The sequence below is a fragment of the Patagioenas fasciata genome, chromosome 1 (assembly GCF_037038585.1).
Source record: "Patagioenas fasciata isolate bPatFas1 chromosome 1, bPatFas1.hap1, whole genome shotgun sequence".
Lineage (NCBI taxonomy): Eukaryota > Metazoa > Chordata > Aves > Columbiformes > Columbidae > Patagioenas > Patagioenas fasciata.
In genome coordinates this window covers 77,991,586-78,061,782 of record NC_092520.1, presented here as the reverse complement: position 1 = coordinate 78,061,782, position 70,197 = coordinate 77,991,586, and the positions used below count along the sequence as shown (strand labels likewise).

Below are 70,197 nucleotides of genomic sequence, written 5' to 3'. Positions count from 1 at the left end.
AATGTAGGAATTACTGTACAATCTTATAGTGTTGTTAAAAAACAGAGTCTTGTAAAAGAACTCTTTTTTTTCAGAAAACTCTGCAAAACTTGATGCACCAAAGTATGTTATTGAAGGATTAAGTGAAATAAACTATTTTTTTGTACTAAAATTCCTACCTAAATTAATTTTTAATATGTTTATATTTTCAGTAAAGGAACAATATGTAACAAATGCTGTCATGGAAGTTAAACGTGTGTTTTGCAAAGACATTTTTGGTTTGGTTTTCTTTAAGAAACTAGTAACTGCGCAACTGCTTTTTCATCTGTCTAACGAGTTGCTTGGCTAACCCATGTGTTCTTACCTCTAATACAAAGAATAGCTTGGTCATGCATGGTCAGTGAGTGGAAAGCACCTGGCTCTTCTGCCAACACTATTAAATGAGAAGAAGTGCATTTCACCTACCTTTTTGCCAGGGCTTGCTTTTCACAGGAAGGTTCAAGCAGGTGCTTATTTGGTAACTGTGCTCTTGCCCACACCCAAAAATATCTCATCTGATGTTTAATATGCAAGCTAACTGACCTGGGCAGTTAGACAAAGCCTAAATGTCACCGATACTTGGTAGCCTGCATCTTTGCTGCAAAACAGGTAAACCTACTTGCAGTGTTTTCCCACCATCCGTGCATAATGTGTTGTTCTATCAAATGGGAATCATTAGATCAAGCTGATACTTTACTCCATTTAGTTCAGACCACTTCAGTTTCATTTCTCCAAAAGCCATTACAATTACAGACATCTGAAGTACAGCACTGTACTCATCCATTCTCACCCTTCCTCCTATCTTTTCGTGGTTACCAAGCCTTGCAGTCATGTAGGCCTGTAGGTTTGATGTAGGCTTTGGAAAATGTACGTTGCAAGCTTTTAATGAGGTTGATTATGTGGGTTCAGATGGCCTCGGTGGCGTCTTGCCTGTTCTCTAGGGTTTAGGGCAAGCCAGGTAGTTTGCCAGATGAACTTTCCCATAGATTAGGGGCTGATTCAGATTCGAGCTTTGTCCTGCAGGCAATATGGCTGCAACAGGCTCAGAAATAGGAAAATCTATGCCAGTGCAAGGTGATTTCACATTGCTACAGGTGTATCTGTGCCTGAATGATATAATTATTTGCATAAAATTAAGAAACCCCTAACCAGGACTCTAGCATATGCATTTTGAATGGCAGCGCTCAGCATGCTATAGAAAGAATTGGTGTAGCCCATCTTGCTCTTGGCTTTTCTTTCGGGGCCTTGGGCTACCTCCTGTCTTGCCAGCATAAGGATTGCTGCAGTGGGTGTGAGCCACATCAGAGACATGATTTAGCTTAAAATTCCTTACATATGGTGTAGTGTAGTTTTAACTCAGGTATGCCCATCATTTCAGTTCACCAGGCAGCTGCACTGATATTTGTACTGACAACAGGGGACAGAAGCAGTGTGAAAGTGGAAACAAGGATCGAAGTACAAGCGAAAGGTGAATGTCTGCTTTCAGCAATAGCACCAAAAGGGCTCAAGGTACTTGAGGGCTCTGCTCTGAGCAGGGGCTTGGACCAGGCAAACTCCAGAGGTGCTTTCTAACTTCAGCTCCTCTGTGATCCTATGAGAAAGAAAAAAATAATGCACATACCCAGGTTCTCTCCACATCAAAATGTGGTGAGCCTCGGCTGCCATGTAAAGTTGAAGGTACTGGAAAGCTGCTGACACCTCAGCTTTCGATACTGATGTTTCCAGGCACCTCTAGCCTCCTATCCTGGTCAGAAACCCCTTAGTCTGAGCTGGATGTACAGCTTGCATTGTGTTGCATGTGTGTCCTGTGGGCTGCCACACGTATGAACCTTCACAAGTGTGCACAGGTATCCAGAGTGTGTTCCCAGGGCATCCTGCTCCAGTCAGTGCTGGGACAAAGCACACTGGCAACTCTTGCCCTTTTGATACTTTAAAGGGGATGGTAGTTGATAATGCTGATGTTGTCTTCAACTGTGAGCTTGCAAATGTGTGCAGTTACTTTATGCGGCTCTGAAGCAGTTCTGAGTCTCCCCCTGAGGCATCTTGTGAAACATTCACATGGGCAAATCACCTTTGGCTTCAGTGACCGTGCTGGTGGGTCACTGGCACTGCTGTTCTCTTTGCAGGCTCGTTGTTTCCTGTGTTACTTACAAAACATAGATGGATTAAATACAAATGGAGAGGAATAGTTTCCTTCAGTCTCAACTCCAGTAACATGTGGAAGGTAAAGAGGAAAACCATTACTTAAAAGGAAACCCCAGCATCTTTTGCTACAATTTGATGCCATGTTCAAAGATTTCTTGCTGAAATCCACGTATCTGAAGCTCAGCTCACTGCATTTTAACGTGACTCTTAACATGACATAGCTATGACTTTACTGTGCTTCATTCCAGTTAATTTGTATTCCTCATGTGACTTCCATTGTTTACAGGAAAATGTGATGTGTTAAGAATCTAAAGTAGTTTATTTTGAATTGCTTACTTATATAACATAGGCTGCGTTAATTGTCAGGAGGCACCTAGATGTGAGTAGGAACCTGAGCTGATACTGAATAAGCAAAAATGTTTACAATGCGCCATGTATGTATGCACCATGTTCTTTATACGTAATTCCCCAGTTATGAATTAAATGGTATTAATTAGTTATCACAACAGAAGCCATGAAAGCTTTGGCTGACAAAAAGTATGGTGGAATTGCTGCCTTCTGCATTAACACTGGGTCATGCTGCATTTCACCACCTCTGAGTGTCTAACTTGCTGATGTCCTCAATGTCTTCATGATTGAGGCATCTTTAATTCAACAATAATTTGCTGTCCTTACAGATAAATCATGTTCCCTTCCCATATGTTTTTCTCAGCTTTGAACCTTTTTCCATGTAGTTCTCTTATTAGAAATCAAGCTTTCCCAGAGGCTCTGGTAGTTTTACTCCTAAGGTTAACAGAAAAAGTGGTGGTAATTCTAATAAATCTCACATTATGCACTAACATGGAAAAGAAGTGCATGCAAGCCTTGCAGGACTCCTCAAAGTTTCTGGAACTGGGAGAGTATTAACAAACTGAAGCCTGTCTTGTGAGAGAAAAGTTTTATACTTCCAAATCCAAATTTGAATGTGTTTTTTAATAATTTAAATTGGGAGCTAGACATTTCCATGATGGGAATGCTTAGGAGAAGCTGGGCTGGTTTCAAACCTTAGAGCAAAGTTTTACTAGACTGACTAACAATAAGCATTACCAGTCACCACCACTATGTATGCAAAGCAGTTGGTCTGTAGCAATCATACCCAGGATTAGCTGTGAGTGTGCAATCCCAAACCCCAGAGCCTATGCCCTGTAGTAGCCCAAGCACCCCGGGCGCTTCTAGTCCCAGAAGTGAGAGTGTGGTGACTTGAGAACTCTTGGGCGGGAAAATCAGAGCTGTGGTGGGGGATTTCTTTTCTCTGCCTTTCTGCCCCTACCTCAAATCAAAATCTCAGACTTTTGTAAGACATTTGAGTTTTCAGGCAGTTGTAAGCCCTTGGTCTTTTGCCCTGGACTATGTGCTGTGTGAAGCTGTGGAGGTGGGGCAGTTACTTTCCTGGGACGTAGCAGGTGTCTTACATTTTGTTTTCCTTCCTTGGCTTTCTGTTCTTTCCTTGAAGCAAGAGGACCCTTTTGTCATCTCTCAAGGTTGTATTCCAGTGGCCAGTGTTTGGCCCTCTGGTGGTTGTTCGTCGTTCTAGGGCCTCTGCTTTGGCTTCAGTGCAATAAGCTACTGAGCATGGGTTAAATTAGCTTGGGTAGGCATTTGATGAAGTAAATTTGGTGTGTGCGTACAATTTCTAATATGTCAGGAGAACTACACGGCAGCAAAAAGGAACTGATAGGTAGGTAATAACTAGATCCAGAAGAGGAGTTGCTGTGGGGAAGCACCTGCATAGAGCAAAGGTGAGTTAAGCAACAGGTCTGACTTTGGCATGATGTAAATTCTGATGACTGTTGTGCAAAATCTCTGTAGAGATGGCCTCATTTATATGGTAATAAGTAACAGAAAAGCTGACATAAAAATCCATATTTGTAGTATGAGGAGCCACACATAATTCTCTACATAGCTGATCAGAAGAGAAAATTGTAATAATTCATTATTTATAAAAGTTTTGAGGCATGTAGGAAAGAAACTTCTTAATTCTTTCAGTAAGGTTTTATCAGTTTATTTGATGATGAAAATGATTTTTTTGGTGTATGCATGAAATGGCAGTCCCCTAATTTCTAAATCCCATTGACTTTTGTGCACCAAGCAGCTCATAGCCTGGGGCTCAATCACAACTGGGTGGCTTGATGGCACCACTGGCAAATATTTAGGTGCTCTGTTACCTGTCATAGTGGACACTTGGGCTCAGGGACTCAGAGGTCAACCGGGCACTTAGTTTGAGAACGTGGTAGTAACACACTGCACGCAGGGGACTAGGGGAGCACGCCTGCAGCTAACACCCTCTCTCTCTTTCTGGTGCAATATGGCACCTATGGACAGCATATGTCCCTGAATGCAGGTATTCTTAAAACTGTGCTAGTGAGAGCGCTACCTGACCAAAGCTGCCACCTTGTCTCCTGTAGCACATTACTCGTGGAAAGAAGAAAGTGGTCATCCACAAGGATTCAGTGTGGGACTGAAAGGGAGGCTGATGGCCTCACCCAGGCAGCCTGGGGTACATGTGTACCTCTAAGCAAAAGAGAAATGAGTTTGAGCACTGGACCTCAGATACCCTGGTGTTGGGGGGAAGATCACTCCCTAGTGCTATTTGGGGTGCTCCCATTGGTGTCTTCAAGATGCTCTGCTATAAAAAGGAATCAAGGTGGACAATCAAGGGACTGGACCTTTGCTCTTTCTTAGCTGTATATCCATTCCCTGGGACGTGGCAATCTCAGCTTCCTTCCAACTGGCTGATCATGAGCTTTTTGGGGGTGCCATGAGCCCCAGAAAGGCATCAGAGGGTTGTGCTGGGCTCCTGTGCCACCCATGAGCACGGGCCAGAGGGGATGCTGGTAGCGTGGGCCAGTTTGGGGATCCCAATAACATGGACCAGAGGGTTTGGATGCCCTCTGGTGGCAATCTCCGGTAAAAGCGTGCTGGTTTGCCTTTTGCAGACACCCTGGCTACCACTGTAGTGGATGGAAAACTCGAGTTTTGCTTTTTTTCCCTTTAGTAGCAGGAAAGTGACTGGCACGGCATGGATCTCCAGGAGCACAACGGGAAAGTGTGGGCTCTCACAGCCACTTTCCCCGGCGTTAGGACCAGCTCCACTGATCTCTTCAGCCCAACTGTTATCTGACCTAAAATAACGCTATTATTGTTCATAAAATGCATTGTACGCAAGAAAATAGTCGTCCTATTATATTACACTAAAAAGCCAGATTTTGGCATGTCAGTGGGTTGGCTGAAGCAAGAAAATGTATGGAAGAAGATAAGCGATATATTGTAGGCTGATATTAGTGGTGACTTCTCTTCCATTGTGTCCCCTGAATGTACTGGCTTAGCACTGCGCTTTCATGCGGAAGAATAAGGATTAGGTTTGTCCTGCTGTGAGATGATTCACGTACGTGGAATGTGCATATTCAGAAAGAGTGAGATTTCAAGAGTACATCACTGAAGAGAGGCCGGTGATAAGAATGAATAATAAACCAATAGCTGAACAGGTAAAAATGTACTTAATAAAAGGAATTTAAGCTGAAGTTGAAATCTTAAGCAATTATGATTGCTTGTCTGACTATTTCTGCTAAAGTTGCTATTCTTCGTTCTTCTAAAATGTGTTTTTTAGTTATACAGTTTATTCTTTGATTTTGGGGAATATATACAAATTTGTGTATATTTATATTAGGGTTTTTTATATGTATGTATATATTTTTATAATACGCACTCCCTGAGGTAATTTTCCAATTTTATGATATGATTTTGCTTTAGTACAATGTCAGCACTTACATAATACTAGAATAGGGCCGGATATTTAAAGTCAATATAACAGCATTTAGATGTCAAACTGTCATTTCCTTTATCTGAAAGTGTCTGAGATATGAGCTAATATTTAGCAAAATAAAAGGGTTTCCCAACTTTAGTATTATTCATGCTTTCCCAGAGATGTTAATGTAACCTTGTAATTGGCATGAATTCTGTCCAGCAATGAGCACTGTAGGAAATGCATTTTATGTTTGTTACTTGTTTTTAAGGCACAGTGGAAATTCATAGGATATAACAAACCATGCATTTGAGTATGGCCGATTTTCTTTCTGTACAACTAATTTGCTCTGAAGGGAAAGGGAACATCAAGCTTAATATATTTATCAGTAGAAAGACCTCTCTGAAAGATTTTCATTTGGATGTAAGTGCCTAATTTCCAAATAGTATGTTATGTTCATCTTAAACAGACACTTTCAGAAAATCTACGTTGGAACTCTGTCCTGCAGAAAAATTTAAAAAAAAAAATAAAATAAAGAGAAAAAAATGAAAGTACACAAACATAAAGCTAGAAACAGTTATTCTGCTCAGATTTCCAATCTTGTCTTCATTGCAAGCAACCCAGGCATGACAACATGGTTCTGGTATACAAGCCCTGAAAAATAAGATTTACAAAGCAAAGCCACAAATAAGACTGCGGTTGTCTTAGCTTTCAGTTTGACTTCTGTCTAAGCAGATAAAAGGCAAGCACGCCACTGGAAGACTGAAAACCTACAAGCTTGTTTATGACTCTCGTTTTGTTTCCCACTGGGCAGGCAAGCTCACCAGAGAGGGACCTTCTTCCAAGCCATTGTAGATCCCTCAGCATGACTGTTGGTCATGGGTGCAGGGCCAGTAAGAACTGGTATATAGTCCCAAAGGAAAAGTATGGTAAAAAAGCATCATCATCATTGCCAGATGCTGCATGGGAGAGAACCTCCAAAGCCTCCTGGACCCTGTTGCTGCTCTCCCTGCTGGCCACTTTCCGTCTCGCCTCTTCACCTTCCTGTCTCCTTTTTATTTTTCTCCCTGTCAAGTTATGGATGGTGCTACTAGAGCTCTGTGCCTGTAAAACTGTCCAGCAAGTACTCATGTCTTTTTGGTTTCTGTTGGGGCACAACTTGTGGACAGAGTAGGCACTGAAGGGAGGTGGGGGCTAGAAGAGCACTCCACTTTTTGCTGAGCTCCATGATGATTTTTTTTTTTTCCATTTAATTTGATCGAATAGAATTGAAAAACACAGGAAGCCAAATCCAAATAATTGTTGCTCAGGCAACAAGATGTAGCTGAGAATTGAAACTGCAGCTTCATTAAAAGTGATGCAAAGGATGTACTGCAGTTGCCTGTGGAAATTTGTGTTGGGCAAATGCCAAGGTCTAACCTGAATGCATTATGAAAATATCAGTTTTGCTAAAGAAGCAGCAAAGCTTGCAATAGGAAGTTGGTTTTCATTTGCTTATATGCATTTGAACACTGCTGCTATTTGGAAGATACTGCAGGAAATATCCATTGACTCTACAGTATATATTAACAGACACAGAAGAGACAAATGTAGTCAATTGCATCTTGCCAATATTCAGTTATGTTGGATATATCATACAGCCATCTAAGAAATCTGACAGGCTTCATAAAATTAGCCTCAAGCTAATTAGTAATGTCAGTGTTTTTTAAATGACTGTTGATATTGTTGCTGTACATCATCCAGCAACTCAAGTGGACACTACCGCCCTGGGCAGATTGTCATAGCTTTGAATTAAAAACTTTCTGAAATCTGAAAATATTTCTGTCCTTTCACCCCTTCTGTTCTCAGTTTGCAATCCTGATTTATCTTATGGACTTATTTAATGTTAACTGAAGAGAAAAAAACCCACGCTCTTAGGCTTTCCTCCTTGAATTAGGGGAATGTTTAATTAAAAATATGAAACACATATAAAAAATAAAAAACCCCACAGCATTTTATATACAACCCGCCACACACACATATAATCATATGTACAATATTATTACCCTCATGATGTAGTTAGGGAATAGGAATGTAGTAAAACAAAAACCTACTAATGTTCTTCTTTCAGATGCTCATTTGTTTAAAATGTGAAGCATGCTTACTCTTACCACTAGCAAATAATGTCCAATTGCTATTCTTATGGTGGAGTCAGGTCTAAATGTTCCAACCTGGCCTGGTCTCACTGTGTTAGACACTGCAGGAGAACAGTAAGAAACCTGTCTGACCACATAGACTTTGTAGTCTAAACAGTAAAGAAAACCAAATGCTGGGAGATGCAGGGGTAGGCAGATCATATTAACAGAATCACAGAATATCCTGAGTTGGAAGGGACCCACAGCATCATCGAGTCCAACTACTCTCCCTGCATAGGACAACTCCCCACCCTGACCCAAATAAAAAAAAAAAAGCCGGTTGTCTTTATTTTACAGAGGGGAAACCAAACCAGAGACTGGTTAAATGAAATACAGCAGATGGAAAAGGAGCTCTGCAACAGAAAGATAACCCCAAACCAGGTTTCCTGTATCAAAGTTCAGTGCACTCACCAGGCTGGTATTCTTAAGGCAATGTCAGCTGTATGAGTAAAACAAGATAAAATATACCTCGGCATCAGCTGAAATGATTGACAGAATATGAATCATTAGGTAAGAAGGGGAAATTGGAAGCTGGAGGATCGGATTATGGAAAAGCTAAAAGCAAAGCTTTTAACCCATGAACTTTCCCTTCAGATATATTTGAGGTATGATTGCCAAAATAAGATGTTTATTAAAGGTTTATTTCCAGTAGGAGACTCTATAAAAATATCGGAATCTTATTTTTTTCAGCTGTTGGAAAGACTCTGCTGTCTCTCAGTTTCCAGAGATCAAAGTGTAGGCAGTGAAAAATTAAGTAATCTGCCACTTCGGAATAATTTGCAGCAGCAGGCATTCCCACTGCAAATTAGATGGTGAATCAGTGATCTCAAAAGTGGATTACTTTGGATTAGTTGTTCAGTGAAGCAGGGACTTTGTATAGTGCAGCAGACAGCTCCAACGTGAGCCAGTTCATTGCTTGCTTTGTATTTTGGGTTTGTTTGTTTTTAAATAACATTATCTTATCAAATGGATTTTTCTACACTAATTAACAGTATTTTGACAGTGTTTGTATCTAGAAGATGGATTACGTGGCATACTACTATACAACTGAAAATTAAGGGCCAGACTTCTGGAAGAGGGCCAAGGTGAGGCAGGAAGCAGCCTAAGTTGCATTTTGGTTGACAGCAGTTGCACGTAGGTTTAAATGCTGCTTTCAGGGTTCTGTCTCCATTGTCCATTGCAGCTTGGTTTGTGAGACAGGGAGAAGATAATGCTATTTCACAGTATCACAGTATGTTTGAGATTGGAAGGGACCTCAAAAGATCATCTAGTCCAATCCCCCTGCCAGGCCAGGGTTCAGTCCCCCTGATTCTCTAGTTTAAGTAATTCATATTTTAGTGATACTTGAAGAGTTTTCTAATATTTTACTGATAGTGCATGTTGCTAGATTAATCTGCCTTTCTGGTTATTAGGACTTCCATGATATAAGCAACAAGGTGCTTAGAAACACTATCTATCCATATATGAGGTGCAGTGTTCTCTTTCTGTAGTTTAATGTTTTACTCCATCATGCTTGTGTTAACTGTGAGGTCATTATTTTACACAATAGATCGGCACGCTGCCTCCCTGTTGACCTAGGTTCTGGCCATTTATTAATAGAAATAAAACCATTATTGGCTGCATTTCCCACCTCAGTTGGCTCGCTGGTTTAAGAAGCACCGTCTACCCAGAACTAGGCTCTGGAGTGGGCTGCAAGGGAGTGGGAAGAGAAGTGAAAGACAAGAACTCGCTTGGACATCATGCACTAAAATGAGGAAAATCGTGCATATTCCGTGTATCAAATGGTATCTGTTGCAGAAGGCAAGGAAGGCAGTATTTGAAGGAAAGCTCAAGTTTTCTGGGCAGTATAAAATCCCTGAGGAAGAAGAGCAGAAGTAGCCAGCTGTTATTGTGATGATGAAAATAAACAGGGGCTGGAGCTCTAGATCCAGGCAGCTTTACACTAAGGCAGGTCCAGCAGCACTATTATCCCCTCTGTTTAGACAGTAACACCTCCCGACCGTAGTCCTGGCTGTACCCCTGAACAAGCACTGGGAAACTTACTTCCTGCTCCCAGTAAAGCTCAGCTGGTCCAAAACTTGTCATTCATTCTGTTAGAGGTTTCCTCCCCTTATCGTCAGCTTGATCTCTCCTTTGGACTCTGCAGCCAGCTAGAAATAAGCAAGGAGAAGATCGCAGTCACTCTTGAAGCTTCTTTTGAAACGGGTAAAAGGGTTGTTTCACTGGTGCCTACTGTCCGAGGTGAGACACCCGTTTCAGCAATGAACAGAGTAATATGAAAAGTGGCAGGGAGACTTACACCTCTAAACTGCTGGGATGGAATGAGGTCAAGTTTGGCAAAATGCATTACATCAGCGGGAGAAATCCTCCTCCTGCTGGCCTCACCATGTATTTATTCTGCTCTTCTTGTTTGAAACATCAGCTGAAAGCCTCTTTATCCACTGGGACTGTGACAAAGATGCTCAGGTATGTTTCTGCAATAAGCAGTATAAGTACATATTGTCTTTTATGTATATTTCTAATGCAACTCTGCATGTTCTCATTTATCTACAGCATGCTGATACTGAAACATACCAATGACCTTCTGCCATAAAGCACACTTCAGAATCTCTCTTTTTCATACAAGGATACTTACTTAAAGACATGGAAATGCAGGCTTATAAGAACTGATAGAAAGACTATGGTACAAGACCCCAGCTCCTTGGTTGCTTTAGGAATGCTGTAAACCCACATGTATTTAGAATGCATTGTTCCTAAACATTAATGACAAACTTTAGAAGAATAACAAATAATACTTAATTAGTTTCCTTCTTGTGGCAGATTGGAAACTTGTGGATGGATACATGACAGAGAAATAGATGCACCAGATTCTTAAAAAATATATTTGCTTCTTTTAAAATTCATCGAAGACATGACCAGGCGCTAAATGTACCTGAAACTTGGCACATGCAATCATTTGTTATCATAGTAAATAGATTTGCTTATAAAATCTTCCTGTCCCTGCAAATCATTCCAAGCTGCCTGGGTACCGGTATACCCACATAACTAAGCAAATGTTTGATTTGTACATATGAACAGTTTAACTGAAATAATATATCTGAAGTTCTGTGTGTGACTTTCCCAAGCATGTGTTAGTTCACCATACAAAAAGCAAAACATCAAATCTGTATATGCATATGTGTGTATATATACACATATATCTGTACAAAAGACACTGGTATATATGGCAACCTACTAGCAATTAGATTAATTTATGAGCATTACCCAATTGTACTGCGCTCCAGCCCCTTGCATCTTCCTTAGATACATGCACCAAAGGGTACAAATAGGTTGGTAAAATGAGAAGACAATTCTGTGAAATCCGTCATTCACAAGAAATTACAAACTAGAAACATGTAGTGAATACGGATGAATACCTAAGGAAGAGACAACTGTAGCATTACTATTTGTGTGACAGCTGATATTTTGCAGTGTTCAGAGATAACTGGGCTGTAGTTGACACAGACAAGTACATATTATATACATGCAAAGAAACAACATAGTCTTTGGCTTAGCTTTTGACTTCAAGACAAAGGCTTTCTTGGTATCATTTGGTTTTGATCTTGTAGATGAGGGGTTTTTTTCTGTAGAACATATTCTCCAAAGAAGGATGCATAATGTTATTATGCAAAAGGATAGGAAGACACATCGTCTTACACTTTATTACTAGCTTCACTAATGCTATCCTAATTAAACATAAATCTTCTTCTGATGCGAACTGAACTCAGAGAAATCACAGCAAATGATGCAAGCTGTAGCTATCTCTGTCCCTCTTCTTTCCTAGGGCATTACCTTGCTTGTCGTTATGTTTCCACCTTGGAAATGGCAAACTGATTTAGAGGGAGAGCTGCTTAGCAGTCAGTGATATGTGTAGAAATTGGATTTGAAAGTGAGCATGTTTTCTGCTGCAAGCTTCCTCCTGTGGCTGAAAATGCGACCAGCTTATATTTTGCTGTGGTAAGAAATTGTATCTGTAAGAGTAAGGAAATCAACAAAATTCAGGGTAGCTTCTGCTTCCTGAGCTCCTGAATGTTTGGGGGCTTAATGATACGTACAAAGCAGTCATAAATGTCAATACACAGGCATTTTTGGACATCACATCTTTACATGTAGTTTCCAGTTCACCATCTGTATGCTATCATATGCCACTTATCATACAGCTCTGTTCAACAGGACAATAACCCACGTTTTGTCTCCTACAGTACTGTCACTACCACACCTTGGGGTTAGCCAGATAATGGAGTGACAGCACTTGGCTGCTCATTATGCTTCAAAGAGCAGGAAAAGAAAAATGCAATTACTGAAATCTACCACCAGAGAGAGCTTTTGTCTTGGTAACATTGATAGACTACAGAACGCAGTACTTCATCTGGGAAATTTTCATAGGTACTAAATTATTCCTTTTTTAGGTGTCAAAAGGAGAATAAATAATTGAAATTCACAGCACCAACAGGAAATATAAATATTGTGTGTGGGGAGGGGTGTACACATGAATACAAGTCATTTTTAATGCCCTCTTGGTCCTGTGACAAGTCAGGACATCATAGCAAATGCTGTAACTAATGGTGACTGGTACAAACTGAATAACTTGTATCTACAAAGCTCGTGGTATGATAAAGGTTCCTTTGATTTTAGCTTGGTCTCCTGGTATGGCCAAGAGAGTGAGAGGCATTTCGGGAAGGAGGGAAGTGCATTTGGAGTTGAGCTGGCTTGAGTGAGGACCTGTGTTGCATGTTTCTCCACTTTGCCATGAAATCACAGGCAAAAACTTGCTCTGGGAACATAGTTTTTGGTTTCCACCACTGGTATGTGACACAATAGCAAAATATTTCTGAAGTGTATGTGATCACATCTTTCTTCAGATTTGAAATACTCTTTTTGATCACTTTGGATTTCTTAAGTAGAAAACCAGCTTCCACAAAATGGACACAACAGAAATTTTTGTTTCATTTTTCATTTATCTGCTTGGTAGAGCTTGGAATATATTTTACCTGATGTCTCACATTGTCTGTGGGAAAGACACAAACCTTGGCTCTGGAAGAACAACACGTGGGTTGGAGTTCTGAAGCTGTTTCTGGAAAGTGTCATGACATGTTTGCATGTTTCCCAGCTTCTTTCCTGGGTGTTGGGTGCTGCAAAGAGGATACTGGGCAAAATCGACCTTTGCTGTGGTCCAGCAGCTCCACCAACCTCATGTTTACAGACGAGGCATCTCCCTCTCTTCCCTCCCCACCTCCAACACCCTTTTCCACTTTTATTGCAAAAGAATATTGGCAATTTTGAAGGTGAATGATACTATCTCTGTGTGATCCTCCTGAGATCTATGTGGAAATGGATGGAGACCTTCAAGGAAGCAACGCTGCCCTGCATTCTCATAGGAAGATGATTGTTCTTGTTCAGTTCTTTCACTTAACTGACCCTCATCAGTCCTTCCCACATCAAAACTTCAGGGACTGCTGAGCAATGGGCATGTTCAGGCCTGTAAAGAAACGCTTCTGAATAACTGGAGCTGCCTTTGTACTCTTCCAGGAATGCCTGACCTAGGAGTTTCTCAGTGTCTTTTAAACACTCCCCACTGCAAAGACCCAGTGTACTCAACACCTTGTTGTTTTGGGTTTTTTTTCCCTTTGTTAGAAACAGGTCGAACAGCATATTAAATAGCCACCAAAGCAACACATATTCTCTGAGCCAAACTCATGACAAAAGTCCACACAATCTAACTGCACGTACATGTGAATATCCAAGAAGCCCTTGAAGAAAAAGAGCATGCTACAGGTTACGTGGATTATCCTGGCAGGTTGTATGAAGCCAACTTAATTAGAGGTTGTCTTTAATGCTGTATTCTGGGGTTTTATTTTGTGTGTGTGTGTCACTAAAGAAATAAGAACACTGACAGTCAACAGCTTTTGTGAAGTCCTAAAAAACCTAAGCTATTAATTTTGGCTTGGGATTCATATAAAAAAAAAATCCTCAAACTTCAGAGGTTCCTCCTAGGAATGGGTGACTGTGCTCAAGTATCCTACTACAGGACCAGGCTCTAATTTGTTTTGCTTACTTGAAAAAAACGTTGTGGCAGTAGATGTATTCCGAAGTAGTTTTCAAAAATTTATTTGAATAGAAATGGGCCTCCTAAATTCATTCCACCCTAATTTTCACCTCAGAGTGAGCTCTTTACTCCTGAGCGTTGCATTAGCTGCTTGCTGTGAATCCTGTGATATTCCAGCCCTTGGCATCAACAAGGACAGACACATTGCTACACCACTTGAATGACCAGATATGTAATCAGGCCTGGTCATACCAAAAACTCATCAGCTGCCAGTGAGGCTTTACAGTTGTTACAATTGAAGGCTGAAAAGTTGCCTTGACTAATATAGGATTTGACCTTTTGAACACCTTTGATAATACGTGGAATTCTCTTCTTAGCCACCTTCATCTTTCACAGTTAATGATAATTAAAGAAAGTTTTACTCCTGTCATCAGTCTGTCTTTGCAGTCTCCTGCAGTTTTTCTGATACTTTGGTGGAGAGCTCAGCATATGAGCAAAGCACAAGTTTTCCCTTCTGTCAAGCCACTGAGTTTGCAGCTGAGAAAGCACATGCCCCGGTGGATCCCTTGGTAGGAAGATCTCCAGGATACCCTTGGACCTGTCAACACGTGGCTGTATTCAAGAGACCTGGGCACACAGCTCAAGGCATGCAGGTGCTGATGTCTCCTGAGGACACCTGGATGGAAGGGTGTGGAAAAAAAGCATTTTGAAACCTCAGCAAACTGACTGGCTATGGCTGTGGATGCATTTCAGTGCTTTTGCAGTTGCTCTACAACCTGCTTCTGTACACACAGGGTAAGGCCTGGTACTGGAGCAGGGTATTGCCAAGGGCACGGACCCTCTCTCTGTCCTGCAGTGCATGTTCTCAGGGCCAGCCATGCGATGCTGCCCCTTTGAAGCGTCGTCAGCTCAGCCATTTGTAAGACAGGACAATGAATCAGCTCAAGGAAGTGGTTTTTTTGAAAAATAAGCCAGCACCAACACACCAACTCATCCTCATGGCCTGCCTGACCTTGCTGGCCAAGGGCTGTGGGACCTAGGTGAGAAAACACCCTCCATTTGACACTGGGGAAGACAAGCCCTGAAAACAACAGGGACTCCAGTGCTCAGGACATCTGTTCAATTACACTGTTATGCCCCAGTGTGCCTGATCTGTCTTGATTGATTTCAGCACTTCTTTTCCCTGCAAATAACTCCTCTGTCCCTTCCAACTGTACCTTTGCAGAGTTTATGAAAGGAAAGTGGCACACCAGACAAGCTGCTCTGCCCTGCTTTCATAAACACCAGTGCCAGGTTCAGAGTTTACACTGGGGTTTTGAAGCAGAGGACTGTAAAGTTACCTTACTTCCTCTTTTATTAGTGTTTTAGCCCAGGGCTTCCAATTGCAGCATGTTTCTTAGATCAAGGCATATCACGAGGTAAGAACTGTCTCCAAAGAGACAGAAGTGGCATGCAGTCTTGTGATATAAAATCGCTGACTCATACCAGAGGGAAAATAATGAGAATTTTTACAGCTAATTTCATGCAGCAGTTGTGGTAGAAGGAAAAGGTGGCTATCATCAGATTCAAACTGCAGAGCAACACAGGCAGATTTACCTCTCTAAGGCAGCAAAAAAGCCATCCTGTTATGGGTGCCCAGGCACCACACTTGCTTACTGATATTTTGTCCAGTAAGACTGCTTTCAACTATGGACCGTGAATATAGTTGCCACTGGGTCTCAGGCAATTTCAAATTTACCAGAGCAAGGACCGTACTGCACAAAATACCTTCTGTTTGTGTTTTGGGCTCCACATTTTGTAAATAAGCCTGAAGAATGCTGCAGTTCATTTCAGAGACATACTGAAAGGATTAATCTTCCAAAAAGTCTGAGAAGTAGCACCTAGTGGCACTAGTGCATAGCACACAGCTGTGGAGACTCTCAGACACAAGTAGATTAAGGTTTACAACCAAATTCAGTATTGCCACATTTTGTAGTTGAAGGAACAAGCACAGATAGGTTACTGGTATGGATTTGCATATTGCCATCCCAAAAAATCCAGTGGCATGGCTAGAAAGCGAGCTTATAGTCAAAGACAGTTTTGGAGCCTTCCTCTGACTAGCTTTGGCTCCAATGAACAAAGGGATGATGCAAAGTAGTGTAACAACTGTGACAGGAGGTGACAGTGAAAATCCTGAGTGCGTCCCCAGCCTCCTGGTAGACTGACAAAGGTCAATAGTCATGAAGTGAGTGGCTTTATTACTTTGAAGGAGCTTTAGCCTGAAAGTCCAGTGATGCGCTCCCCAGTACAAGAGATGTAAAGTGAAGTGCAACAAAGGTGACTAAGGGACTGGAGCATCTGTCCTTTGAGAAGATGCTGAGACAGATGGGACAGAAAAAGCTCAAGGGGATCTGATCCATGTGGATAAATCTTTAGCCTGGAAAAGACCCATAAGATGATCGAGTCCAACATTAACCTAACACTGCCAAGTTCCCCACAATATCTAATGGAGGAGTCAAGAACAGAGAGCCAGGCTTTTGTCAGTGGTGCCCAGTGACGGGATGGTGGGAGGCAATGGGCACAAAACTAAGACATGGGAAATTTAATTTAATGCAAGAAAACACTTTTTTTCTGTAAGTGTTTGATTTCTGGAAGAGGACTCCCAGAGAGGCTGTGGAGTCTCCATTCCTGGAGATATTAAACACCCAGCTGGACACATCCCTGAACAGCCTGTTCTGTCTGACCCTGTTCTGGGCAGGGGTTGGACCCAGAGATCTCCTGAGGTTCCTTCCTGCCTCAGGAGTGGGGTGTGTGTGCATGTGAGTGGGCAACAGTGACAGTGAGGGCTCCCCAGTGGCCTGCAGTCAGTGCCTGCTACTCATTACCAGTTCATAATTTAGTCCCTTTCTACTGGGGGGGCCTCAAGCCTGGCTTGGGAATTAGGGCTTTATTGGATCACCATGAATTTACCTTTCCCAGAAGTGTAAGCAAAGATGTTAGTGTGATAAGTGATTCTGATCTTGTGTCTGAACATGACGCAAGAAGGGAATATGGTTGTTTTTTCCTATGTTAAAAACAGCAATAAGGCACTGTAGAAAACACAGCATGTGCAGCTAAGTTTGCAAAATTAAGTGCTCCGGTTTGCCGTGACAGAGTTAAAGTTAGCAGCACAATGTAGTTTGTCTGTTCATGATTAGTCATGATGAGGCAGTCTTTGCTGAGATGCTCACATATGGGTTTTTTCTGTGCTTTCCTCCCCCTCCTCCTCATTCCCACAATAGATGGGACTCACAAGCAACCAGAGATACTATCTTTTAACCTTATTCAGCATTTGGCTGGTCTATGCACTCATACTGAGAAACAACAGAGACTACTTGGGGGTCTGACATGCACCAGCAGGCTCTATTTTCCCTGACCAGCTTCCAGCCCCTTTTTGGGGTAACTCCCACCTGCAGCACCCCTCAGCCCAGCCAACACCCATCACTCTGGGCTGCTCAGGGAAAGGGTTTTGTCAACATGTCCCTCTTGGTGCTTAATGCCCCCGCCTCAGCACCAGCCTGTAGCCTGGGGAAGCTGGACCTGCCTGTTGGGTCCTCTGGTCTGCAAGTGCTTCAAGGATGGAAGTACAATGAGCTGAGGACAGCTTGGGGGGGCTTTACCATAGCAAGAAGCAGCTGTTGGTCCCAGCCCATCTCCAGCATGGTAAGGTCCTTGCAGCCTCCTCAGATTTGCTGGGCAACTGCTCACCTCAGCTGGCCTCTGACTCACATTCTTCAACATGAGCCAGGTAAATTTTGACTTTGTTTAACACCATGAATCATGGTTGTTGCTCTTTCTGTTGCAGGACAGCTATGATGGGAACAGAAGTCCCTCACCTGCCCTGTCAGTGGCCAATGTTCTGCATGGGCAGAAGACCCCTTCTCCTTGTCAAACTCAGGGCCGATCCGGCCGAAGGCGCAGATGGATCTGCACAGCTGCTTCCATGCGCCCCAGCTGAAACCCCACAGCACTCCTTGCTGACCCCACAGTTCTCCTTGCTGACCCCACAGCACATCTCGCTAGGGCAGGCAGGGCTCAGCCTGGCTGGGCAGCACCCCAGCCCTGCTGGATGTGGTAACCTCGCAGGCACTGGTCACAGCACGAGGGGTTTCTCAGAGGCGTGCAGGTTGGTCAGCTTTGGGCAAAGCCTCTTGGAGGCAGGCGGAGGCATCCTTCCAGCAAAGGCTTGGTGCCAGGGACGGTTTTGTGTCCTCGTGCCAATGTGCAAATGCACAGGAGCTCGTCAAAGCTACGGCTACTGGCATTTGGCGGAGAGAAAGGACAGCGTTTGGGGCAGACACCTCCTGTGGGGGAGCATGCACCAGCAGGGCGATGTTTAGCAGCCAAACTAGTACCTGAAGCAGTATGTTAAGTAAGTTCAGATGAGTCTGAAAACTTCAATGCTAGGCAATGCTATTTTCCTTGCTTATGTCAGGTACGTAAAATGTATATTTTTTTTTCAAGAGATAATATGTAGCTACAAAGAAGTTTTTAAAAAAGATTAGTCTGGCCCCAATCACGCCTTAAAAAAGGACTGTGATCAGCAAACAAAACTGAAATGGTCACGAAGTGCTACAGAAAACGGCACTTTGTGCAGAAGAACTGATACACTGAAGTTGAAGGTTAATATAAATAATGTAAATGATGATTAAGCTGTGTGCTTTTAGCAGGGTGAAAAGCTGCATTTCACATTAGGTAGGTGATATCTAGAATCTGCTCTTTGTTAGCATCATGAATAACATCAAAGCTAAATTGACAAAGCCTTGAGCTGACCTTCAACGTGGAGTAACACACCCCCACGGTGACTTTGGTAGCAGGGCCTGCGCATGTCTTGTGGAAGAATGATGCTGAACTGGTCACCCCGCTGTCACTACTGAAACAATTTTAAAGTGCCTTGGCCAGACAAAACAACAAATATACTTATGACTGAGATTTGCAGACATACAGGTGTTTTATTTACCCATAAATGCTAACTAAGTATAAATTATCTGCTTTTAGAAGAATAGTTTTGTCGTCTGATTTTCCTGTGTGGAAAACCTCATCTGCTAAATCATAGAATCATTTTGGTTGAAAGATACCCTTAAGATCATTGAGTCCAACCATAATCTAGCATTAAACCTAAATCTAGCACTAAACCATGTCCCTAAGAACCTCATATATAGGTCTTGCACAGTGTAAGAAATGAGTACAAAGAGGATTTATTAACTAAGATGTAGCACCGAACACTAAAATGTTGAATCTAAACAGTAAGCACTTAATTTTGATCAATGCAGTTAATTAACAGATTTGTTGTGATTGAATAAGATGCAGCAGAAGTAAAGAAATGGATGAAAGCATGTGGCTACTAGGTTTATTCTTCTGGCACTGAAGGACACCATCACATTACTGGCAGCAATAGCTGGTCTGCTTTTCCCATTGGATAAACGCCTTTGACTCGCATACCAACATCCAAATTCTTCTTTAAGCACTGTGTTATTTTAACAAGCATAAAACCAAGTGCAAGGCAACGACCTTGGCCATTTGTCGCGTTGAAAGAAAACAAGTGCAATTGTTCATGAGCAACAGGGTGGGGGAGGGTTGTGCAGCATCTCTGTGGCCGAGGCAAAGTGCTTCAGCCGGCTCTGCTGCGGTGCACGCCAGCGCCCGGGCTCTGAGCGAGATCGGGTCACTCTCACACAGCAGATAAACAAGCACTTGGTACGGGCTGTTCTTCTTCACCCCCAGCCCTCTCCCTGGCAGGGCCAAGGACAGCCAGCGGGTGCTGTGAGACAGCACAGTGATTAGGCCACCGCCAGCCACGCTCTGCTGGGCAGGGAGGCTGAAGGGAGCCAGTCCCATGCCTGCTGCTCACACACCCAACTCTTGGGGTCCAGACAGAGCTGTCTCAAGCAAAGCAGAGTTACAGCTTAATTTGGGAGGGAGTGCGCTGGAGAAGACAGGACTTCCAATCGCTCCTCCTCATCTCACTTATCTCAGGGTAAAGTGTTAGTGGAGCTAAGTATGAAGGTGTTGACAGGGGGTCACTGAAGGCCAGGCTATGCCTCTTCGAGATACATGCTGACTGCCTCCTCTGAGGTTGTGATCGCTGGTTAGCTACTGAAGTGAGAAATCTTGTATTAATACCTTTTTTAAAAAAGCTAAGCAAAAGAAGAGAAAAAAGGCCTTGCCCTTTCCTTCCCTTTGCCTGTCAACATATAGCACCACAGTGCATTCAAAAATGAATCTCCTTTCCTTCTCAAGAGTGGATTATACAGAGAAAATACAGTTTTTGGGAACTGAGCATTTTGGATGGGACTGCTGTAATGGAATGCTTCGTAAGTGCATACAATAGTAAGTGCTTATTTGCTGCTGAGAAAAAAAAATATATAGTATATATTTTAGGCTAATGGAGACCAGTTTGACCTGGTGGTGCAGGTGAGTGCACCTTTCCCATGACTGGATTCAGCAATTTTTAAAGCTTTTTTTCTCCCTCTCTTATGTTTTTTTTTCCTCGCAGTAGCTATGATTCTACAAAAGGATTTTTTTTAAAAAACATGTTTTTGAAGGAAGAAGGAATCACCACAGTTTAATTTTTGGGTAGCAGGGGTGAAAAGGAAGAGAAATAGCAGCAGCCACAGCAAAGAGGGCTATTCCTTGCCCATTGGTGTGCTCCAACTAATCATCTGCCCGGAAAGAGAAGTACATAAGCAATGCCCTGTTGTGTCAGGGCCACAGACCATTTACCCCCACCTGTGGGACTCCAGCAGCAGCAAGTGGAGAGGCTGTTTGGTGAGTCCACAGGAGTCTGGCTTCCCATAGCCATCTGCTCCTCTTCCACAAACACAGCACCCGCAGCTGTGGTGCTTGCAGGTGCCAGTGGGCACAGCCCCACACGTTGCCTTTTGCTGCACGTTGCTGGCAGCAGTAATTATCAAAAGATTGTTACAGATCACCTTATGTTTGGGTGATGGAGCTTTTGGACAAAGAATATGGTCCAGCTTATTCTGAATGGCAGCTGCATCAGCATGATGGAGGATGCTGTTGTTTATCAAACTCTTTAAAGCCCATAGCATGCTGAGAGAGGAGAAAAAGTGTGTTCCAAAGTAATTGCAAATTCACACTCTATTAATCCTTCACCTGTCTCTCCACATTGAAGGACCATCTAGCCTTAAATAAAGTCACCTGTACAAAATCCTCGTTGAAGATTAACCACACAAAGAGCTTGAAGAGATCGTACCTCAAACAAACCTCTAGAAGCACAACTAGTTTTCAAAAGTGCAGCCTACATAAACATTTATGGAGGATGACATTTTAAAACCATCTTGGGAAAGAAGTCCCTTACTGTTTATTTCAATGCACAGCTGTGAACAGAGTAATTTTCAGTCTACGATCTTTTCATTTTGAAGTCTGTCTGCCAGGGATTTTGAATTCTAATTAATATATCTACTGGAAGCCACAAAATGCTACCGCTTCTTCCCCTTAAAATTGACTTCCCACAGTATTTTCTAGCTTCAGCAGATTAGCAAAAATCACTGACAAGGTGAAAGCCGTGAAACTATTTTGATAGTTTCATCTTTCTTTAGGCAGATTAAAAATGTCTTATCATTTAAAGTTGGCATTTGGCTTCACAGACTACTTACTTTTTCTGCTATATCAGGACAAAAAATGTTTTGAAGAGAAATTAGTGGAACTGTTCTGCTCAGGAACCTGTAACAAACTGCTGTTAGTTAAAAAAATTTTTAAAAAGTTAGGCTACCCTTGGTTAATAAACCAAATATTTAGCCATATTTCTTCAGTTATGGTGTACAATGATTCATGTTTTGTAACATATGCTGCTATATGTACTTCACGTGTACATGCTATATACAGAGGTATTGTGTATCCTTATCAGAAGTCATGAAGGCTCCTGTGTGCTTGAGTGACCACAGAACCAACACACTGACTCACATGTATTCAAAATATACAGAAAAGCACAATAAATGCCTAGACAGTTTCAAATAAAGAGCAGAAAAAATTCTTAGCCAAGGTCTCATTTTAGATACATATGAACACCACATAGACATACCACACAACTTTGACTGCAAAGGATACCTCTATCCTGTAACCTACTTCTGCTTAGTCTCTCAGTATTGCGGTCTACTTTTGAAATAAGGATGAAGATGATAATGATGATCTTGAAGTTTTTGTAACAGAGGTTCACACACGGCTTGCTCCAGGACCAGCCTTGGTAGGCCTTTTATTACTGTTGAGGATTTTACTCAAAGGCATCTTGATCTAGAGTCAATGTAGTGCCTTAGGAACTAAGGTTTGAACTGAACTTCCATTAATTGTTTTGTTGTTGTGAGTAAAACTATACAATGAGAGTGTTTTAAATGCTAGCCTAATACAGAGACTACACTTTAAAGAACTGGAAAAGGCACGGTGAGGTTGTGCCAGATTTTAGACCTACTGAGAAAACATGATCATATAAAAGAAGCATTCCAAAGACTCCTGGTAGTTTTGTATAAGATTTATTAACTGCTGTTCTCATTAACCTCATTTCTTGTGTATGACATCAGTAATTTTAGGAAGAAAGGCTTGCAGCTAAACTTCCATCTTGGTAAGCTGGTGTTTCTCTGCCATTCCACACAGCTGGTCAAGTGCCCCTGTACAAGTTTAAGAGCAGCGCTGCTGCTGCTGCTCCCAAGTGAAACACCACTAGTTCACTTAATGCCACTCTCTGACCCTGTGATGATCTATAGACTCAGCGCATTCTGAAAAGATGACATAATGCAGTTGTCCTGGTAACCCAGCAGGAGCTGCTCTCCCGCCCCTTCAACCCACAGCACGAAATCAATTGGAAACCCGGCATGTTGTTCTCAGCTTGAGGGGACACCACAGGATTGCATTACCAGCACTGGAGCATCTCAAGAACTTGACCAAGTCGCAGTGGTGGACAAGTGAAGCCCTTTTGCCCACAGCCTCATGACTCCTCTTCATCCCCAAGCACCTGGCAAAGCTTTCCTGGTGCTTTGGGCTCTCCACTGCAACACCACTCTCCCTCTGCCATATTTTGGTATGACGCTGTCCTGCAGACTTTCTTTTTTTGCCTGTAAGTGGAACACCTGTAGAGGGTTTCGTAAAATCTCCTTGAGCCGCTTTGTCTCAAATTTCTATCAAGTTTAGGTAAAATTAGCAGATTCCTGAGTTACTAGGGTATAATGCGCCGAAAGTCTAGCCAGCAGGGAAGACAACCGGCTTGGCTAAACAGGGAGATTTTGAAGGAAATCAGAAATAAAAAGAGAGTTTACAGACTGTGGAAAAAAGGGCTGGCTACCTATGAAGAATTTAGGAAAATAGCTAGATCGTGCAGGAAAAAAATCAGGGAAACAAAAGTGCAGTTTTAAGTTAATTTGGCCAATTCTGCTAGGGATAATAAAAAGTCCTTCTTTAAATACGTTAATAACAAAAGGAGGGGCAAGGAAAACCTCCATTCTCTACTGGACTTTGAGGGAAATATAGTTAACAAAGATGAGGAGAAAGCTGAGGTACTTAATACCTACTTTGCCTCAGTATTTACCAGTCAAACAGATGGCCCTCAGGATAACTGGCCTCTGGAGATGGTTGACAGGGATAGGAAGCCAAATAGTCCCCTTGTATTCCAAGAGGAAATAGTTGGTGGCTTACTGAGGCATCTGGATCCTCATAAGTCTATGGGACCAGACGGGATCCATCCTAGGGTGATGAGGGAGCTAGCAGAAGAGCTCGCCAAGCTGCTCTCCATCATCTTCCAACAGTCTTGGCTCACTGGGGAGGTCCCAAATGATTGGAAACTGGCAAATGTTACCCCAATCCACAAAAAGGGCTGCAAAGCTGACCCTGGCAACTACAGGCCTGTCAGCCTGACCTCGGTGCCTGGCAGGGTGATGGAGCAGATCATCCTGAATGCAATCACACAGCACCTCCAGGATGGATCAGGGATCAGACCCAGCCAGCATGAGTTTAGGAGGGGCAGGTCCTGTCTGACCAACCTGATCTCCTTTTATGATCAGGTGACCCACCTAGTGGATGAGGGGAAAGCTGTAGACGTGGTCTATCTAGACTTCAGTAAAGCCTTTGACACTGTCTCCCATAATATACTCCTTCAAAAGCTGATAGCCCGTGGCTTGGACAAGTGCACTCTCTGCTGGGTTAAGAACTGGCTGGAGGGCCGGGCCCAGAGAGTACTGGTGAATGGGGCTGCATCTAGCTGGTGGCCAGTCACTAGTGGTGTCCCCCAGGGGTCAGTGTTGGGTCCAGTCCTGTTTAACATCTTTATTGATGATTTAGATGAGGGGATTGAGACCATCATCAGCAAATTTGCTGATGACACCAAGTTGGGGGGCAGCGTCGACCTGCTGGAAGGCAGGAGGGCTCTGCAAAGAGATCTGGATAGACTGGAAAAATGGGTTGATTCCAATGGGATGAAGTTCAACAAGGCCAAGTGCCGGGTCCTGCACTTTGGCCACAACAACCCCCTGTAGCGCTACAGGCTGGGCACAGAGTGGCTGGAGAGCAGCCAGGCAGAAAGGGACCTGGGGGTACTGATTGACAGGAAGCTCAACATGAGCCAACAGTGTGCCCAGGTGGCCAAGAAGGCCAATGGTATCCTGGCCTGTATCAAAAATAGTGTGGTCAGCAGGACAAGGGAAGTGATCCTTCCCCTGTACTCTGCATTGGTGAGGCCACACCTGGAGTATTGTGTTCAGTTCTGGGCCTCTCAGTTCAGGAAAGATATTGAGGTGCTGGAGCGGGTGCAGAGAAGAGCAACAAGACTGGTGAAGGGACTTGAGCACATGACCTATGGGGAGAGGCTGAGGGAGCTGGGGTTGTTCAGTCTGGAGAAGAGGAGGCTTAGAGGTGACCTCATTGCTCTCTATAACTACCTGAAGGGAAGTTATAGCCAGGTGGGAACTGGTCTCTTCTCCCAGGCAGTTAGCAATAGGACAAGGGGACATGGGCTTAAACTCTGCCAGGGGAAGTTTAGGCTGGATATTAGGAAGAAGTTCTTTACGGAGAGAGTGATCGGGCATTGGAATGGTCTGCCCAGGGAGGTGGTGGACTCACCGTCCCTGGAGGTTTTTAAACTGAGATTGGACATGGCTCTTAGTGCCATGATCTAGTAAATGGGCTGAAGTTGGACCAAGGGTTGGACTTGATGATCTCTGAGGTCTTTTCCAACCCGGCCAATTCTGTGATTCTGTGATTCTGTGAATGAGTGAACATGACAGACACCACAGAACTGCAGAAGCTTTCCCTTGTTAGGTATTAGGTGGTTATTAAGAATCATGCATGTATTTCATCAGTGCTAAGTATTATCTTCCCCAAAATAACATATTTTGAAATTTTCTTTATGTAGGTAGGGCCTCTTTCAGCTCAACGATCAGGTGCACTTAATTAAAAGGCAGCATGTTGCCTGACCTGATCTTCCCTAAGGCACCTCAATTAGACAGACTATATGGAGTATTGACTTTGTCACCTCTTTTAATACTGAAAAAGGTCAAAGCTTACCCACATAACTTCAAAAGATGAGAAATGCAAAACCAATGTGCATATTCATTCTTTCTGCTAGTCTAGGAGCACAAAGGCATGCTATTGCAAATGAAATATCAAGATTTTTATTCCTTTTCTTTTAGCTGTACCAGTAAGCACATCTGGTGAACATGGTAGCTATAAATTTCACAGTTAGAATGTGTTTGTCTGCATTTGTTCACAAACAAAACTTATTTTAAAACTTTTTAAACTTTTTAAGTTCATTCACTGCAAATTTATGACCTGTACATAAGAGCAGGGTTTATTTTTCTCCCTGAAACACTTGACCTGTAGCATCAAGGACATTTGCTTATCTGAGGTTCAGCCAGCATGTAACAATGTATTTGCATGTGCCTATAGATTGTATTTGCCATACAGAGGCAGCTCTTTTCCTGCTCAAGTCACTATATCCAGCCAGCTGTAGCCACGTAGAAGGGCTCTGCAAGCAAGAATTATACAACTTAAAAGCACAAGGCAAGTATTTATTATATATCTCTCGCACACATACACATGATCAGCAGGGCTTACTGGGCTCAACACCAGTGTGCTGGCAGCCTGGTCAAGTGCCTGAAGCTGTTGCTGGGTAGGGAGGTGTCAGTCATGGAGGGGTGGAGGGGATAGCGTGAGAACAGAGCTGCAAACCTCGGAGACTGCTGAGCTGCACTCATGCATCAAACCCACCAATGCTGTCGACACCAGCAGCCTGACTGCCAGCCAGCTGCGGGCTCAACACCCTTCATTCCTTCCCAATTTTCTACCTTTTCATGTTCATGCTTTACTCTTGAATCCCTGAGCTACCAGTAAATTGCTCTGTCAACAATCTTACTCCAGCCTGTAATTTTACCTCTCCTCGTTTCTACAGGCTTTCTCATGGTGCTGTCTCACCGTTTCTAAAACCAAAGCAGGGGTTATGCAGCTGTGCTCAGGACTCGGGGAAGGCCGGCAGACAAACAGCGAGGTGTGGTGGGCAGGGAAGGTGCCAGTGGGTTACCAAGAGCACAAGCTGAGGGTCAGAGAGGCAGAGAGGAGATTTGCAGGTATTACAAGAACTGAGAACAATAGTTTTTGCTGCTGTTCTTCAAGCTAAAAGAAAAGCAACGCCATTTCTCAGGCTTTTCATGGCGACTCAGAATTGGAGACTAGTTAGTGCAGGCAAGGACCATGAGATGTCTGAGGTGGCTACCTCAGGAAGGGCCTATTGACAAGAATGAACCATCTACATAACTACACCTTCAACTGGCAAATTAATTTGTTCTTAGCAATTGAGGAAAACAGTCCTTTAAACAAACATCTAAGCAGACAGTAGATAAACAAGTGATTGCAAAGTATTTTCTGCAGGTTTCAGTACTCTATGGTGGTGGGCTCTGTATAGTGTACAATGAAGGCAAAAAACCCAATAAAGTTCTGCCTTTCATTTTACTGTGGGATCCACCACTGATTTGTGCTATTATTACACTAAAAAACAACAGTAATTTAGCAACATCTTTGGGTTTTTTTCCATCCTACTGTAGAATTAAATTGAATGGCATTCCTACTTCCCTTCATTGCAACATATTTTTTTAACATAACATCCTCATGAAACAATTTTTTAAAAACTTCAAGCACATTTAATCATTGCAAAATGGAAGTGAACAGAGGGCTGCTTCACACAACACACAAAAAGGACCTTTTCTAAAAAAAAAAAAAAAAAAAAGATTTAGTTGTACTTTATGAATTTAAACCCTTTCTTTCTTTAGCCAGAAGCATCATGATTTTGAGACATTTTATAACCACAGCTATTGTGTGAAAATTTTAACATATGACCCAACTGATTTCAATAGCTTCAATGCTATTCCTACAGACACAGGTTCCTTAATGTTGTTTCAGTTGTACACCAGTAGTTTTATATAAAGTAAAAAAAAGAAGCAACATTTTACTCATTCTTAAACCCCCAAATCCCGGGGAAAAATTAATAACATAAGCAATCGGTTAATCGTAAAAAGAAATTAACAGATTGCCTCATAACTTTTTCATCAAAATTAAATCTCAGTATTAAAATACATATAAGTCAATCTAAATTTTATAATTGTAAAATAAACTTAACTGCCCATGCAAACTATCACGTATTTGCTATATGTAATTAGCACTTCCAGTTTTGACATAATCAGCTACGTTATCTAGAAAGTGTTATGTGGCAGAAATAGTTCTAATAAAAAATACACAAAAAAAATCAATTTTATTTCTAGGGTCTGATTAATTAAAAAGCAGCAACCAGCCTCTGGCCCCCTACCCACTTTCTGGAAATTGCTTGTTGGCATGGAAACCAGAGCATGCATTAGCATTTGGGGGTGCTAACAGAATAGCCCTGCTCAATGTGAGATCCCAAGCTAGAAAAAAGAGAGAGCAACATTTTTATAATGCAGGTATGAGTTACTCCTAAAAAAGGAAGAATCTGTATGAAGATAATAGATTACACTCTTAAATGGATCTAACTTTGTGGTCTCCAGGCACTGCAATACAAATAAAGTAACAAAAGGTTTCAGGATTCAGTTTAAGTGAATATTTACATTGGTTATGTGTTACTTCGGTAAAAAAACATAATTTAGTTTCTGTCCTTTACCACTATGAATTGCAAAAAATTGCCTGTGTTTTCAGAGAACATCTCATTAAGATCTTCTGTTTAAATATTCAGTTTCTGGCCAGTTTTTGCTATCATTTCTAATAAGCCATATGTTATAGCGCAAATGAAAACTGGTAAGCTTCAAGCTGTTAGACTCTCAAACTGCATTTTTTTCAATGGGTGTTCATAACTTCAAATATCACCATTGAAAATCCAAGTCTTTCCCTTTCCACCTTGTTAAAGCTTGTTCACTACTCAATCAAAATACATGCATCTCATATGTGAATACCCTAAGAATCAACATTTTGTACACAGAAACGACAATGCAAGATTTACACAAACAATTCAAATTCAATGCAAGATTTACACCAGACATTCCCAGTGAAAGTCAGGGAAGAAATGATGAAAGAAATCCCACCCATGTGGTGGTATATGAGTATTTTCTATAGCATATTGTTTTAAACCAAGAACGCAGCCACGTTTATCTTCTTAAACTCCTCTGGGCTACAGAGATGTGCAGCAGCAACTCCAGTTCAGAGGTGCCAGAGAGCTGGGGAACCTGCTGACCCCCTCTTGGCATCGTGAGCTTAGGAAAAAAAGCTGTACAGTTAGATTTTATTTTAAGCACATATGCTAGGTATATCCTTTCCTTTTCCCCAACCCACAATCATATTGAGGGCAAAGCATGAATAAATTTGTTTGTCCATGGCTTACGTGTCCTTATCCTTCCTAATTATAACCCACCTTAAAAAACAAAAGAATCCCCCCCCCCCGCCAACCTTGCTTGGATCAAACCTTCATCTAATGTAACAAAAATAAAATACTCGGAAACGTAGTAGGAAGGACTTCAAGTGTAGATGCTATACTTTTCACGGAATGGTTGGGGTTGGAAGAGACCTCTGGAGATCATCTAGTCCAACCCACCTGCTAAAGCAGGTTCACCCAGAGCAGATCGCACAGGAATGTGTCCAGGCGGGTTTTGAATGCCTGCAGAGAAGGAGACTCCACAGCCTCCCTGGGCAGCCTGTTCCAGTGCTCTGGCACCCTCAAAGTAAAGAAATTTGAACAACAGCATTAGGTATAACTTAATTTTCCTTACTATCCAGTGGAGTGAAATTAAGACCCTCATCAGTCTGATCAGACACCTGGGGAATTCTAGATCCAGCCTCACTGAGAGTGTATGACAATTATTTTCACGGATATGAATAGCAACAGCATTAATGTATCTCCACTCACCTTAGACTTGCAGTATCTTAGTACTGTATTAATAAGGTTTACAGACAGTCTTGCACATGGAGATTAACCCACCTTCTGACAGCTATAATTAAACATTAGCTAGTGCACACTTAAAGGCCCGCTTGTGTATGCAAGCAATGACATTATTGATTTTCCCCAATCCACAAAACACCCCAAGACAGACAAGTTCAAGTCCCCACTCGCACATACTCTCAAGGTGCTCTGAACTCCTTTTCAGGGCCCTTCCAAAACTGCGCTACAGAAAAAGAATAAAATTAATTAATCTTTCCTATGTAGTCTGGATATCGCTATAGAACCACAGTAAACTTAGTCTGAACTTTGGCTTCTCAGTTTGATTTTAAAATAAAATCTAAACCTTTCTTCATGCTAGTCAATCTTGCAGCTCAGTCATATAAATTAATTACTCCCTATTTTCACCTAAATTGACACAAATCAGAAAGCACAAAGACTCAAAGACTTTAACATGGTGGGGGGCGAGGGAGGGTTGGCAGGGAAGTTTCTCCCCATCCACTCCTAACTTTTTCAGTGCAACCCAGGCAATCTTCAGTTTTACAAATCCAGTTCTACAGATAACTATTTTGGCAAAGATTAACTAAGATTTCTCAGTATGGTAGACATATAGAGGTTGTAAACCAGAATGGCCTCTGCTTTTTTTATCATGTATCATTACTATTTGCATTTCAAAATGAGAACACTTTATCATAGTCTGATCTAACTTTATAAAAAACTCATAACAAGGTAACGCAGTATTACAAATTTATTTAGTTTTCTCAAAGTAATTTTTCAGCATTGAAAATTTCACACATACAAAACAACTTCAACTTCTATGCATTAAAACCAAAGTATGGATTTTTTTTTCTTGTAATTTAAAGGAAGTGCTGTGCTTTTTTTCTGTTGTTTTTTTTAAACATCTCTCATAAACCAAATTCTTTTGTTATAAAGCTGATAAAAATAAGTGATGCACCACAACATTTTTTCTTTAGCATTCATCTCTTTGGGAAACAGGATATTTTTTTGTTTTTTAAATGTATCATGAAAGATACAGACCTGAAAAAGGATAAACAATCATACACAAAGGCATGAACATTACACAGTAATTCAGACATTTTATAAAGAGATCTGGAAAAGTACCTAAAATAGTGATATTTATTTAGTATAAAATTTCAATAATAAAATATTGCTCATAATAAATAAGAAAACATGAGTTTCATTAATACTGTTCTCCCCTTAAAGCTCTCTTGGATGTAACATGATCAGACCTGATCAATACTCAAATTATTATTCTTCCTCTGTATGAAAGAGGCAGGGTTACAGACTTCAGGTCATTCTTTGTTAGAAACAATTTTATTATCACCAACAAACCAAAATTCATTTCAAGGTTCATGCGTAGTTACGGGGAAAAATAATATAATCCCTAAGTGTGAATAAACCTTATTACAGTAGATTTTAATACCTAAAATATTTGCCTTTTTTTCTTAAAACCAAAGTGGAATAAGACTTTTCATGGATTATGAATGCAAAGAGAAAGCTGCCCAAGTTCCCTCAAAAGCTTCTAAATATCTGTGTAGCTGTACTTAACGGTTACCAATGCTGTTAAGCAAAGTTAGCTCTCTAGCAGGGTAGAAGCTCCTCATCCCCTTTATATGGGGACATTTGGTTTCATCCCTGCTCGTCCCATCTGCAGACACGGCAGTTTGGAGTAGTTCTTCAGCAGCTGTTCAATAGCAATGTGACGGACGTTGAGCTCTGAGGCCAAAGAGTCCTTTTCTTGGACTTGCTGCGTCAGCTCTTCAAAAACATCTGCAAGAATGTTATTAGATTAATGCCCTTGGTCCCTGTATTTTCACAGAGTTAAGCAGCAGTGCTGGACATTATATGACACAGGCACAGACATTTAAGTGGGCTCATGCACAAGAACATCACATTTTTCTGGCTCCAGCACTGCTTGGTGTATGCACTGTAAACGGAACACAACAATCAGTTCAGAGTTTTAGGTGACCTGAGCCAAGGTGGATCAGTTTTTAACTCAAAATGAAATTGATTTCCGTCAAAAACTTCAAGAAAATACTGTATTCAAGTGTGAGTTTGCTTTACCCAAGGAGGTTACATAATAAAAGCACCCAGAAGTTTGTTTAACATGGAAACATAATATACAGAGATTTCAGTTAAAACTGAAAACTGTATAGCCATCATGTTTTGGTGGTGTGGTTTTTTTTTTCCTTTGGTTGGGTTTTTTGCTTGTTCTTGTTTTGTTTTTTAATTTTCTTTATTAGAAAGCAACAAGAAAACAAAACAAAGAGTACCGAAAAATTCTCACCCTGGATTTCCTTGAGCAGTTTTTCATTAAGTTGCTTTAACTCTCCAGGAGTCATCACAGTCACTGTAACAATAAATTCTGTTATTACTAATACCAAAGTCACATAAGCATCCCTAAGCAGACTCCTAGTTTCTCAAATTGTTATTTACATCCTAACAACCAACAGATGTGCAGCAACATTATTTATCAGTCATTTGTGGAAAGTTTGAAAATTCTTTCTTTTATGTTGACAAACAAGGATTTACTTCATAGGAAAACTCTTTTCTTAATATCAAAAGTCTGGAAATTTAAGCCCTCAAACCAAAAATGTCCAAAATCAGAATTGCTTGTAAACTGCTTGAGACCTTTAAATACTTTACCTTCCTCTTACTGCACAATATGGTTTCCACAGTGTAACCCCTGCAAGTATGCCTGTTTAATTGTGGGCAAGTGGACAATTCTGAGGTAAGTCCTGCTACACTTGCAAGCCTGGAGGAAACAGCTTCTGGACCGCATTTTCAGTGTGCGGCTACCTGTTGTGGCTATGAAGTTTTGTGCTTTATGTATGTAAGAATAATGTATACAGTTTCCAACAAGTACCTCAGCAGCAAATGATAAAAAAATAAAATCTTAGTTTGATACAAAGACAAGCATATAAAAATGTTTACTTTTTACTTTTTTGTGCTATGTTCCTAGTAAGAACTAAACGACTATATTCAAAATCTCTCCTGTATCTCAGGTTGATCATCCTTATAGAAAATAGATAATTAAACCTCAGAGGAGGGAGTTGTGAAAGTATCGTATGCAACCCTTGATCACCATCAGCAAGTAGGGAAACACTGGCCACGTTCCAAGATATCCGTCAACCCAGGAGCGGTGGGTGCAGGTTGGTGCCATGGCTGCTGCAGAGATGCTCTCAGCAGCACAGTGAAAAGCAACAACCCTGATCACCACAGGAAGATACAGGGCACTGATACAAGCTTTAAGGACCTTGTAATTTTTAAATATTGTTTTTAAACAATGCTGCAGCTTAGCAAAACTCACTACATACTTGAGAAAAACGTATGTTGCAATCACGCAGCTTTTGTTCAGATTCCTCAGTGCAAGAGGATTATACATGGTAAATTGAAACCGTAAGGACTATTTGATTATCCTAAGCCTTCTCTTTCAATTTTTCTCATATCTTGCACTTGCGGGATATTAACTTTCTGTCAGTCCTGCCAAACCAAAGAAGTTGACAATAGCTAAGATCGCCCAGTTGCTACTTAAGACATGAGGCCACTTAACACTGAAACAGATTCACCTTCCTCCTCCAACAGCCAGGTACACTGGTGCTCCACTCCACCTGATAATTCCTTTCTCACACCTTACCACCTTCTAAGTTAAGAATTTTTAACATCCATGAAAACCCTGATTTAGTATAGCAATTGATAGCTTTACAAAGATGTCAGGATTTTTTTTTTTTTCACCATTTATACTCAGTGCTAGGATGTTACTTTCCATTTCTTCATTATTTTCATCAGCATTTCATCAACTGTAGCAGATAGCCATGCTCATACATTTTGTGTCTGTGTGAGTGTGTGTATCAGGACAGGACTGTTTCACGCCACATAACTCTTATACAGAAGGGAAAGAGAGAAGAAACAGAACACTGAATTTAAATGACAAAAGATTGTTCTATCCATGGCTGAAGTCAATTCTTAAGCAATACCGGCCAAGCAATTTACAGTTACATTTACAACATGTTTTTTTTTAGTAGACTACTATGTCATTACAGTGGAGGTACTGCAGTGAGAAGGTATCAATAATAATTCTGTCAGAGAAAGTCTAAGTTTTTCTCTAAAATACTAAGTTTATATAATCAGTCTTCAAACAAATGTATTTTAAAGCTAAATACAGCAAAGAGATTAAATGCTTATAATGCAAAGCAAAAATGCCTCAAAAGTGCATTATGCAGTCACAACAGAGGGAAAAAAAAATGGTTGTGTTCAAAATGACTTTATAGCCTCCCTGTCCCAAAATCAGATATCAGAGGGATAAATTCCAAGTCACTAACTTCAGTTAGATAACCTCATAAACCAGGTCAAGCTTTCATAATTCCTCTGGTAACTGCTGTCCCGATCTATGTAATCCCCATTTACTACTCCAGAGCACAGGTGGTCAAATAGTACAGCGTTTCTGTTTTGATTTATAGCTTTAAGACTACTATCCACTACAAATGCAATATGAAGCATCATACAGCAGTTAAATAAAATCCTTTTATAAAGAATGTGAAATTACTGAAATTTGCAGGGACAGGTTCGTTAGTTTATTTAAAAAAAGGGAGCCTAGATTAACAGATTCCCACTTCTTATAATACCTCTTCCCCTCACTCTCCCAATATTCTGAATTCCATTATTACCTTCTTTTTTATTATCTAATTTTCCACTGAATATTTTACCATTTTTGTCTTCTTTCTCAGGTCTTTTGAAATTCAGAAATCCTCTCCAATTCTTTTCCTTATCTACAATTCCAGTTTAGGCCCATGCACTGTTCTAAAAGCAGAATGGTAACTGCAGAGATCTCTAGAAACTTATTGCTAACCCATTTCATGTAGGTTGATGCCAGAGACACTGCAACATCCTAGGTTTTTCTAAAGACTTCTTCTAGCGACTTGCTTCTTAAATAATGGGAAAACTTACTTCCGACTGCTTTCAGTATTACCAAAAGAATTGCTCTGGTTTACTGCTACAGCCTTTAAGGGGACATGGTGGCATACGGGTTTTCCCATTTTCTTATACACAATAAAAGAAGAAAAAAAAATCTAGTAAAATGCACATTAAGAATGTTTGTTGTTTTGTTTTTGTTTTTTTTTTTTTAAACGTAGTTTCACAAGTCTGCTCTGCTACCTTACCTGTAATTTCCCTATTGCTTAGGGCAGCTCTCTGCACAAGTTCAATGAGACGGCTGTTTTCAGGAACTTAGTAATCTCCACAGGCAGGACTGTGCAACTGTTAGGGCTCACATATTAAAGCGACTGCAATCAACCGTAACAGTAACCTTTTTGTGTAAATTAGGCATGTCCTGTATTACACTGGGGTGCAGCTAACAGGAAAATTAAAAAAAAAAAAACCAACCACAAACCAAAAACAAACAAACAAACAAAAAACAACAAACACCCAAACAAAACCCCCACACCAACCAACCCTTCCACACTATTTGCTTAGCCACGTAGCCTTTTCTTCACAGGTTTTATAGTAATTCCAAACTGTTAAGAGCTGCATTTCAGGCTGTGGATTAATGCCCTGTGGGGACACAAAGCAGTCAAGAGCTATTTCAGAGAATGCCCTTGCTTGCTAGGTGGTGTGTAAATAGATATATACTCACGTTCTTCCCTGCTGTACTGAGGACGTCTTCTGTGAACACTGGTACGTGAATCATCTTCAGCTTTTTCAGCTTTCTGGGCTTGATTGCGATTAGACCACAAAACACTGCTGCAACAGAAGGTAGCACCGGTCTCTTTTAACACACCAAGTCCAAAATCACTGGATTCACTCTGTTCCAAAAGAGTTTGTGAGCACGTAGAGATGCCTCCAGAACTCCCATCTATCCATTTTGCAGAGTATCTGGGTACTGGGGAATCAAACTGTGGGAGTAATTTTCTATCAGTCTGATGTCTGAAGTTAAAAAGCTGGTGTTGGGATGGTTTTGAGCTTTCAGAATCAGAGTCTAAATCCTTGTTTTGTGCATACTGTATGATCCAGTTAATTTTTTTGCTCAAGATATTTTTTACTTCTGCATACGGACTTTTAGAGAGCTTTGATCGTGGACAGTCTTGATTTGCTATTAAGTGGAATTTTTCGAAGCAGTCTCTGTGCCCCCTTAAAGATCTTGTATGTAGAAGATCTGACTTTGGTACTCCTGTAAAGACACAACAGAAAAAAGTTAACTTACTGTATACTCAACTAATTTTTCAAAATGTTTACTCACAAGCAACCAAGAAAAACTGAACTGATGCTTTCCTATCAACAGTCTAATCACTGAAATAAACCAGTATATGTGAAACACTGAAATTTTTTGAAATTCCACTCATTCTTGAGTTCTTAGCATACGAAGTGTTTTACACACAGTAATCTCTAGTGCAGGACTTACAGATTACCTGCATTTGCTTTTTGGATGATATCACAGATGAAACTAACTGCTAAGTCTGTCCTTATTGCATCACACCTATACACAAGTGTATAAGATGTAGAAGTAAAATAATCCTAACTATATATCAGAAAATTCTATAGAAAAATAGCGAAGAGCATTTTGAGAGCAGTCACTCATACTCCCATCTTCTCTAGACGATGTTATGAGCCATCTGCTCAACAAATACTGCACTGTGCAGGCTTGTGTCATCCAAGTGATCAAATATAACTCAGACTTCAGTCTTATTGTTTTTGCATTGGTACAAGCCTGCAGCCCAGCTAGAGAAGCAAGTTCCAATACTGTCAACACATGCCAACATTAAACTGTCCTGAAATCCATTTCATGCAAGATGGATACTTATTATCCTCTTTGCTTGTCCTCCTTCAAAGACTATTCAAATAGCCACAGCAGGTAACTTACTCAAACTTCAAAATAATTGATAGTGATTGGCATGTTAAAAAGGAACACAATCTGTGAGGATTGTTGGTGACTGAACACAGATGGTATGAGAAATGACTATTTCAGAAAGTTAATAGTACTCCAGTACAAAAGTATTTTCTACAACTTCAGTGGATACTTATTTTTCTTCAGATTCACCTACGCAGTAGATTCAATATTCAAGTCCAGAATATTGAACAGATAAAGTGACATTTATCTCAACTATCTCTATACTTTTTGTGGGGTTCCCAATTTAACAAAACACAACTCTGTCAAACAAGTTCCTCACTGCATATAACAAATAATGTATCTGTGAATGACTGGCTGAAAGTGCTCAATAATTACTAGAGATAGAATATTTAAATCAACATATGATAATGCAATTTGATCTTCAAAACCAGGTGACAAGAACCAAGCTGCAGCTATTTCACCTTTTAGCACAGAAGTGTTTCAATTAGAAGAAAAACCATGAAATGCAACAGGTAACTAAATCAGATCATAGACTTTAACAAGCAATTAACAGAAAGCTACATGTTACAACAATTCTCAGTTACATCTGACTTACCCTCTTAAATTCTTGTGGTAAACTTTAAGACTTTTTTAAAGAGTTCTGAACATTGTTACCTTTCCCACTCCAGAGGCATGCTGCTAAAAGAAATCTATATTATCAAGCTTAGTAATATTGGATGTACCTGAAATTAGCAACTACTACAGAAGAAAAAAACAGTTACTTCAGAAGTATTAGTTTTGCTATTTCTATGCCACATATTAGCCATAATGTCACTATTTCTGAACGCAGAGCAAGTTATTACAAAGCACTTCCAGTATTCAAGAATAAACTGCCCCCCCTGTTCCAGACCAGAACTTATATCTTTCCCCATTTCACTGAAAAAAAAACCACAAAACAAAACAACAAAAAACAAACAAAAAACCCCACTCTTCAATACATCAAGGAAAAGAAAACGTACAAAACCAAAGCCATTTTGTATAGAATTGGTAACAGACTTGCTTCAGCTTTCAAATAACTGGTTTGGATTTCTACTGCAACAAACACATGCAAAAAACCCCAACACAACAACCCTCAATCCTTCTTTTGTCCTAAGGTGACAATTAGTTCTTTCCTACACAAAGAAGGCAAATGGCATCAGCCACTGACCTTCCAGACTTGCACCCAAGGGCTGAGCATTCACAGCAGCTGCTGTGCCCACACAAACCAGCAATGACGTACCAGTATGACAGCAAGTACATTTCTTTGACACAAGTCCTTCTGTCGTAGGCAACACCATCAGCTTTGAGACCAGAAGATGCCTGTTTCTTTTTCCTAAGACTTAATACTCCACTCAGATTACTTCATATCTTTTCCTTCATCACAATGGTAGAAAAATCTACCAGCTGGTAAACTGGCATGGATCAAACAAGTGATATATAAAGATGATTCAGTTTTAGAAGACACATTACTTCATTCAATACCACACAGAAAGGGACAAATAAAGCAAGGTAAGAGTTCTGTACAAGAAGTAATACTGTAACTCTGATAAACAGCTATTGTCAGACCTGAGGATTTTCACTGGGTTTCAGTTCTGTCTCAATGTTCCTGTTTGCTAATATCTGTCTCAACCTTTTTCTTTTTCTTTTTTTTTTTTTTTTTTTTGCTGGTTCTTCAAGTCAGCAATCATACAACCATCAACATTTGTTTTTCCACTTTTTTAGGTATACGTACGTTTGTCCCTTCCCTTACTTTCCAAGAACAGGATTGCAGACTACGTTCAAGTATGTCCTACCTTTCATATTTAAAGTTTCATCTGTGGCAAAAAAAAAATTCCACCAAAATTATATAATACCTAGAAGACCATATCTAACTGAAGACAGCAGATGCTACTAGGAAACAAGCTCATGCCAGAGATCACTCCTCAAGTAAACAGCATTCACAGGATGATGCCAAACCTCAAGACAAATCATAAAAGAATGTGTTTACCACCCATTACTTGCTTCTGATTCTGGTAACTCAGATGTCCTAAACAAAATATGAAATATCACTTTATTCAGCAGTATCTTTGTATGTTTAGCACTTCTAAAAACAGGACTGCTTATTTAAAAGCCTAGTATTTAGGAAAAAAAAAAAAAAAAAAGATCAATTTGTAAGCTATACAAGGCAGCCACTCTTACTCTATACTGGTACAGTTCTCAATATGAGTCCTAACCTACTCCTGCAAAATAACTTTGTAAATGAAAGACTACCAATCAGGCAATTTATGAAGACGTATACGTTTTTGTCACTTCTAGTTATTCACAAGCGCAAAGCAGCAGAGAGCAGGGAGAATACTTACCATATAACTAGGTGTGAAATCACACCTCAGTAAATTCTAACCCAGTTTAAAGCATTTGTACTTGAAAGTAGATCAGTTTCCATCATATTGAAAGGTTTTTTTATTATTATTTTCAGGGAAGAAGCTTACAAAGGCTTATTTCTGCCTTTGCAACTGATTCTTTGAGAACTACATATAACTCTTCTTCATAATAAAGACACAGAACTAAGTTGAAATGTTTGCTCACTTTTATACATAAAGCTGGCTAAAATAGTTGTCATATTTGGAGATTATAACAATAATGAACAAGTTCAATTCAAAAGGAATGCTTTTGAATACCAAGACTATTTCCCATCCCTTCCCAAACAAATGTTTTCAGTAAAAAAAAAAAAAAATCAGTGATCATTAGCCTGCCTGCTCATCTTGCACAGCATTGTTGTGTTTGTTTGTTTTCCGTTTGTTTTCCATTTGTTATTCTTTATATTTTCTTCTTCTTTTTTTAAACAAAACAAACTTCTCATTTGGTCTTTCAGCTCCATCAGTTGAAAATAATGTTTAAGAAAGCCTGCATTCCCTTCTTAGCAATTTATAATGCAATGCTGGAAACAAATTGGTTTTGCAATGGTGAATAACTGCAGCTTGAGCAGCTGAAGAAGGAAAAAAAAAACCCCACACCCAGAATTTAAGATGGAGCGAACCTAAATTAGCAGGAATACTTCTGGACACATGAATAGTCAATTATGCTTGTACTATGACATTTGTTAGTTATAATCATATTAAAATCCCTTTAAAGAATTTAGAAATACTTATGGGTAAGATTTATAACTGACCATAGAGAAAGGAAAAGCTGCCTTCTCAATACAATGCAAGCGTCCACCACACATACAGAATCATCGAATATAGTTTCCATAAATGTGTAAAGTACATGTGGTTATTAGGACAGTCAAAGGAGAGTGAATGCACTTCATAATATAAGTTTGTATAGTATTGGCAACACAGGTGAAATTATCTGTTTAAGTCAAAACACTTAGAAAAGGCCCACCTCTAGTTTTAGCTAGCTGTGGAGACTGACTTCAAAGCCAGCGAAGAAGTGCTTCTCAAGCACAATTCACCTCATTCTAAATGGTCAGCTCTAAAAAGGTTTGTGATAGGCACCTCTGCTTTTTCCTATAAACCTGTAAGTAAGCAAGACCCCCCGTGAGAAGCACCAGGCCTGGCTGCCTACTTTAAGAGCCCTGGCTTTCAGGCCACATTGCAGGTGCTGCTCCCCTCAGGTCCCTTCTTGCAGGCATCCAGTACTGCTCTGGAAACAGGGATGTTTAGCCAGCTCACGAAACAGCTCCTGAACATCTGCCAGTCTTCACTAGGAACACCAAGATCAGACCAGCTCAAGCTTGCTTTACCCAGAGTAGAGGGCCACGACCTGCAGCAGACAGGGAAGTGGTTCACAAGACACCAAATGTTCATGTTAACCTATTTTAAGCCACCTCTGCTTATTAGTCTGCTCACTAGGAGTACTGAAAGAGGGGCATTGTTATAATGGAAAAGCAGACCCCAAGACCTGTTTAAAATACATTAAATAAAACCAGCCCATGATGACCTAGACCAGGAAGCCATCCACACATCTAAATGACAAGGGGTGGAGAGAACTGATATTCTTCAGTTGTGCAATTCTGCTAACACCGAAAAATGGGATCATTAGAGACTTATATTTCCAATACATCTGCCTGACAAGGCTTAAACCCAACTGCTACTTTTAAGTGTATGCATGCAATTTCATTTGAGAGTTAAATTTTATGATTTATTAGATTCGGTAGAAGGAAAATGCCAGCATCATTCGACCTCCAAAACCAGACACCCTGTAAAGACTAGTAAAGTCTTTTTGTAAAGACTAGAAATCTTGCTCATACATTACAGTTCTGTCCTCACTTTCATACAATAAAACCAGTGCATTCCATACATCAAGTGTGCACACAAATAATCTCCCACTGCATTTCTATCAGCTCATTTGTATTTTAGCAAAGACATCATAGATATGACAGAACAGAGAACCAACTGACCCTTTAACCATATTTACAAAATTACTATAAACTACTTCACTAGCTAAGAAGAGAGTTTACTACTGTATAGGACAACACAAAACATTCTGATGAAAACTGTGCTACAGGAACTACTTTGTTAAATGTGCCTCACACTTTGTAAGAAGTATCAGTTAAACTGACCTAGAAGAGAATGGAAGCCATGAGACAGTATTTCTGCATTCTGGATGATGCCAGTAAGTAATATAACTGCTGAATTTACTTGTTTGCCTGTACGAACTGCCAAAATTTACACACAGAGAATTCAAAAACGTACCTTTAGAACTAGCCACACAGCCCTACTATTACCCGACAGTACTTATATGGCACTTAGAAGATTAAGAATAGCATCTCCAACTATGTTTGGACTTGCATTCGTAGTTAAGAGGTTTACTGGAAGCTGCAGCCAGTTCCACAAGTCCATTCAAGTTTGCAGAAATGAGTCATACCCCTGGACTGCAAATGCTACTTTGAAACAAGTCTACCCTAAAGGACAAGGATGAAATTTTTTAGCGTTTGTTGCCAGAATAATGTCTTTTCTTAGCTATTATTTCATTAACATTGGAAAAAAATAAGGATGTGTAATATTTTGGAACAGAATGAAATTAAAACAGCAGCTACAATCCCTTCAGCTACACCCTACAACCCATTTTATTTCAGCGAGATATTCTTCTTTAGGGTGTAAGAAGGAAAAGGGCAAAATTCGAGTGCTTACAGCTTTTAACAACTAAACCTTTAAGATAAACACAAAGAATACAAAATGAGGATATTAAACTAGATTTTATAGACTTCAACAGGAAAAAAGCTATGCAGTAAGACATTTGTTTATAGCATCTTTGTCTCAACCTGGGGACTGGGATGCACCAACCTGAAATTTCCCCAAATGTTATGAGTCTATCAGGACTTCAAATGACCATGGAAATGTAACTATCTTAACATAAATCTGGGGAATACATGCCCAGTATTTACACTCTCTCTTCTTCTATATTACAAGACTTAGGATGCAGACTGTCATTTGCTATTCAGCTGTTATTCAACTCTAAACAGAACTCGAAGCAAGCCAGTTTGCTTGTCAGCTAGCATTCTCCAAGATGTTATCATAGTTAGCAGCACCAGATAAGCAAAAGAGTGAATAAAAACGAGCTCAAACAATCAGATTTTCCCTTCCTATTACAGTTTTGTACTCTTGAATTTCAGAAAATTCAGAGCATTTTAAATAATTCTGCATTAAGACACACCAGCATAAAACCAGTTTAAGATAGATCAATTACCTGTAACAAATAATGTAAAGCTTAACTGTAATTGTTGCAAACTTCAACATGTTCAGAGACAAGTTCGATGCTGGAACAAAAACATTCAAGAATTAAGTTCCGGAGGCTGGGACTTCCGCAGACATTGCCCAGAGAATCACAAAGCGTGCATTAATGAAGGACCCATCTGCATTGCACAATGCATTCCCGTGTGAGGATATCTAAACAACTCCAGCCTGCAGGACTGCCTGGCATTCCAGCCGCCCCTGCCTGCTCTGTGAAACAGGGGCCAGAGGGTCACAGCCCCCAGCAGGAGAATTAGAGAGGTCAGTTGTCTCCACACAGCATCGCAATCATATGTGGAAACCCTATAACTGGGGTTTCAAAGCAGCTTATAGGAACACCATACTCAGGCAGAGAGGTTTGTTTCATTGATATAAACACATACAGACAGCTTTTATACATACACACATATACTTTTGTGTGTTCAAATATTTTTCCCAGCTGTAACTGCAGATCTGTTGTTAGAACTATATGTTGGCTACCAGAAATCAGTTAATCATTTTCCCATATTATAATGAAATTAAAAAGCAGAAGACATTTGTCTTCCCATATTTTATTGAAATTAAAAAGAAGAAAAAAATTTCCTCAAACTAACAGACAACACGTGATTTCCTGACTTACGCAATCTAGTTACGTATGAATTTAAAATGTTTCCTGTTTCAATCCACAGATTACTACTGTGACACCTACTCAGAGAAACAAAACACAAAACAATCTCTGATGTTCACTTTGTCTGCACAATGCAAACAAAAGCCAACAAACTCCAGCAAGCCCACACCACCAGGATATTCTAAATCCCCTCTAGAACTTTAAAACCACTGTACTCAGAATCAGCTTTGTTTTTCACACATGGAACACTAACATTTTACGTATTTTGCATAGTTTGAAGTTTGATAATCACATTAGCATTCTGATGTGCTAAATCATCTGATAACGATCCTTCAAACAGAAAACCAACCTTGCAATGAAGTATTTCTGTGTAGCTTACTCAGCTTCCCTGAGAATGAATCCCCAAACCGAGTGTGCTGAAAAAGTAAGAGCACCAGGGACAAAAATACTGCCCTTTAAAGACACCCTCCTTGTTGCTGTTTAGACTGAAACTATTAAAGCACTACTAAACTCCAAGAAAGCTACTCTTTCCCTGTTCCTGAAGAAAAGCTGATGACACATAATAGGAGGAAGTTTAAATTTGCATCTTGACTGTCTGTTTCTGTATGCCCATTTTCCCTTCTTTCCTGACTTCACCAATACTCCTTCAGTCAACTTCAGAGAAACAGACCCTATAATCCATATGTATCACTCCTGATTAAATTCTGCGACAGACACCACAGCTGAATTCCAAGCTGCACTTAAAATGATTTCTGTGAATTAACTAAACTTAGTATGAAGCACAATCACATTTAGACTATAATTTTATTTCATTAAAAGACTAAAATCTAGTATTAAAAAAATTATGCTGGAGAAATAGTTTCTGATAAAAACCAATGGTTTTATGAAACAGTAACTAACTTCCTCATTCAGAAACTTGGCAGTTATTTAAGGCAGACCACAGATTAAGCTTTCTGTATAGGGGTGTCCTGGTTTTGTTAAAAAACAAGTTTAACTTTTAGTGAATTTGCCTGTCAACTAAAGCTTTCATATTAGCTGCATTTTCCTGGAGAACCAGATACATGTTTTGGTAAACATAGCAATGGAATGCAAAGTTATTGATAAGCACAGATTCACATCTCACAAGAGGGGCAATGAGAAACAGGTGACCAAGAAACTGACCAACTGTGTACAACATTCCATTCACATGAATACTTCATATAAAAGTGGGAGATAACTAGGATCTTGTCCCTTTTCCCTTTTTGCTTATGGCCGACATTAGGTGAGGACCTTGCTAGTCGTCCCTGCAAACTGAGGCGTAGTGAGAGACTGAATCCAGCTCTGGTTGGCTGCAGAGTCCAGTCTAGAACTTCAGGTGCCGGCTCTGCAGTTGCTGAGACTTTCAAGATTGGTTTTGTATATTTTCTATTATTTTCTCTATTCTTATTAGTAGCATTAGTAAAACAGTTTTAATTTTTCCAACTCTCTTCTCTCTGTCCTCCTTTCCCTTCCGATCGCTTGTCCTCTGTGGGAAGGGGGCTATAAAGGGGGAAGTTGGGGAGAGGAGGTTAACAATACATCTGCCACGGTTTTATTGTCACCCCACAATCAAAACCCTCGACAATGGGCCTTCTCCATAAAGGACTATAAGATTATTTTTTTTTGTTTTCCAATTATGTATCATTATCAAGCTATTGTTCAAACATAATAAAGGTTACCAAAAAAAACCAACCCAATGTCAGGAAGGTAAATGCTTAGACACATGATGACACTGATCCAGGAAGAGGCCTGCTGAATCATTTCAGATGGGGATGTTATCTGATTTGCTCATTTCTAATTACTCATCTTAGTTAACCAACATGATCAACAATGTTACCATCTACACACAAGCAAACTTGTATAGCTGTTGAACTCACAGATGTCAGAAGACACAAAGATTCACCAATGCCAAGCTATAATGTAATGAAGTGCAGCTAAATGACATTTCTGCAGCATAGTTTATATAATACACCTTTCAGAAAATCTGTTTCAGCAAGGGTTCAGGTGGCCTTGGACTAGATCAGTTTCAAGCACCTGGATTTATCATAGACCACTTTAAACAATCAGATGCTGGCAGAAAGAGAAACAATTGTTCTCAAGAGTTTTGTTAAAGTACTAGAATATGACACCCTTTTAAAATGGGAGATTGGGAAGCCTATTTCTAGAATTTCATACATGGAAGTTAACAGGGTGCTGCAAACAGTGGGAGTGCTTGAGCATCCTCCAAGATGCTGAGCTGTGACTAATAGTTGGCCTGTTCCTGAACAGCAGCGATTTCCCACTTCACTGAGGGAGAAGTTCTGCTTGCACATCAACACTAAAAATGAGCAAGCCTTAAGCACTGTGCTAGCTGTTGCAGGAATAGTTTTTTAGGATAGCCCATTTCACTTCCTGAATTACTTAAAAATATATGTACGTGTTTTAACTGCTTGGGTTTTTAAACATGTTAAATAAACAGCCAAACTATTAGTGAGAATGACACTTACATATAAGCATGGGACAGCACATCTGTAGAGTTGACACAACTTACAGCGGACTGTAACAAGTAGTTATGTTGTAATGCATCTGAACTTCATTAAAATATAAGCAGGAGGTTAGTATGAAAACATCTAGCATAACATTCTGAGCTAGTGAATTATCCTTTTCATTCCATACCCAGGGCTGCCAAAAGATTGTTATTTTAGATGTATATAAATCATAGTCTTTGTCACAGAAAAATACAGGAACACAATAAATGCTTCAAAAGCAGGAAGAGCGTGACCATAGGCACAGTAAAGGGCTGGCTCACACCAGCCTTGAAGCCACTTACACAATCTCTGCCACCTTTAAGCCTCCTCTGCCTACAAAACCAGTAAGAGTACACCTTCTCAAAGTGGTACACAGAAGACAGAATATCAGAAATTATGATATTTTGATGCTAAAATGATCAAGGATATTAATGCTTTTATTTTACTATGCAAAATAAAAGATTAATATAATGATTCCTGTAATTTCAGATGAGCTTTCATCAGTATTTTGCTTGAGTGGTCTTCTTTCAAAATAAACTGAAAATTTAGAAGATGATGCAAACTAGTCTGTTCCACGGACGAAGTCTTTACTATTATCTTTACTATTATCAGGTCTACTTAAGAGTTTCAGAAAAAAAAAAAAAAAAAAAAAAAAAACAAAAAACTGTTCAAGCTAAAACACATGATTATTTTGTAGAGTAAATCCCTAACAAGTGACTTTGACAAATCTACAGCTTCTCAAACAACCAAGCATAGAAACCATCCAGCAATTTCTAATGCATCCTGGATTATCTGTTTCAATACTTGCAAACAAAAAATAGATTCTGAATGTAATCAAAGCATTTAATTCTCATTACAGCAATATGCTTTCTTCTCATTTTAAAGCCTAGAGAGAAAACATCTCTACTCCATGTCAAGAACCATAAACCTATCATTTTAAAGCAGTAAGATGATTCAAGAAAACTGACAGGCTGTATTAGGTTAGACAGTTGTTCTGACTTTCATAAAAAAGTGCAAATACACAAGCATGTCTCTTTTAAACAAAACTATAAAACACACAAATTACTACTGAAGTATGAAAGTATTGTTCAGATTAAAATACACTGCCTTTAATTGTAACAAAAGACTTTAAAAGCACAGGTTTTTTTAAAAACAAAACACTGTACTGATTTAGTATTTAAAAGTGATTCCAATCTGGAACACATTTTTCAGATTTCTGTCAGGTAAGAACAAAATTTTATTACATACACATGCATTCAAGTCAGATGTACAACAGAAACACTGTAAGGAATAGATTTCCTTACAGACCCCTACATCTCAGTCAGTTTTATGCTTCTAAGGTTCAGAATAAGCAACTAGATCACTGGGTACAGTGTGTGTAGAGTGTATCATAGAATATCTCAAGTTGGAAGGGACCCACAAGGACCATCAAGTCCAACTCCTGCTTCTCGCAGGACTACCTAAAACTAAGCCATATGACTAAGAGCGTCCTCTCTGACAAGCTTGGTGCTGTGACCACTTCCCTGGGGAGCCTGTTCTTAAGATGTGAACTAAAGACCTTTAGCGTACTCTCATATATTGCAGACTCAGCAACTCTTCCTATCTGTCATCAAGAAATGGGACTATTCACACAACAGCATTAAGATCTCCATATTCAATTGCCATGTACCAGTTTGGATTACTCTGCATAGTCACATGCATATACAAATGGCAAACACCACTTCATGTAACTGGAACAAGTTACTTTTTTTTGCTCCAAGATCAAGCAACATTAATTCTACTTTAAAAAAAAAAAAATCCTTATTTGACTTAAAAAAGGGAAATAACTTATTTACTGCTCATTCATGTCCAACACCTGATCCACACATAAAGAAAAGCAACAAGAAGGACAAATTCTTTAACAAAAAAGGTATGAAATTCTAAAAATACCACTTTGGAGGCCAGAGATGATGCTTACAAAGTTAATCTTCCAAAAGATGGGCAGAATGCCTCCTTTATAATTTGAAAACTTTAAGAAGCTTTGGCAATGAATACAGTTTTATCATATTACATGCATTATCAGCTTATGAAAGCAAAAATAAATAATCCTCTGATTATGTCCAGGGAAACACTGATCTGCTTCCAAAAAATCTTTTCCACTTTAAAATTTGCTATTTAAGTAAGGTTTATACATAGACACCTCTTAAGTATTGAACAAAAACCCTGAGTAAAGCCAGAGCATAAACACCTTCCAACCTGAATTAACAGCAGAGCTCTAGTACCAGAAGGTGAAATGAACACCAGGGTATTTCAGAAGCTCTTGAAAGGGGGGTAGATCTTTACATCTACAGCAGCAGGCGCTACAGCAGCTAGGGCACCCACCTTCACTGAAAACAAGCTCTTTAGGAACCTAGCAAACTAGTTTTGCCAGGGAGAAAACTTTCTAAATACAGACGTTTTCAAACTTAAACCTTTACGAAGGCGTTCAGACAAGCCGAATTTGCGTTCAGCTCCGAGGTAAGCAGTCTATGAACGGCACCAGACGGCTCCTGTTATTACACAACGTTACCTTCGATGTTCAACTCGAAACAAACGTGGCAGAACGAGAGTGTCTCCTTCTCGGTGCCCAGCTTGCAGACGCTGCAGACGTTGTCATCGTCCAGGTCGATGCTCACGAACTGCTCCTCGTTCATAGTGCCCTGGGGAGGGGGGCGACAAGCGACGGGACAGTTATTTCAACCGCCCCCCATGCAAAGCCCCGGCCGCGCCGCGCCTGAGGAAGTGCCACGCGCCGCCCCCAGCGGCGGCTCCCGCTGAAACCCCCGGTCCGCCCCGACAGGTCGGGCGAGGGGGAAAAGGAGGGAGGGAGCGTCCCGGGGAACTTTCTTCTTCAGAGCACGGGGGTTGCGGCGCGGGCAGCGGCCACACCGCACTGCGGGTCCGGGGCCGCCAGGGACCGAGCCCTCCCGCCGCCTCCCCGCGCGCGCACCCCTTTCCCTCCGCTGGAGGCTGCCCTGCCCTGCCCTGCCCCGTCCCGTCCCGCTCTCCCCCCAGGCTCCATCCTCGGGCTCTCCATCCTCGGGCTCTCCATCTCTCGCTTCTCCGCGCACTGGCGGCGCAGACGCGCCGCCAGAGCCGCGGCAGCCCCGTTGCCGTTCCCGCTCACCGCCCCGCCGCGCCGCTTCGCCCGCGCCGCACTCCACTATTGTTCGGCCGCCAGCGCCTCTGCCGCCGGAGCTCAGCGCGAAGCACCGCCCGCCGCTTCCGGCCGGGACCACGGCTCCTGTGGGACAGGGTGGGAGGGAAGGCGGTTGCGGAGGAGGGCGGTCCTAGAGCCACGCCGCGCCGCGCCGCAGCGGCTAATGTCGTTGCTGAGCGAAACAATGAAGGGTGGCGAAGCGGGAGGAGCTTGCGGCTGCCGCCCTCCTTGAGACCGGAGCGGCCAGGAGCTCCCCTGCACCCCCGCAGCAGTTGGGCTCTCCCAGAGCGCGGCGGCAGTGCCGCCCCCGCGCAGGGAACGGGATCTGGACGGGGGTGGATGAGGGGAAGTCCGACCGCTGCCACGGCAGCCCCGCCCCCGCCGCGCGAGTGGGCGTGTCCACCCCGCCCTTCGCCCCGCGCGTCGCGGGGAGCCGGGTGGGAGCGAGCCGCGGAGTGGGTTCGTATCGCACTTGGGGCCTAACCCTGCGGTTGGCCCAGCGTGCGGTTACATGTAATTAGCTGGTGATGTGCAACAAACACAGAGCGCGTTTAGGGTCGGTGCTGATCGGGTTTTGTCAGAAATGCCAAATTCGGTTGTGTGGAGGAATTTAGAGCGGGGGAGTGGGGGGCAGGGGATGCTGCGGGGCAGGGGGGAAATAAAGTCAAGATGTGCTGCCACGTATACATGCAGAACTGGCAAATCTGGGCTGAATTTTAACCATGTTGTTTCGCGGCTCGGGATGCAGTGACTCTAACCTGAGCTTTCTAAGAAAGAAAAATTGTTCCTTGGGGATCATTGTTATTTTTCACTGCCTATGTACATTTGTAGCTACAGAGGAAGGAAAGAAAAAAATTGCTGTTGAACAGGATTAAAAGTTAGTGTGGATGAAAGGGAAGAGAGAAGAAGAAGGATGTGCCTAAGAGATAAACAGTTCTTAAAGTCCCAAGTGTGCATGTTACTACAGGCTTAAGTATGATCTGAATGGAAAGTAAAACCAAGCCAGGTCTGTGCTTGTATTTTATAGATGAAGCCACAACGGGTAGATCGTATGATATTGAGAATTTCCACAGCTGATGGAAATTACCTACAACACATTCCTACGTGCCCAAGTAGGATCATTTATGAAAGAGCAAAGTAATCTTCCAGAATCTCCTCAGTCAAAACACATTATATAGTTTTTATTGTTTCTTTCACTGTATTTTCTCGGGGCATTTTCTTCAATTTTATCAAGAAGAAATAAAAAAGAAATCTCACGCTGTGCTAGAGTCCATTCCTTGTAAGCAGAAATTCAACTTTAGATTTGCCTCTGTCAGAGGATGACAGATCATATTTAATCCCAGAGCTTCCTCAAATTGTTTCTCCCACTGGCTGACACTGGGCTCAGGAGACGGGTTGCATTGCCTTTTCCCCATTCTTGTCTGCTTTTTTTGATACACATGGAGAGTGGCAAAGAAGCAGCAGCCTGATTCATTGCAAAAGCAATATTAAGACAGAAAAAGGACATGAGCCTGGGGTAAAGGATTTAGAAACAGAGAGACTGAACAGATTATGGTAGAGAATTATAAAATCTATAAATATTGGAGTATTTTCCCCTCCAGATCTGATCTAGATATAGCCACAGTCCAACAGCAACTGTGAAGTCCAATGGCAAAAAATATAATGAATCTTGTTAATAAATAACATGTGAGAGACAGTATGGCAGGCAGTAACTGGGCTGCTTTTCTGGTAAAAAATTGCTTTAGAATATAGAGATCATTGTAATAAAAATAGTGAGAGAAAACTAATATTTCAGGTGCAAAGTTATGAAAAAACCTACTAAATGCCAAGATGAAGATTGTGAAATCTTAACTACTGCCCATCATGTGGTTTATATGTATATGTGCACATGTGTATTTCCTCACAAGACCCTTGTTTCATCAGTGCATGTTATTCTAGCTAACAGTTTACATACACTGGAAAATTATTTCAGTAGCAAACAAATCTGTTCTGTCTTTTTATGTTTCTTTTTCCCTACTGAGTTTGCATTTTCATTCGAGGGAGGTTTTGGCAGTGATCATATTTTAATAATTCCCACTGCTTCACCTCCCAGCTGCTTGGTCATGTTCCCACACAATTTTCTTACTGTTTTTCAGTGTTTATAGAATGACACAAAGGACTGGATCACCAATTTAAAAGAAATTTTTTTCTACTTCACATTGATTGACGTGAAATTATGCGTCATAAAGTCATGGCTTGAGCATCATTAGGATCTTCACTACAAACAGCTAAAAATTAGAAATGAAAGCTTGTGTCAGTGTTTTACAAGCATGCATAATTGCAGTTTCCTAAGTGAAGATTTAGAAGTTCTAAAGCTAAAAGACATTTTTTTACTGAAAAATACAGGGTTAAGCAAGAGACCAGGGAGAGGTGGGGTTGCTTGGGCATTATCAAAAATGCTGCAGCAAATCCCCGGTGGAGATAATGAATAGTATTGGCACTGCTCAGATGAAAGTATCTATGTAGGTTTCCATGTATGTAGGAAAAGAGACTCAGGAAAGGAGAAAAGTTCATAAATAATTTGAATTTGAATCTCACAGTCTAGGTGAGGTAGGTCTGCCCCCTTGGAAACATCTAAAATCAGACTGACTTCATACTCTTCTCTGCTCTCTTCATTCTGCTCTCCCCTGGGCTTGGGAATACTTTTTCCACTCTGTAGGTCAGGCAACTGGGGTTTTTTCAGCTGCTCTGGCAGATCTCCTTGTTCTTCAGGCAGTTCTCTGCAGCTGATAAACACATATTTTCTCCAACTCTTCAAATTTTTAGAATTCTGCTGTTTTTTTTCCTAGTTTCTCTTACTTGTTGCTGCTTTTTTTTTTCTTTTTTTTTTTTTTCAGATCTCTTGTTTCTGTTTTGTAACCTTTCCTGGTTTATTTTGTCTTTCACCCCTGGAAGACTGAACAAATAGAGACAGGAACACTTTGCTGTATCCCCTATCTTTACTCCTCCATTTTGTGACCTGTTATCTCTTATTCTCCCAGACCTCATTCAACTTCACTTACTGTGCAATCTTCACTGGAATGTATTATTTTGAGCATGTATTGACTAGTCTTAGTCAGCTTAATGTGTGATATAAAACCTAACTGAAAAGAGGTAGATCCACTTTCCCTCTCCCTACCATTTCCTTTGCATTGGGTGTAGTGATCTTATGGCTGCTGCAAGGTGAAATGAGTCACTGACGTCATCCAAAAGAAAAACAAAATAAAAATAAAACCCTCAAAACATTTCTTGACCAGCTCATTGAAATGAACATATATTCAGCTACATTATTGCTAGATTTGGTGTAAGGGTTTTTGTGGTGGGAATGTGACTGACCTTCCAGCAAGCGGAAAATGCATCAAAATTGACATCACTAGTTTTATCTCTTGCTCCTAGTCCTCCTGTTCATTTATCCAGTCCCTTTGCTAGATCTTCCTTCCAGACTATGATCCCGCAGTCCTCTCTTTGGCAGCAGTGCCAGCTGAAGTATTTCCTGCTTCTATCCATTATTTTAATTTTTGTTGGGTTATGTACCAAAAAGTAACCAATATCAGTCATATTTCTGTCCAGCTCACTGCACAATTACCCAAACATTCACTGTGGAACAACAGAGATTGTGTCAAGACAGCAGGAGTAGAGGGCAGCAATAGAGACTGTTTAGCCAAATGTATGAATATGTGGGTAAAGACAGACTAAGTCTTTTTTCTTGTGTCATTTTCTGTTTTTATCTTTCTCCCCTTGTGAGCATTTTCCTCCAGTCCCTTTCTTCCATATCCATTCTGTTCTGCTGTATGAAACCAGGCAGTTTCTCCACTGCTCGTTCTGTAGAACGCTCCTATCTATGCTGTGGCACACCACCAGTCTTTAGCTCTTGTACCTCCTTCTTCTTGCAATCACTGAATTGCATGCCTTCGTTAAACAGAGGCCTTCTCCTATGAAAATTTGGTTTTGTTCATTAATCAGTGACAGAAGAAGGTGTAGGCCTGTTCTTGACACTCAGTAAACTCAGTACTGAACTTGAAGAGACACTGCTAAGGAAAATTTTAAAAGCTAACCGCGATATCACTGATCTAATTCGCAGATGTCATCGCAGTAAATCAGCTAGAAAAGGAGAGGTTCCTCATTGCTAACTTTTTTTGGCTTCACGATTGGCCTCTGAAATTAAATATCCAGCTAGTGTGAAAAATTATTCCTTGGAAAGTCATGTCATGTATTTTCTGAGGTTAGAAAAACAAACCTGCAACTGTGTACATCTAATAGGCCACAAAATGGAGGAAGCTGAGCCAACCTAAAATTACTCATGAGTCACAGCACGCAAGGGTGGCACAACAATTCATATCTTATAAACAAAAGCTTATAGCAGGTTGCTGGCTATAGTGGATCAGTAACAGGATAAATCGGTATGTAGGTATTCAAACAAGTCATGAATAGGAGACAGAGGTAAAAAGACTTCCTAGCAAATAGTTTACCCTGATTTTCTATTCAGAAGGACACACAAGATCTCCTAATCCTAACAAGATCTCATTGATTAATTATAATGATGAAATAGTGCTTAATTTCTAAGTGGTGTTTATGCATTCTTTTTTCATCCATAGGTTTAAATATAACTTACAATGCCTCTTGCCCCTTTAACGATCAACAATTCTCTTTAAAACTCTTTACACTTCTTCTTTCAAGGTTAACTGAACGTGTTGTCTGCTGCCACAGCCTGGTTTCTAGCACAGCCTCATTTTCCTGCTTGATCATCTCAACAATCCACAAAGTCGTGGATGTCTGCAAGTCACTGAAAGTGCTGTCCCAAGCTGAGCATGCCTTCCTCCTTCCCAAATCTCAGCCTTTCTATTCCACCTTAATTTCCCTTAACTTCTCATTATCACCTGACAGTGCAAGACATTCTATTGTTTCTAAAATCAAGGCTTCATATTGCCTTTTGGTTTTGTCCGACATGACTCTAATTCCTGGCTATTTCTCTTACAGTAGCTAATTCTTGTTAATCAGCTTTTAATCAGGATCTGTGATATGTCCTCCAGGTCCCCACAGCTATGAGCCCTATCTGTAGTCCTCTTACCCAAGAACTTGGCATTGAATCATATCTTGTTCTGGTGATTCATGGCTCTCCATCTCTGTTGCTGGCCTGTCTTTCTACACTCAGTTAAAACGAGTACCTTTTTGCCACCTCCTTGAAGGCAGCTACCACACCTTACACTTACATTTGCTTTTTCTTTCACAAGAGTCTCTTTCTCCCTATTTTTACTCTGAGTGCCACACTGCTCTTACGGTCATTTAGGTCTTTAATTTGAATACTGCTCGCAGTATAGCAGTCTCTCTGAATCTATACATGAGGATTGTGTCTATATTATTTTGTTTCTTCTTACATGTCAATTAGAAGATTGAACCTTGTTGACTGTCTCAGTGCCCCTGTCATGTCACACCTCTGCCATTAGCAACTTCTCTCTTTAACTCCTGTGACTTCCACTGTGTTCTCTGAAATCTCATTCAGAATTGCACTGTGCGGATTATCTTCCTTGCTGACATAATGTCTATGTCTCTCTTCTGGCTTTCTGTTTCATCAGCATCAAAGGCAAACTCATTGTCCTCTCCAAAGTTTCTGATCAATTGACTCTGCACTGAATCAGCTTTATTGTCGCATTGAGCATCAACCCTCTGTCAGTAATACTAGTCTTCACTGTCTCATTAGTGTATTTCTCACACAATCACCTTTGGCGTTTTTACAAAAGACCTCCTCCTTTGCTGGAACTTCCTCTCAAACTTTAAAGGCATTAGTTCATACTGTTATCTCACCCAGCACTTACTCCAGCATTGTTGCCTAGAGCTGTTGCCCAGAGCTGAACATATAAAATACAGTCATTGTGCCCTTTATTCTCTTTACCAATGCTATTTACTGAGTTGTTCTACTCTTTGCATTTTTGCAAACCTATAAACTTTAGTCTTCCTTTTATTACAAATAGTTGTACAGTAGTTACCAAGGCCTTATAGTTACCAAACTGTGGTCTGCTGAAAACCGTTTTAAGTAGTCTGCAGTCTTATGCTGTTTGAGTAAAAGTTTCATTAAAGTTTTGGCTAGTTGATATAATATTATGGGAGAAATGTTGGGAAGTGCCTAAGGGCTACTGGATTCCAAAATGTGAGGGCCACTGACCAACACAGAAAACCCTGATTTTTATGATAGACATCAACACAGTGTTATTTAACCTACATATATACCTACAGTATTATGAATCTTTTGTGGTCTTTAATGGCTTGCCACATGTTGAAACATCATCCTGGAAAGTATACAAGTTAGTTACCTATCTGAGAGAGAAGGAAGATATATATCACTACCTGCTATAGAGATTAAGGTGTGGCTTCTGAAGTAAATAGGTGTTTCAGTATCTTAGCAAATGCTGTGTGCTTACCTAGAGAACTGATAGCAATAGTTGTGCTATCAGAATGCAGAGAATGCTGTCTTTATACTACAGCCTTCTGTAGCAGCAAATGCAAGGAGGACAGCATTTTCATGCTAATGTCCTCCCATTTTTTTTGTAATCCTGAAACTGCCGTTTAACAGGGTATCAGAAAGGGCTGGTCCATTAAATGTTTCCTTCCCCGATTTATTTCCTAGAGTTAAAATACAGCGTATCAAAAAACAAAACAAAACAACCCAAAACCCCAAACAAAACAAACATACAAAAAAAACCCCAGAAAAATCAAGTACCAGTGTAAAATTTTACAATATACCACAAACGTTTGGTGAAACTTGTTAAAAATAAGAACCACTTTTTCTTTTGAATGTAATTTCTTAAATTATTTCTTCTCTATACTCTCTATTCTGATGGTAATAATTTTCCAAGTAGTAGGATGCCTTTGTGATGGTAGCATTTGCCTCAAGAAACATCTAACCGACTGAAGTGCCTGAATTGTTCACTGCAACAGTGATTCCAATTACTGCTGCAGCAGGGACATCTTCTTTGGAAACTCGTTTATCCAGTGACACTGTTTGCTGCTACTCCTGCCTCTTGTTGCTGTCACCATTTATGTGTTTATACAACACACATGTTTAAAAGTTACTACTTCAATGAAGAAAGTCAACAGGGCATCAGAGGAAATGTACTTGTGGAAGCAAGAAACATTTTGCAGCAATATGAATTTTCAGTAGTGCAGATGGTGAACATACCATAATACTTGCTCCACTGAGGTTTCCTGCTATAAAGACTTTTTGTCTATGTATATATTAGACAACACCCTCAGACATATGGTGTGAACTGTGGGTTTGTCATATATTGGGACAGGAGTTGAACTTGATGATCCTTGTGAGTCCCTTCCAACTCAGGACATTCTATGATTCTATATATAGTTTTACTGTAGCATGGCTGTTAGGATCCCTGTGTCCCAAGTTATTGGCTTAGCCCTGCCTTGCATCTCTGGTACGTATGTTTTGGTGCATTTGCGTTAACTGTTAACTCAGAAACTACTTATATTAGCAGAAGGAAGAGTTGATGCTGTACCACAATGTAAGAAAAGACCACCACTATTTCAGTCAAGATGCCTAAACATAGCAGAAGATGGAAAGTGAGGGAAGAAAACCCTATGAAGAATTTGTACAATAGGTGTGGGCTGTCAATATTAAAATTACCTAGGCTTGACACATTCTGCAACATTTCTGATCATACACACCTTCAGGGACTGGCTGAGGAAGGAAGGCACCTTGCAAGATTGCTTCGTCCAAACCCTGCCCAGAGCAGGGTCATCCAGAACAGATGCTCAAGATCATGTCCAGCTGGGTTTTGGACATGACTCCACAGGCTTTCTGGCCATCCTGTACCAGTGTTTGACTACCTTCACAGTAAAAAGGTTTTCCTTATGTTTCAGTGGTATTTCCTATATTTCACTTAGTACCCATTGCCTCTTGTCACTGGATACCACTATGAAGACTCTAGCTTCCTCCTCTTGACTTCCCTCGTCAGGTATTTATACACATTGGTAAGATCCTCTGAGTCTTCTGTGTACCAGGTCGAACCATCCCATCTCTCTCAGTGTCTCCCCATAGGAGAGAGGCCTTCAGTCATTGTGGCACTGCACTAGACTGCCCCCAGTGACTCTATATCTCTCTTGTACTGGAGAGCACGGCACTGGACCCAGCATTCCAGGTGTGTCTCATCAGTGCTGAGCAGAGCTGAAGGTTTATCTCCCTTGATCTGCTGGCAATGCTCTGCCTAATCCAGCTCAGGAGGCTCTTGGCCTTCTCTACCACAAGGACACATTGCTGGATTATGTCTCACTTCTTGCTCACCAGAAACCTCAGCTCCTTTCCTACAAAGCTGCTTTCCAGCCAGTTTGCTCTCAGCTTGCACTGGTGCATGGGATTATTCCTCCTGAGGTGCAGGACTGTGCACAAAAGGAGAAGCCTTGTTGAACTTCATGAGGTTCCTGTCAGCCCATTTCTCCGGCCTGTTGAGGACCATCTGAAGGGCAGCACAACCTTCTCATGTCTCAGCCACACTTCCCAATTTTGTGCCAACTGCAAACTGTCTGAAGATGCACTCTGTCCCATCATCCATGTAGCTAATGAAGATGTTAAACAGTATTGGCTCTGCATCATCTCCCGAGGTACACCATTAGGGACTGGTTTCCTGCTGAACTTTGTGCTGCTATGACAACTTTTTTAGCTCAGTTCCACCAGTTTTAAGTCTACCTCACATACTTCTATCTAGTCCGTAATTCATCAGATTCTCTATAAGGATATTATCAGAAACAGTGTTGAAAGCCATGTTAAATCCAAGATAAGGTATGTAACTTCTTTTCCCTCATCCACTGAATTAGTTATTTATTGAAGAAGGCTCTCAGGTTGGTGAGGCATGATTCTTCCTCCATAAATCTTTGCTGGTCCTAGTCACCTTCTTGTCCTTCATGTGTTTGAAAATGATTTCCAGGATTATTTGTGCCATCACCTTCCCAAGGATCAAGGTGAGGCTGACCAGCCTGTAATTCTCTTCATGCTCCTTCTGCCCTTATTGAAGATAGCAGTCACATTTGCCTTCTTCCAGTCCTCAGAAACCTCTCCTGATTGCCACAGCATTTCAGAGATGATTGAGAGTGGCCTCACAGTGACATTGACCAGCAAGAAGTGGTCAGTCATGGGTGTATCCCATGAGGTTACAGGGCCTTGGGTGTGTCCAGATTGTTTGTACGCTCCTTAACTTGATTCTATTCCACTGAGGGTTAAGTCCTCCTTGCTCTAGACTTTCCTACTAGTTTCATGGGCCTGGCTTTCCTGCAGGCTGGTCTTCACTGGTAGTCAAAGGCATTGCATACCATGACCTTTTCCATTTCCTTTGTCACCAGATCCCATTAAGTAGTGGGCCCACATTTTCCCGGTCTTCTTTTTGCTACTGATGTACCTGTAGAAGCTCTCCTTGTTGCTCTTCACATCCCTCACCAGATTCAACTCCAAATGGTTGTTGGGTTTCCTGCTCCCATCCCTGAACACGCACGATTTCTGACTATCTTATTGATTCAATTTAACAGCCTCTGAAAAACGCAGGCCATGCCCCATGCAGTTGCCAAATATACATGTTGTCTCTATTAAACTTAATGAGAAGCAAAGGCTATGTTTAGTTGTGTCTTTTTACTTAATTAAAATTAAAATGACACATCACTGTATGTACAGGCTGAGCCTTAATCTCCAAAGAACGTCAGTGAGAATTAGGCTCATTGTTGACAGTGGCCTAGTTTCCATTGATGGATTCTTTAAAAGTTCTAGTCAGCAAAGTCAGGAAAAAGTAGTGGCTGATAGTCCTGAACTGAAATGAGGAAAAAACCAAAAAGTTCAAGCCCAACCTGTTTTGTTAATCCATCCGTGTACATGAAAACAGCACCGCAGGATTTGGGGACTAATCCCATTTCAAATCAGATGCCTGCTGGTTCTATTTAATGAGCATTACATCTGTTTCTTTTTTAACGCTAAAATATTTTAATACTTAAAACAGCATTCTGATTTTATTTTTTTTTTTCCCCCTATTTTTTTGGTGCGACTACAGAAATCTGGATTTATCTGAATACTTTTCTGGGGATGTGTCTCTATTTCTCTCTCTGCTGAGATGTCACAGTTAGGTGTCTGCCATGATGTTATGAATGGTGCAGGGCTTGACCATTGCTTCAATTTTACAGAATGAAGGGCTCTACAGTAAGATAGAATGAGAATATGTAGTATGGAGAGGATACTTAGTGATCACCCTTCCCCTTGAAGCTCCAAGAGCAATGTCTGACACTCATGTGGGAAGACATTTGCTGGCCATCACTGAGACCATCATAGACTCAGGGAAGGAACTGCAGACGCCTGGGCTGCTGAGTTCCCTGCTCTCCCTGCTCTCGCAGGGAGTTCTCCGAAGCAGAGAAGGGGCTGTGGTTGCTATATGTGCATCCATCTTCTCAAGTAGCTGTGTGATCCAGGACTAGAAATCCCGTGTTACACGGTCTTCCTCTCCTAATAAAATTAATATTTGATTCATCTCTCAGAAGCAGCAACAGACACCTACTATTCTCCTTGTCATTTTGAGAGTGTTATATGGATGCAACCTTTCTGAAGTGATGGCTGCTAAATTTATCCTTCAACACATGCCTTAGGCTTTTGTTGAACAAATTTTTATTTGTTGAGCCAACACCTAGGATAGGTATATCCAATGAAATGCAAACCAGGCTACTGAAGAAAACAAAATATACCTCAGGTTAGGAAGGCTGCGAACATCTAGTTTAATAATTTAGTCTGTAGCGATGCTTGTACTTCTTGAACATCTCTGAGAACACTTTTAGGAGAATAGAAAAGCCTCAACACAGATAACTGCACTTGCTTGTCTTCTCACATCACAGACAGATTTCTGAAATAAAATGAAATGAATTTGCCTTATTTCTTGCATTGTGCTTTTGATCCATTTAGCTAAGGTACTTGCTTCTTAACTGGACAAAAGATTGGTTGCTAACTACCATCTTTACTGCCAAACTACATGCTGAAGTTCATTCATACAGAAATACCCAGAAAACTGAATTAGCATGGAGTTATGTGAACATTGGTACTAATATAGATTTGTACCCTGTGCATATACTCTGGTGTGTAGGAAGGAATAAAGTTATGTGGAAGATTATCTTAAGGTTGAGACATTCAAAACATCTCTCTCCTCACACATCTCTAGTACTTAATAAATGTTTTATGCTCTCACACTGCACTCTTTTCCTGTGTAGGGTGACTGTTAAGATCTCTCCACCCTACATGCCCAATTTCAGTAAATTTGCAAAAATTGTTGAGATTTTCATCTCTCTGCCAAATATGGCTGAAATTGGAGAAAGATCTAAAAATTATTATCAGAGGATAAGGAAGGTGAATAGACAGATGCATTCTTTGAGCAGACCACCATAGCTATTCACAAACACAGTGAGGCACTCTGGTATGGTGGTCCCCAGAAGTTAACTGACAAATCACACATGTTCTGGAAACTTTCCCTGAACAGCTTCGGCTCACAGGGTAAACAGATTATTTTTTTGGTTGGTTGGTTGGGGTTTTTTTTGTTTAACAATTCTGCAATATAACGAAAATAAACAGTTGTGTGTTAAAAATATGACATGACAAATTCATGTTTTTCCGTACTATGAAATGTAAAAAATGATGACTGTGGAATTAGAATTAATATAAAAACAAAAAGTGAAATAAGAAAAGTACATAGAGAGTAAAAATTGTATTATTTAGTAAAGTAAAATTTTTAATTCCAGTAAAACACTGATAAGAAAAGTACACTGGGACACAAGCCTGATCTGATTTTCCAAGTTCATTGACCACACGTCAGGAAGAACTGGGCATCTGTAGTCAGGAACCTCTACATGAACTGTAGTTATAAAGACAAAGGAGTACTTGGGGTACTTGACTTGTCCTTATATTGTCTTAATAATATAAAAATATCTAGATTTATATAAACTAATCAAATATTACTGTAGTATGTTAGTATAAATAAGGTTAACTCATTCATGCCAAACTGGCTGCAAGTTTATTTGCTGCTTGGCCTTCACATTGTTGCTTCTTATCTATCTTGTGCCTGTGGGAAGGCTAAATTCCCATCTGTCTTGCACCTTGGATATTTTCTGATACTATAACTTTTGCTTATTTTAACTAGTGCTCAGCTGTCTGTCACTATTCATGTGCTGTCACTGGTGCTTACCATACCCTATTTCCGGTATTGTGTTAAATGCTTTACTTAGGGTTACTAAAACCATTAGGAGAAGTAGATTTTCAGATGACATAAGTCTCTATTTTTTTCAGAAGAGAAAATTTAAAAACACAAACTAGCATCATATGCCTACTTAACCACTTAAGAAGCTTAATATTCTTGCATACCAAATTATTTTGGAAGATAATACAGTAAAACACAGACTTTCTAGAATATGGAGAACAATACTCAGGTCACTGGAGAAATATCAGCTATAAGTCATCCCCGTTGCTTGTGACGGATCAGTTCTCTGTAGCATCTTTAGTGCTAAGAAAGATGTTTGCAGCAGTCCAGCCTGACATCATGCATAGCCCAGGCGGGGGAATGAAATCTAGAAGTTCTTTTCTCAGGCATATGGATTGTTTAGTTGCTAGAGCTGTGGGCTTTAGAAAGGCCATAAATTTTTATTAAAATGACCATTTTCCTAATATTATAGAGAAGTATCACTTAGTAAACAGGCCAATGGCTAATCATCATCACTGTTAGCAATATGCAGATTATTTCTAGTCTAAAATGCCTATTTTTACTTTGTGGATGTTGTTGGGTGGATTCAGCTTATCAAAAATGATTATTAATTTAACTCACTTGTACATGGGACCCCAGCAAAAGACTTAAACTGCAAAATCCCCATAACTGTAACAGTGTTCAAATGTTGCTTGTCTAGTCATCCTGACACACTTGCTGTCTTACAAACATTGGCAGGAAACAATAAATAGTAGGCAACTAACAAAAATTAATATTAGCAATACTGGGGAAGCATTTTTCACTACCCTGTGCCAAAGGCCATGTCAGCAGAATGAGTGAGAGCCTAATGTACCATTTTAATTTGGCAATGTTTACATCTTATGATATCAATGCTTGCACAGAATCCAGGATAATGAAGAATTGGGTTTACCTGATCCAATTCTATTGATTATCGATGTTATCTTGATATTAGTCTGATAGCTATACATTGACATTGGGGGAAATAGAAATGTGTTTATGTAAAGTGTATTATTTAATGTAGTTTACCGTGTAATGTGTAAACCATGTAGTAATAACTTTTATGTAAAAGTGTTACATGTTAGCAGTCATCAAAAATCAGTTTTGTAGAACTGAACTATATCACTGTAGTTGTATCAGTTGGAAAAATATATTTAGAAGAACAGGAGCATTTGTTTTTAAAGTTGGAAACATTTTTATGCTGAGGTAAACTTGAATCTGAATCCTCTTCTTAAATTGATCAAACAGCTGCTGTGATGCAGCTTCTCCAAGCTGTCTCTTTACTGTTTACCACCCAGCTCCTCTTCCATTGGCAGCAAAGCTCCTCAAATAAAGCAGTATGACTACATCTATGCTGGGGTGGGATTTTCTGTTTTATTCTTCCTGGCTGGGGAGCAGCCAGCTGAGAGCTGTGTTTCTCCAAGGGCCGTCTCGACAATTGCCAGGGAAGGGGTAGAATAAGCTCCAAGTTCCTTCATGAAACTACTACACCACAGAGCTCCCCGTTTTCGCATTTTAAGACAGAATCTGATTTTTATTTTTTTTCAGAGAGCAGCTGTCATCCTACTGCTGCTTATTCTCTCAGCATCTACTATATTGTCATTAATTTTCTGTCAATTTCAGAATTCCTGGGGAAAAAAAATCCTCATTCCCCAAAATGTCTTTATTTTAGATGTCATGGAGAAATGTGTTAAAATAACATAGGATATGTTAAAATGGGCAGAGACTTAAGTAAAAAATTGTTACCTATATATGCAACTGTCTGTGTAAGAGAATTCCTACAGTAACAATTAGTTCAAAATCCTCTTCAACCTAGACATCCTCAGCATCCTCTTGGTTTATTTGTTTAATCTTCAAGCCAGGGCAGCCTGTTCATGTAGAGAAGCAGCCAAAAGAGTCCGCTGAATAGAATAATATTTGCAGCAGCGTGTTTACAAAATACATGATGTCCTAGTAACGCCTGATGTCATGAATAGCAAACTTCTTACTTCTCCATTAAAGATCAGTTAAATAAGGCCAGTAGAGTCAGTCGCTTCACCACAGAATTGACAGCAGACCAGTTTTTATATTTTTCATTCATTTCAGACTTTGTACATTGTGATTAGTGACTCACACACATGGCCGATCCAATGCAGATATTTATCATCAACCCAAATCATTGCTAATTTTCTGTATAGTTTGAATGGTTCTTCCTTCCTCTGTGCAACAACTTAAAAGGAAACATTTTGGGTGGATGAATCAGAAGCATAACAATTCTCCATTTTGCTACGATATACGTTACAACATTCAGAAAAAATTTTGCAAATGCTGGGTTGTCATAATTATCAGAAGACTTAAAGGCAGATGAGAGATTTCAAGATTTACAAATATGTCACGTATAAAGTTGTATTTCAGTAAACAAAAGCTGCACTCTATGGACTAGAGCAACCGCAAGGACGGACACACCACAGGAACAGCACTGTAGTGCTGACCTGCTTGAGCAAGCTGTACAGCAACTCGCATGCAGCTCTGGCTCTTCTTCAGTTAAACAGTGTGTGACCTTCCAAATCGCCATGCGATTTGAAACATAAAATGACCAGACATATCTTTTGGCAATGCAGTTGTTAACTTTATCTGCAACCCATGCAAGGCCACCTCTTACATCACAGTGATGCAATATCTACTAACTGAAAGTCAATTTTGTGCCAGCCAAGGACAATGGCTGCAAAAAGCAGACACAAATGTTTCCAAAAGGGAGATATTTTTATTGTTTCTTCTTCTGGTTCCCTTACTGTACATGCCATCTCTCTTCAGTATTCTGTCTGTCTCTCCCAAGTGCCCATACAGAAAAAACCTTAAAGCATAGATGTATTGGGAGAAAGAAAAAAAAAAATGGAATTATATATGCTGGGTATATGGAATGGCCTTACTGTGAGAAACGATTTGAAATTTATTCTTTAGGCTATTTCTTGGCAAAGTAAACTAGTGAACAGGTGTGTCGAACAGCACTGCCACTCTTTTTTTTTTCTTTTTTTCTTTTTTTGAAGAGAAAGGTAACAACTGGCTTGACGAAATCTTGAAGGACTGTGAAAAAAATCTGAATGAAAATTCTCTTACTTTTCAGTGCAGGTTTACTTAGATGCTGTTTATATGCACAAGACCTACAGGATTCAGACCTAGCATTTCACAAGTCTGCCAGATGCTCTGGCAGGTTTTAATATTTCTTGTTAGAGATTTTTCCACTGTCCTTCCTGATATATTTATCTAGGGCACGTATTTGTACAAGCTATAAAAAACCTAGCAGAAAAAGATTGTTGACCTGGAGATTTTCTGGATCTTTAGCATTTAGAAATCTGTTTCATAAGTAGATTCAAATTGCTACTGAGTGTAGGGGAGTCCAAGGTACTATGTTTTTCTTCTGAACTACTACAGGTTTCCGACAGTGGGATCCAGAATGCAGGTCTCCCTGACTGCTCACATTGGGAAAAGCGCCCAAGAGACATAAATGCCCAAATCTGGAGAGGAATGCCTGACTGAATAGAGGTAAGAGGAACCAATATTATTAGAACGTAGCTGTAAGGACTAGTAAGATAGAGCTGGAATATCACAGTCTGCTATTTGGAAGTGAGTTCTCATGTCACGAGTATCCCATATTTTGGTGCCACCAGATACTTATACAACCCACTGACATAAAACCTCGTGAAGCCAATGAAAAGTCTCCCATTTATTTCTGTGGGTTTTGGCCCAAAGAGTAGTATTGTGTTCAGTTATCTTTCTGAGTTTTCTATATGCTCTGGTGTATAGAAACTTCCTGTTTCTTGCTGCGAATCACCTGGCTTCTGCATCAGTGTATTAATAAAGAATGTTTGACTCAAGATGGAAAATTAACATGTTTTTCTGTACGAAACAGGAGGAATAATAATACATGAGATTGTTTTCAACTGTAGCAGGCGCAGCCCTGGTTCATATGTCATCGAAGCTTTGCAGACCTCCAGATCTTCTGCATCTCATTAGTATTATTCTGGCTCAACTTTACATTTCAGAGCATGAGCAAAGCTTGTGAATGTCTTATTTTTAGGCTTTTTGTCATCTAGTAACTATGCTTTACCTCTTTATTTTCTTTAGGATTGTTATAGAATTTGTCATTTGATGATGAAGTTCAGCAAGAGTAGTGTTAACATCAAGAGGAGTCTGCCCAACTTACGTGATGCTGTTAATGAAGCTGTGAATTGTGTCATATTAGCCTCATTTGCTTCCCATATGCTTACTCTCATTTTCCCTTCAGAAGCTGCAACTCCGCTCTTCATCTTCATTTGTATGCCCAAAATGCACCCAGATTAATTACCAATTATAACCTTACTCATTTAAAAGCTAAATCAACTGGAAACAGTGCTAAAAAGTGTCTCCCTTGAGGAGAACTAGAGACTTTTTGTTAATTTTCTTCACATATTTTGATTAGTATAAAGCACCGCGTAACTTACAAGTTAATCTCCCCAAATGATGTTAATTTTAAATCGAGATGACACTTGCGTACTCAGGGGATGGCAGTCAGAGCAACCTTCCTTCTCTTCCTCCTTCAACTCTGACCTGCTGCACAAAAATATTTCTCCCTGGGAAATTGATAATGAAGCACAATAGCACCCAGCTCTGCCAGCAGATTTTTATTTATGTCCACCTTTTCTTGCTTTATTTCTTAACTTCCTGACCTGTGCTATTACCTCACGTTCGAAAGTCCCTTGTGGGTTTCTTCTAAATGCAATTTCTTCCATCTTAGGAAATGAAAACGCCATAAACTTCCAGGTAGGTTTCGTGGGACACTGTCAGGCAATAGAAGACATAATAGCTGTTGGGCTTGATATAGTAGTGATTGCCACAAAACATCCCTCCAATCAATACTGTAGAACTCTTAGACATTATCTAGCTGCTGAGTGAATTTGCAGTTCCTAGTGACACTCGCCACTACTGCAATAGAAGTCAGAGTAACTATAAGGAAAGAAACTCAGATTTGGAGAGCTGCCATGATTAATTATGGAATATTTAGTTGCTGTAATTTATCAGCTCTTTATTTGAAGCATGCCACCCTTTCTTTATGGGAAATTCAATACATGTTTTCAAGCTGTTCTTTTTTACAGATCAAAAAGTTCAAGGTATCAAAAATTCCTCCTCTTTTTGAAAATAACACAATGCAACTAACCAGAAATACAACAAATCTTTGGAAATGAATGAAATACTCACACAGTGATGAACTCGGTGCATTTACATTGCCTGCAGCTGAAGTGTGGGCAGAATCTAGGATTAAATATGGTTGGTGTGTGCCCCACATATACATGGAGGCCCAAAGTCTCCACACAGAGCCAGCTGTACCTATCTCTCATATTTGGAGAAGGAAAGGCTCCAACCCTGTTTCTATCCTGGGATAAAAAGCTAATGGGAAGCATTCACAACTCCCTTGTCTTGCACAGTTCATAAAGGTTTTAGCCCCTGACTTATGAGAGAAGTCCTGGTTACACTTCCCCTTTCGTACACCTAAAAATTGCTAAACACAACCTCATAATAAGATGAATATGTTACTCTGCAATTAACAGTCTCTCTGTTTTGTCCCTGTAACGTGGTTTAACCACAGCCAGCAACTAAGCCCCACCCAGCTGCATGCTCACTCTGCCCTGGTGGGATGGGGAGAGAATCGGAAAGACAAAAGTGAGAAAACTCATGAGTTGAGATAAAGACAGTTTAATAGGCAAAGCAAAAGCCATGCACACTAGCAAAGCAAAACAAGGGATGCATTCACTGCTTCCCATGGGCACGCTGGTGTTCAGCCATCCCTAGGAGAGCAGGGCTCCATCACACGTAATGGTGGCTTGGGAAGACAAATGCCATCACTCCAAATGTCCTCCTGTACTTTCTTTCCCCAACTTCATACACTGAGCACGACATCATAGGGGATCAAATATCCCTTTGGTCAGATGGAGTCAGCTGTCCCAGCTGTGTCCCCTCCCAGCCTTTTGTGCATTTCCTGGTGTCTCATTTGCAGGCCAGTTTGAGAAACTGAGAAGGCCTTGATTGCTCAGTAGCAACTGAAATGTCAGTGATGTGTTATCATAATTGTTCTCATACTAAATCCAAAACACAGCAGTATACCAGGTACTGGGAAGAAAATTAACACTGTCCCAGCTGAAACCAGGGCACCTACTTTGATTTTGTCCTATGAGACCATATGTCTATCTGTGATGGATAATATTCTTATACTAGCAAAATAAACAGTTTTGCCATTATTCCAGGCAGAACTAAGATTGTTAAACTGTGTGTCTTTCTTCCTATTAATTATACTGTCCTTTCTTTAAAAGTATGAAGATAAGCTTTTGTTCTGTGCACCTTGCAACAGGAAGGCCTGAAGGGATATGATTGCTTCTTTTTAGTACAGCGGACAGATGAATGTGATGGAAAAGGCTCAAGCACTGAAGAATGGCAGTTAAATAAAAACAAATGTATGTAACTTGGCACAGTACATTTTGTCTTGAAACCTAGCAGAATGTTTCTAATGATCAGAAAAAATAATTTATTTAGGGCAGTGTAACAAGAAACCTATACAGTTTTCAGATGAGAGTTTCACAAGTTTATGGAAGAAATGATACAAATATCTCTGAGAGAAGGGTGTTTGATTCAGTGACTGAAGTTTTTCATCCTTGTCTTCTTTCTGAGTTCTTTTATTCTTAACATCATCATGTCATACACACAAGCAAGCAGACAAAAGGAGGTGAAGCTACAGTGCAGGCAATATATTTTTCCCTTTTACCATTTTTTTTTAATATTTCAGCCTCCCTTTTCTCACACATTGACATTTTTGTTCAATTATCTGTTCCTGGGATGTATGTGATGTTGTTTTTTCTTTACACTAAAGGGCAGGGTTGCAAATCCTAATGAAGAGCGCGAGTGCACTGTGCTGGTTGAAAAACTTGCAGGCAAGAAAAGAAAATTAAGAACTTTTGAAGATACTACAATTTTTCTATGAAGTTCTACATGGTGGTTTTAGATATTGGTTTTGAGAGAATTTCCACTCTGACAGTTACCAAGGAAGCTTACTCCTGGGAGGAGCTGGAGCTTTTGGAAGCCCTATGGGAGAAATTCACAAATAAGCACTGCTTACATTGCACTGGAGACAGTGCTGTGGTTCACTAGCTGTCGTCTGGTCTATTTTTAGCATGGAGGAGGAAACACTCTAAGCCATGCCATGAAGTTCAGCACACAGTGATTCAGTATGCTTCAAAATAACACATTTGAGGGGTTTTGCAGCAACATTGGCATTACCCTCACCCACGCCTCACTGCAATATAAGCATGCATCATCTTACTGCCGACTGATTTCTATGAACTTTCTACATCGTGGTACTCAGCACCTTGAATGAGGATTACATTCTGGAAGCACAGCAGCAAGTGTGTCCTTGAGTTTACCTGCTCTATTCATAGTGTTTTCCTGTAACACTGCAATTGCTATTCACACTTTCTTCCTCCAATTCTGTGTGGCACCAGGCTGGGGACATGATAAATGTTCTTTTCTGAACATGGCCTTCTTTGAGAAATGAAAATTAATTGCCTAAACAACATCATTTGTGATTAAACAACCCCCCCTTTATTATAAAGGACCTTTAATGCTTATAAGATCAAGAAAATCTGAGCTGAATTTTAATATGGCAATACATTCTATGTATTAATTTTTACTTCAAAGTTATAAATTTACATCAAATTGCCTGTGAAAATGATGTACAAATTCAGCAAGACAGATTTTATGCATAATATAGTGAATAAAAAATAAAAGCACAGGAGAAGGGATTATTGCATTTCAAAATCGGTCATTAACTTACAATTAACTGTCAGCCATTGGTAGGGTAAGTGACAAGAGTAGATAGACCAACGCAATAATTTATTTTTTCTGAAGCTGGTGAAACGCAGAATGTGGCAAATGGTTTAGAGGAGAAGAACGGGACCAAGAGGCAAGAAACCCCAAATCCTATTTTAATTCATTATTTGTGTGCAAGACACTGTAGCAATTATGTGTCTTGTGATACCCATTTGCAAAATAAAATCTTGTGGACCCCTGGAAGCAGTTGTGTTCATAACGTACTGTACTTCAGTTATGCGTCAGCCACTGATGGCTGGGGGAAAGCCTGCAGAAAACAGCTAGCCAAACTCAAAACAGGAAATCTGTGCACGGGCTGCATCCTTGCCCTTTGAGGAACCTTTATGACAGCACAGCAGAGTGAAAAAAAGCTTAATAAACTGAAAATCTGGTCTATTTTTTCAAATCTTATTTGCCACTTTAGGATAATGATGTTCTATCAGTTTAGAGTAAGGTGACATTTTGAAGACTTTCTTCACAGCAAAAGCATAGAAACGTAATCTGTTGTTTTGGATAAAAGCTTAGATTTTGGACCACAACTTTATTAGAGAGAATAAAGACTGCAGCTAATTTTTCTGCAGCTAAACTAGAAAAAATGCAAGGGTCTGTCTTTTAAAACAAAGGTTTGCTCCATTTTTCCCCTGTAGTGGTGACATAACATTTACATTTCCACAGATAATGAATTAGATCTTACCAGCAGACCAGCCCCACAGGGGATTCATTCCCAAAGCTCAAGTATTATTTTTCTTTCCATCTGCTCCACATGGAGCTTGGTAATCTCTTCTTAATGTCTTACGAGGGTCATCATTTCTTGAAAGCAAATGCACTTCTCGTGTTTGTCTTTAGAAAATAAAGATCTTATTATTACTACCTATCATGGCTTCTTTGCTGTAGTTGCCATTACTGCTTTAAATTGGTTTTGGAGATGAGGTTTCAGGGCCCCTAAAACCACAGGGAGTTAGCTCTCAGCCTAAATGAATCTTCTGAGGATATGGGAAGCCTCAACGATGTTACTCATATCTCACAAAAGGCCGTGAAAAGCAGTCTCTATTAATTTTAAATAATTTCACAGTCAACTGCTCCTTCCCATAACAATGTTTATTTCCTATTCATTCTTAAGTACATTCCAGGTAGGAAATGAAATAAATGCCAAGGAAATATGCAGTGTCTTTCTGCCAGGGATCTCTTCCAGACCTGTTGCTTTGCCCTCAACTACCTAAAGGGTATATACAGCTGCCTTAGGATTAGCATAGAAGTCCATATTAAGGGCCAACAGATCTGTCTTCCAATTATGGAAATGGGATCAGGAGCAAATTAATAGCATGCAATTGCAATGCCCTCCTGATTGGAAGGTCTCCTCTAGGGCTGAGCCTCTAGGGAGCTTTTTGGCCATGGCTTTTCCCCAGGGGGTTGATGCTTAGCTATGGTTCCCTTTTTAACACCCACCTGGCAGCAGCAGAGGTGCTGCACGATGACCCATGTCAAAGGAGAGATCCGGTTACCTGATGTGGAGCAGCAGAGGGGCTGAAAGCAGCTGAGGTAATAGAAGCTCCAG

At 40.4% G+C, this 70,197-nt stretch overlaps 1 protein-coding gene and 1 long non-coding RNA gene across 2 annotated transcripts; one reads left to right on the top strand and one right to left on the bottom strand.

Annotated features, from left to right (window-relative positions):
• Positions 1 to 30,345: 30,345 nt before the first annotated feature.
• C1H21orf91 (chromosome 1 C21orf91 homolog) lies at positions 30,346 to 48,760 on the bottom strand. The gene is made up of 5 exons (XM_065829235.2): positions 48,487 to 48,760; positions 47,890 to 48,019; positions 35,269 to 35,802; positions 31,924 to 31,986; positions 30,346 to 31,406 (listed from the first exon to the last, which is right to left on the bottom strand). Exons 2-5 carry the CDS (start codon positions 48,011 to 48,013, stop codon positions 31,246 to 31,248), a joined length of 882 nt encoding a protein of 293 aa, XP_065685307.1. The 5' UTR covers positions 48,014 to 48,019; positions 48,487 to 48,760; the 3' UTR covers positions 30,346 to 31,245.
• An 85-nt stretch (positions 48,761 to 48,845) lies between these two features.
• LOC139828120 (uncharacterized) lies at positions 48,846 to 69,517 on the top strand. Its single transcript, XR_011739406.1, has 3 exons — positions 48,846 to 48,978; positions 64,182 to 64,292; positions 64,875 to 69,517. It is a non-coding gene; the product is annotated as an uncharacterized lncRNA (long non-coding RNA).
• The last annotated feature ends 680 nt before the right edge of the window (positions 69,518 to 70,197 follow it).

What these genes read in the sequence shown, in the direction of transcription:
- C1H21orf91 (XM_065829235.2), bottom strand. Translation starts at nt 48,013, where the DNA reads ATGAACGAGGAGCAGTTCGTGAGCATCGACCTGGACGATGACAACGTC. An exon ending in TCAGTACAGCAGGGAAGAAC is followed by an intron (nt 31,987 to 35,268) that starts GTGAGTATATAT and finishes TTATTGTTACAG; the next exon opens with TGACTGTGATGACTCCTGGA. An exon ending in ACTGCTCAAGGAAATCCAGG is followed by an intron (nt 31,407 to 31,923) that starts GTGAGAATTTTT and finishes ACATTCTTGCAG; the next exon opens with ATGTTTTTGAAGAGCTGACG.